This window comes from Sturnira hondurensis, unplaced genomic scaffold, assembly GCF_014824575.4.
Source record: "Sturnira hondurensis isolate 20B ecotype Veracruz unplaced genomic scaffold, ASM1482457v3 Scaffold0001509, whole genome shotgun sequence".
Taxonomy (NCBI): domain Eukaryota; kingdom Metazoa; phylum Chordata; class Mammalia; order Chiroptera; family Phyllostomidae; genus Sturnira; species Sturnira hondurensis.
The window spans coordinates 3,590,430-3,662,518 of NW_028074140.1; positions in this window are offsets into that span (position 1 = coordinate 3,590,430).

Below are 72,089 nucleotides of genomic sequence, written 5' to 3' on the forward strand. Positions count from 1 at the left end.
GCTGGGTGAAAAAAAGGAAAACTTGAGTAGGGTAGGGGAGCAGGGGTTTCAGGTTATAACTGTGATGAGGGTGAAGCCTTACTGAGGAGGAGCCTTACCGAGATCATGAGGAAAGACACGGAGAGACTGAGAAGGTGCACCATTGAAATATCTGGGAGATCTCTCCAGGCGGAAGGGGCGGTGCCAGGGAGGAAGACTCCCACGCGTACTATGGCTGCAGTGAGGAGGCCAGAGAGGAGAAAGTAGGTTGGAGGGTCAGAGGTCACAGGTGTAGGTGCCAGCCAGGGCATTCGAGTTTTTAGGCCATTATAAAGATTTTGGCCTTCACTCTGAGTAAAAGGGGCAGCCATCCAGCCATCGGTTTTCATAGTCCCTGAACCAGCAGCACCAGCATTGCCTGGGGACTTGTTAGAGATGTGAATTCTCAGGTCCCTTCTGAGGCTAAAATTTCTGGAGATGGGGCCCAGAAGTCTGTGTTTTAATAAGTGCTCCAAGTGATTGTAATATGTGTTAGAGGTTGGAGAAATGCTCCACTAGATGGTTCTAAGCAAAAAATATCATGATTTAACATGATACTTTATCTTAGTGTATTGTAAGATGGCCACATTATTCATACTCCAAAGTTGGGCCTTTTTGTGAGTAAAGGGGAACTAACAGTTTATCAGCTGTGATTTCTCCAGGGCAAACCAGGACATAGGAGGCCACAAGTCACTTGTTTATTCTGTAAGACATTACAGGCTCTTCTTCTCAAATGAGATCCAGCCTCCAGAATGGACTTATAGGAATGGAAAAGAAGAGGGAGGGAGAAAGCATTGTAAGATGTAGCTTCCCATTGTGGGAACTTTTTCCTCTCATTAGCAATACCAGGCCTGAAGCTCACAAGAAGGATATCTCACTTGAAAATGTAGACAACTTACCTCACAGATTTGGAATGGTTTAAGCTGAAGCTGGAGCTAGAATGAGATTTTTATGGAAGCCTGACCTTTGGTCTCGCTTATTTCATTACCAAGTATTTTACTGCTGACATTTAGTCTGGGCCAGAGTTTGTCCCTGTGCATTTGGGAGTCATGACATTTTGCCATGTGGTATTTTGCTTTTGATTAAGGTGCTATCGTATTAGTTGTGTTATAAATTTAATAGTATTTAAGTATTTTATACGGACATGCTCTTTTAAAAAATCTGGCTACATAAAGGTACTCTCCAATGTGATGTAAGATATTTAAATGAGGGCTTCCTCAAGAGTGAAATGTGGCTATTAGCAAGGGCAGGCTGAGATGCATTCTAAACAGGCCCCTCCATAGACATCGCATGGGAGAGGGTGAAGCGCAGAGCCTGTGATCAGTGACTGCGCCCCTCGTACCCCTGTTTTCTTGCTACGATGCTGGGGAATACTGCCTGTCTCCGGAGACCTCATTTCAACAGGGCTGAACCCCAGTTAGAAAATGAAGATGGCAATCTTCACTATTAAAAACGTTGCCTAAGGAGAATGTAAACCAGCTAAAAATATAAACTCGTAATTTTAGCTTGAAAAGAGATAAAAGGTTGAATCTGATGCTTCTCAAACGCAGTCCATAGACCACCTGTGTGAAGGTCACCTGAAAAACAAATTAAATATACTGACCATCACAGACTGTCTGCCAGACCCCCCAATCAGAATCTCTGGCCAAGGGTCTCACACTACAGTTTTTGAAACACTCGGACGTACACAGTGTCCAAAAAAAATATTCAGGATACAAAAGCTGAAGATAAGAAAAATTATAATGCTAAGATAATTTTCTATGTTTAAACTATTTGTGGTTTGAATGACTGTAAATTTAGAAGAAATAGGGAAGCCAGAAGCATACCAAAACCCAAAGGACTCACTGCAGTGAGTCTGAGGAAATGTTAAAAGCTTGAGAAGCAGCCAAATAATTACTGAGGGTGGGAGGTTTGTGGCGCCCGCTTGGAGCGCTCGTGGGGCTAAGTTCACATTGCTAATTCACAGTCACATGCCGCATCTGTCACGTTTACAAATCAATGAGAATGCCCACCCTTTAACAGCATGGGGTTACTTGCAATGGTTGCTTAGTGTGGCCCACTCAGATGAGACCTTTCAGGATGTCAGGAAAGAACCTTGGTGACGTACATTAATACACACACACACACACACACACATTAACACACACACCCTCCTTAATGTCACTTCCAATTTACTTTATCTGAAATTGCCAGCGAGAGGAAATCACGCCCGTATTAATAACTAGAGGCTTTCATTCATGCCAAGAAAAATAAACCCTGCTGATAGCTCTGCAGACAGCTGGTTAGCTCTAAGTAGAGCCAAGAAGAAAAAAAAAAGACATGGCTCTTTGTATTTGTGGAAATTTTATAAAGTTTAGGGAAGGGAACTGGGTGAATGAATGGTTTCAATGTCTTTGTTTGGAGAGGCATTTTGAGAAAATAATCAAGATTGTCATTAAACATGATTTTTCCTATAAACAGCAGAAAAATTGAAATACTACTAAGACAAAGTCATGGTAAGTTTCAGCCATCTGAGAATCTCATTCTGTGGAAGAAAGGAGATGTAGGGCATCCTTTTTACTTTTCTAAAAACAAATGAAGAAATTGGGATGCTGCTTCAGTCAATCTAATTCTGATCAAAAAGCAAGAAATTGTTTATGATGAGAAATGGTTAAGTGGAAATAAATTCTGGCCATAACCACACATGGGTCTTAAATATTTAAAAGTAGATTTGAAAAGTACTTACAGGGAAAAAGGCAGGTTTGGCTTTCGTAGGAGCCTTCGATGGAAATGTTGACTAAGGAGGGTGCTAGGAAAATAAACCAGCTTATACAATCTCCATTCAAATGGGGAGGAAAACATTTCGGAGTGACCCGATTTAGCTGCACAAGAAGCCTTTTCAAGAGCTGGGGGTATGGAAGAAAATGTGGGAGAGGTAGAAGAAAGGACGCATAGCAAGGAATAAAAGCAAAGGAGCTGCCTCCGCGTGGAGAAGCAGTGTCAGGAAGGCTGGAGGCCAGGCACTGAGTTTTGTGGATCTGCTGAAGACAGGAAAGGCTTTGCAAGCCGTGTTCAGAGACAGACTGTGAACAAAGAAGGAATCGGAACATTGCTGGGAAAAAGCTGTACAGTGTTAACACACTACTGAAATGTTTACTAGATTATCAATCTATCCGTCTTTATCAACTCTAGACCCAGCACAGTGCCTGTGACCCAGCAGGTACATCGGGTACGAGTTGAAGAAATGGAGGGATGAGGCATTCAGGTCATGAGAACGATTTTGAAAGTAAAATAGTGGGAGCATAACTGTGATTTTTATAGAAGAAATTTCAATACCAAAATAAAACATTAAATTAATAAAAACGACTTGGTTATTTTGAAACTACATTGCTGTGTAGACTAAGAAAAAGGACATCCCAAGAAGCAAGAATTTGAAAATCTGATGTTAGAACTGTCATTAACTATGTTTAGACTCAAAGTGTAGAAGTTTCAAAGGTCCAATCATAGTAAGGATCCAAAATTTCTAGAGGGGAAAAGAGGCGAATTTGGGATGTCTCAGAGCAGTGGTGTGACTATTTCTGCCATAATTTTATGTCTTATGAAGCAGAGAAGTTGGAATGACTCAGATTTAAAAATGATATTTAGAATTTACTAAGAAAAGTGTAATGAAAACTAGTAGAATTTATTTTTGTAGGGTTAGCTAAAGTGTACTTACGTAGGAAACGCAACTGTTGCCGTGATTTCAGTAGGCATCTTTTATACTTACAAGAAAACCTGGAGAAGGGTCAGTTTGGGGGCGATAAAGCGAGTGGATTTATAATTTTTAAACCTACTCCAACAGGAACAGAATGGAATGAGATGCTCCTAAGCTGTGCAGTGTGACTTTGTGTTTGGCCTTGTCTTGTTCACTGTTTTGATCAACAATTGGAATTAAAAAACACACAGAAAAGGTACTCGTAAAATTCGAATATGACCCAAAGCTGGAGACAAAAATAATACTATGCTGCCAATCCAAGCAGAACGGCCTACAATCATTGTCTTAGCTTCAGCTGCTGTATCAAAGTAACACCCTGGGTGGTTTAGAAATGACAGAAATTCATTCCTCACCGTTCTGGAGGCTGGAAGTCTGAGATCCCTGTGCCACCCTCATTGGTCCCTCTTCCAGGTTACAGACTGGCATCTTCTCACTATGTCCTCACAAGGGCAAGGGGTGAGAGAGTGCTCTGTGTAGCTTTTATAAGACGATGCACCCGACTCATGAAGACAGAGCCCTCATAACTTAGTCACCTCCTAATGTCCCCACACCGCAATATCATCGCATTAGAAGTCAGGATTTTAACACTCAAATTTGGGAGGACACAAACATGCAGTCCACAACACTCATCTTTTTCTGCTCCTCCTCACTAAGTGCAACTGACTATGTACTCTAGAAACAAACCAAGAGAAAAGCCAGAGGAGGACTCTGAGAGATGGTGTGGGAGTCTGCATAACGTCCCTCACCCCAAAGATGTCTACATCCACAAGCCAGAATTGATGAATATGTTGCCTTACGTGGCAAAGGGACTTTGCAGATATGATTAAACTAAAGAGCTAGAGATGAGGAGGTCATCCTGGATTGTCTAGGAGAGACCCTGTAATTATCACTAGGGTTCTTCTGAGAGTGAAGCAGGAAGATGAGTTAGAAAATGAAGACGATGTCATGTTGGAAATCGGAGAGGATATGCCGCTGGCCTTGAATGTGGAGAAAGAGACCATTAGCCAAAGAGTGCAGCCAGCCACCAGACCCTGGGAAAGGCAGGGGACAGGTTCTCCCCTAGAGCTTCCAGTAGGAACTAGCTAGCCTACACTTCGGTGTTAGCCAGATGAAACACACGTTTGAATTTCTGACCTACAGAACTATAGGAGAATAAATTTGTGTTATTTTCAGCCACCAAATTTCTAGTAGTTTGTTCTAATATCAACAGGAAATTAATATAAATGGTAAGAGGATGGAGAATTCAGTAGGGACTCCAGAACCAAAGAGAACACAATGTCAGGATGTCTCATGGCCCCCTTTCACCATCCAACAGAAGACAATTCCTGCATATTCCAATCCTTCACCCAATAGCCTCACCACCCAGTTAAACCCATCCCTTCCCTTGATGAAGAATGGCTAGAACAAAATATAGGGACAATACTAAATGATGTTGAAATGTGGAAGAATTAGTCAATCATGTAATGTTGGTGGGAATATAAAATGGCGGTGCAGTCTAGAAAATTGAGTTTCCTATAATACTTTACATGTTGTACAACTCACATACGATACCGCATTTTTCATAGAGAAAAGAAATCTATGTTCAAACAAAATGTGTATACAGATATTCATAACAGCTGTATTAAAAATAGCCCCACTGGAAACGGCCCCAATGTCCTTCAACAGATGACTGGTTAAATTAACCATGATACATGTACAACATGGAATATTGCCCAATAATAAAAAAGGATGGACTTTTGAGACATAAAACAACTTGAGTGAATTTTGTCAAAGGTTGGGGATGGTGGGAGGAGATGAATGTGGCTATAAAATGGAATTAAAAAGTAATCATTTTGGTGCTGGCACTGTGTTCTTATGTTGATTTTATCAATGTCTGTATCTTATAATTTTTCAAGATGTCATCACTAAGGGAAACTTGTTAAGGGTATATAGGATCTCTCTCTGTATTATTTCACAACTACATGTGGCTGTATCTGCAAAAAAAAGTGTTTAATATTAAAAAAGACCTTGTGTAAACAAAACCAAAAAAAATTATAGGTGATAGAATATTCAGCAGTGCTCCTAATAATGAATTCTCTCAGTTTTTATTTGCCATAAAAAGTTATTATTTATCTTTTGTTTTTCACAGATATTTTCACTGGGAATAGAATGCTGAGATGATCTTTTTGGTTTTCTTCCTGCCTTAAAAGATTTTACTGTATCATCTTTTGACTTGTACAGTTTTTGATGAAAAATGTTGTTTCTTTGTATGTAAAGTTTCTTTTTTTTCCTCTGAGTTCTTTTGCAACTTTTCCTTTGATTCATAGTTTGTTAATGTGATGCATCAAGACATGATTTTTTTCTTTTGTTCTGTGTGGGCTTTGTATACCATGTTAGCAATCTGGAAAACCTGAGCTAAAAGTTTTATGAGGATACAGACAGTCTTCCCATAGCTATATAATTCAGTCTCAGGAAAGCAATGACAAATTAAGAACCTCTGAAAATCTTTTTGTTCATCAAAGCACCAAGAATAATGCTAAATGGTGCAAATAACCTTTTTACCTGAATCCTATTAACCAAAATCTTATAACCAGGAACACTTCTTCAAGAAAGAAAGGCTGAATCTTGGTACAAACAGCAAGAAAATGGTGTATGAATTTGTCTTATATCCATCCCCTTATTCCCATCTTGATGGAAACCTTAAAAATGATTACCCTCACAACCATGATAGCTGTGAAAACCAGAGTCTAGCAGCCTCCACAGGAAAAAAATTGGTTTGAAGCAGCCCTACATTCTATATCACTAAAGGCTTTTCACTTTTAGGCTTCTATGACAGCTCTCTGTAAAAGCTCATTTTAAAGAATCTGTCTTTATTTGACGTGATTCAGAACTCTCTTAGAAAGACCCTATCCATACTGTTTGTTGAAAATATAAAAACTTTAGACTTCCGCCAAGATGGAGGCATAGGTGGAAACATTGTGCCTTCTCCCACAACCAAGTTTGAATACAACAAAGGTTTGGAGAAACAAAGACACAACCAAAGGACAGAAAATTGAATTATACGGAAGTCTGACTACATCTAACCGTTCAACGGGGACGGTAAGAGGGGTGGAGCCAGCAGCAAGCAGGGTCAGGCAGGACAGGGCCCCCGACCCAGGCGCGCAGGCAGACCGGAACCAGTTGGGGTGCGGGGCAGACCACGGGTGCATATTCGCGCACAGTGAGACAGACCACACAGGCCCCAGGGGGCGAGGGCTGACGGTGGTGGCACACTCGCGTGCAGTGGGACGAAACGCGTGGCCCGGTGACGGCAGCAACTGCAGCACTGGTGAGGGCCGTGGCGGCAGGCGGCGGACAGGACGCCATAGTCCCTCTTTGACCCCGCCCCCACATACAGCGTCACAACCCAGCGACTTAGTTGCCCTGTTCTAGTGAACACTTTAGGGCTCTGATCCTGCTATGGAACAGGCACGAACAACCCGAAAGATGGCGCAAGAAGAACTCAAAGTCCCAGAGCCAATAACTCTAAGCGACCGAGAAATTGCCAGCCTCTCAGAAGCACAATTCAGGACACTATTTATCAGGATGCTCACAGAACTGGTAGATTATAGTCACAAATTAGAGGAACAAAGTCACAAATTAGAGGAACATATGAAGGCTAAACTAATTGAAATGAAGGGAGATGCACAGGAAACCAATAGTGATGGAAAGGAAACGGGGACTCAAATCAATGGAATGGACCAGAAGGAAGAACAAAACATCCCACCAGAAAGGAATGAAGAAATGAGAATTCAAAAAAATGAGGAGAGGCTTAGGAACCTCCAGGACATCTTTAAACGTTCCAACATCCGAATTATAGGGGTACCAGAAGGGGGAAAGAAACAGCCACGAGTGGAAAACGTATTTGAACAAATAATAAAGGAGAACTTCCCCAGTCTGGCAAAGGAAATAGACTTCCAGGAAATCCAGGAAGCTCAGAGAGTGCCAAAGAAGTTGGACCCAAGAAGGAACACACCAAGGCACATCATAATTACATTAGCCAAGACCAAAATGAAGGAGAGAATCCTAGAAGCATCAAGGGATAAGGGGACAGTCACCTACAAAGGAGTACCCATCAGACTGTCAGCGGATTTCTCAAAAGAGACCTTACAGGCAAGAAGGGGCTGGAAAGAAGTATTCCAAGTCATGAAATCCAAAGACCTACAGCCAAGATTGCTTTATCCAGCAAAACTTTCATTTAGAATGGAAGGACAGATAAAGTGCTTCTCAGATAAGGTCAAGTTCAAGGAGTTCATCATCACCAAGCCCTTATTATATGAAATGCTAAAGGGACTTATATAAGAAAAAGAAGATGAAAAATATGAACAGTGAAAGGACAGCAAACACACAGTTATTAACAACCACACCTAAAACAAAAGCAAACTAAGAGGACAGCTAGATCAGGAGATGAACCATAGAAATGAAGAACACATGGAGGGTTAGAAACAGGGGGGTGGGAGGGGGAGAAGGGGGGAGAAGGCCCAGAAAATAGCATAGATGGTAAGTAGAAAATAGATAGGGGGGAGGGCAAGAATAGTGGGGGAAATATAGAATCCAAAGAACTTGAGACATGTGGTTATAAACTAAGGGGGGGAGAATGGTGGGGGAGGGAGGGTGCGGGTGGAGGGGATTTAAGGGGGGGAATAGAACAACTGTAATGGTATAATCAATAAAATATATTTTAAAAAAATAAAAAAACAACAAAAAGAAAAAAAAGAAAATATAAAAACTTTAGACAAATTTGTTAGACAGAAAATATAAAAAAGAGTGGGAAGAAGAAAAGGAAGAAGGGGAAAGATCCTCTTTGACAGCTGTAATGATAACAGAATTTACAGCTACAGGGGTAGAATTAATAGAGATATGTCAAGTCATAAAAGGGCTGAGACTGGATCACTGTATTTCACCATGTGGATATTACTGTGTGTCTCAAGGAGAGTGGTGTCAATACAGCAGGGAGGGCAGAAGCGTGATTGGAGGGAAGGTCAGAAAGAACGGAAAGCGAGTGTAAATAAGTACTGACAGTCTTAGAATCATAATATTTCTGGTCTGTCCAGTGCCTTAGCTAACTACAGCTTTTAGGTGTGGAATGGAAACCCTAAGAAATTGATGACAAAACAAATAACCAGTCACTGGCAATCACAATTGTTCACTCTCATTTTAAATATTCATCAGTCACATAAAATTGCTTCATTCTGAAAAAAGGTACATTATTTTTGTTTGTTATTATTTGTTAAAAGCAAACACACGGACTTCAGAAATAAAATATTTTTGCTTTGTCCAGGAAGACGTCTGCCATTATTTTGACTATGATATTCTGGGGAAGATAGAAATATAGAAATTGTTTCCCACTTTCCTTTTCATGCTGCTCTGCATTCCAGAAAGGTAGCGTGATTTCTGCCCCTCAGTTACCTTTCTACAGAAGCCATATTCAATGATTCTTTGAACTATGAATGTTAACAGCAAAGGGACAATTTAATTTTTGTACTCTGGTCACTTTTTTTCTGTACTTAACCTCACAAAAGAATATTATCTCTGGTTCTTAAATCTTTTTCTCAGAGTAAGTTGTATTTTGTTTTAGAATAATAGGAATTGAATTTCTCTTTTTACTCAACATCAAAGTCTTGCAAAGGCCTCTGTGCCACCCTTCCGTCTCTTACCCGTTTTTGATGTTCTCCGGAGAATAGAGGAGGGAGAATAATATCAAGTTTTTATCTAAGTATCACCCAGCTCAGCATGATCTCATGAAGAAAATGGAAAGAATGATCCACAATGGTCAAGGAGCTAAAGATTAAACTTGATCCATAATTAAACAATGCATTCACATGGCCGAGCAAAGAGTTTGCAGCTATTACTGATCTCTCATTTCTTTTTTCCACAAGGGTTATCTCCACTTGAAAGCTTTCTTTGAAAACATTTCTTTGGCAAGTAGTCTAAATTAGTTGCTGCGACCAATATTAATTTTCGTTATATGTTTCTAGAGTATTCCATACAATGGGATAGAGATATTTTATGCAGATTTTTAATTAAGATGAGTCAAAGCCACCATGCTAATAATAATAAATAGATAGATACCACACATATACACTGTGTAGTTCTGGCTCATTAGACAGAATATGTAGAAAACAGCAATCAAAGCATCGTTTCTTTGAACATTTACTTTAATTATGATACTATAGGCTACATATAATATTTATTCTAGGGCTGTGTGAAGGAGTTTAAGATGAAAAAGTATAATTGTGGTAATTATGACTTGAGGCTTTCTTCCTTGAGTGTTTTTAGGAGGTATGTGTGCCATAAAAAATATTAAGTAAAAAAATAAAGGCTCTGGGTGTGAACAAACTTTCAGCTTTTAATAGTTATCATCATAGTCAGTTCTGCTATCATCTTAGCATATTGTCATTTTGACTTTTTTCTTAAAATCTCTTTGCATAATTATGTAGAATGCAATCTCTCAGTTTTTCTTGAGGGTGGAGCACTTAGTCCTAGAGGACTTAAGCTTCTGTAGGTATTTTTTTACTTTCTGGATCCGAAAACAAAATAAATGTATGTGTTTTATTCTCTTACATCTGGTTTTCTTTGTGAAGAGGGAAGCTTTGGCACTTTAGAACAATGGATGCAAAATTGTCTTATTTTCCTTCTGAAACACCCTATATGCCGTATAAAAATACATATGTATGCGCAGGCTTTAGTTTTTGTTGTGATGATGAATAGTTGTATAAAATTCTGGCTTCTACATTTCTCAATTTCTATTCAGATACATAAATGAAGTACAAATACAAAATAAAGAATATAAAAATTAGTTAAATGGTGGACTAGCTTACACTGATCCTAAATCACTACACACACACACAAACTCATGGATACACACAAGTGTACACTCACGTACGATGAATTGCCTACAACTAGAAAAATATTTCACAGGTGCACAATAAATATTTTGAATAAGACTTCATACCAGCTTTTAGTATAATTATTTTATGACCTTTACAAAGCTACTCATATATTTAAGAAGAAAAAAGTGAAGCAAAATGAAAAGTTTCAGGACTGAAAAGAATTTCCTGCAAATCTCATCACTCAACCTTAGGTTTGACGACCATCAGCCTAGCCTCCCTTTATTCACACAAAGCAGACTACAATACAGGAATAGTTTAGACAATGAAATAGTATTGTGCATAGTATTTTAAACTTAAAATTATACTTCATTTTATTGGACTTCAATTGAAGAAAAGGAAGCTAATATGGGACTTAAAGAATTACTGAGCCCAGTGTGTGCGCACTGCTATGTTAAGATGTGTCTCATAATGGTAGCTTTTCATTGAGAATACCGAAATCTAGTGTCTTTTACTTTTAGCAGAAATGACCAGTTTAATAAAATACATTATACAGAATAGTTGGGAGAGTTGGAGAACCAAGTTCATGTCCAAAACTCAATGAATACTATACGGAATCATAGCAAAGTTCTGAAGTGATTAGGAACTCACTACCACCACTCCTAAAGCTCACATCTGAACTAGAATCATTATATGACAAGTATTACTGAAATCCAAACATATCTGCCTATCCATGCCAGATACAGAAAACCAGAAAAACAGTGACAAAACTAAATACAGCCAGGTTTGTTTATACTTCCTGCATAGAACTGAAGACTCAGGAGAAATCTTCTGTCCCGTAGACCTTGGCCCACGTGCCTGCCAGCTAGCTGCCGCGTGGCCAGAGAAGTAAGTGACCTGCACTGTTCCTCCAGGAAGATGTGACTTGTAATATGGAAATTTGTATTGTTGGACTTTTGGAGGATTGGACAGTCAAGTATAACAGTTATCCATTACATGTCTCCTGCTTATTGATCTCATATTACTTTTTTCATTATATACTTTTTTCTTTTAAAGGAGCACACCCAATAATACTGAGAAATTGTACATGGGAGGCAAAATTTTGAGCACTCGCATAGTTAAAAGAGTTACTTTCAACTAATACTTCAAGCTTAAAATATATTTGACTCCCTGCTAAGAAATATGAGGAAATATCACTCAGACTTCCTCCCACATTTGCTCTTTCAGCTTTCATTTTTAATTATGTTATCATTTTAACTTTTCCAAGAAGTATAACATTCACATTAGATTATGTAACTATAATTACTTCAGTTCTTTCATCTTCAATGTTGGTGTAGATGGATTCAGTTCTCACTAACCATGATTTTTTACAGTTTCCATTTTTTTAAACCGTGTGTGTGTGTGTGTGTGTGTGTGTTCTTTCCTCTTTGGCTAAATCTCATTATGCAAGAGTGAGAAGTTGTGCCTTTTATATTAAATATAAAGGACAACTGCACTAGGTATAAATTGTGTATAACATTTTCTCTTAGAAATATATAGCTATTTTTACAGTTTTTCTGTAACTAAGGATTTCTTTGGAGACTGCTAAAGACTGCCTTATAGTCCCCTTTGAAGGTGACTTGTTTTTTTATTTTTTCATGATTGATTCTATGATTCTTTCTTTATTCTTAAAGATTGGGGAATTTACCAGAAGGTATGTTTTGACATCAAACCCTCTGCATCCATTTTTCCTAGAATGTCATGAGACTCATTTTGTAGATTCAAGCCTGCTCTGTTTCAAAAACAGTTTGCCTTAATTGCATAATTGAATTTTGTCAGACTTGTTCTGTTTTTAGGGATACAAATTATATATAGTTCAGTATCCTTCACTGTATCTATAATTTTGTGCACAGTCATGTTCATGTTTCATTTTTGTTTTCACTATATACAGGGTCTGGCACAAATAACACCCTTTTTATTACATAAAAATGTTTTATTACAAAACCATAAGCATATGATTCTGTAACACAACAATGTCACACTTAAGCACACCATATGACACTTTATGGGGAATGTTCAAATTGCTGTTCTTCTTGTAGAAGACCATTCACGTACCCTACCAACCACACTCAATGGTGTTACTTCCGCCAGACCCTGTATTTTATTTAAGTGATCTACGTTTTTGACTTGGTATTTAGTGATATTCATTTTTATGTGACATTTTTAATGTGACTTTTGGAAGCATCATATTTTTCTTGTCCACTTACACTTCTTCCCTAAGATCAGTAAGATCACTTTTCAACACTTTCTGCTCTTTGCATTTCTTCATTTGAACACTTGTAACTCTTTTTCCATTTGTAAAATTTAAAGCAGTTATATCACCTAGAATTTCTTTATGTTTTTATGACATCATCTGTGTTTCTTTGAATAATTCTGTTTATATCTCTTCTTCATCAACCTTCTTTAGTGCTTTTAATCTTTTATGAAAAGCATGCTTTACTGTGTGGTTTTTGTGTTGGAGTTTGGTGGTTCATTGACAGGACACACATCTGGAGGACCCTGTAGGCCCTCCGCCTTTTAATGGCTCAGCTGAGAGCTGGTCCAGTGAACGGAGCTGGTGTGCCAAAAGCCAAGGTCTCCAGCTCATGTAAGCAGTCTTGGCACGTAGGAATGCTTCCAAGGCTCTTGGTATGTACCGCTTGAACTTCAGTGTGCATAATCCCTGGTGCTGTTCCAGAGCCTGGGGGTAACTTCATATATTTCTTGTTGCTCAATGTAGGGGATCAGCAAAAACTACAACCCAGGGGCCAGATCCAGCCTGCTTTCTGTTTTTCATTGGCATCGGAGCTAACAATCGTTTTTACATGTTTCTGTAGTTAAAAAATTCAAAGAAAATTAATAATTCCTGAACCATGAAACTTACATGAAATTTCAACTTTGGTGTCCGTGACTACAGTTTTGTTGAAACACAGCCTGCTCATTTATTTATGTCTACGGCTGCTCTCACACTGCCAGTGCAGAGGAGAGTACTTGCAGCAAAGAAGATACGGTCCACAGAGGCTCTGTCTATGAAATATATGCTGTCTGGTCATTTACAGAAAGGGCTTATCTACCCCTGACTTAGGGAAACTAGATGTCCCCCAGCCTCCATCTGGGGCTTACCCATGAACATGTAGCACGCATGCTGTTAGGCAAGTGCTCACTCTTGGTGTACCTGGTTGCATATCCACCATGCTGACCTAGCCAGATCCTTTCTCCTAGAACTTGGGCTTTGATGCATACAGAACATCTGTGTCCACGCCATGTTAGAGAAAAATGAGAGTGTGGGGGCCCATACTCACCCTACTATTTCTCAGTTTATAAATTCTCCCCTAACAAATTGTGTGTTGTGTTGGGAACTTGCGGGGCTAGCGGCGGGGGCCTGTGCCAGTCTTGCACGTCATTCCTCATCATCGAACATTAACAGCTGCTAGTGGAAAGGCCTGTGGAGTCAGTGTGGACCTGTGGTGGCTGGAAGACCTGAAAAAGTTGGGAGCACTACACAGCTTCCATTTTGTTTTGATTTTTTTACCATACTTTTTTTTCTTGGTCCTTCATGTCTATCTTTCTCACCATTCTGAGATATCAAATTGAATCTTGATGGGGACATTTTTTAAAATCTTTCTAGATAAGCCTAGAACTCTTATAATGAATCATGATCTTATAATTATCCTAATTTTATGTCATCTTAAATATGGGGACATCTATACATTGTTGTTGTTCCCTCATTTTGTTGTTTGCAATATTTGGCAGGTGATTTTAAAAGTTTGTTCTCTGAGCCATGGTCATTTTCTTTCTAACCTGATGATGGAATATTCTTTTTTTCTATCAGTGATTATTTATTGTTGTTGGAAAAATTCAAAAAAGCTGAGGGAATAAAAATTTTCTTTTGCCATTTTAAAGTAGAAACTTCAGGCTGTTTTATACCCTTATAATTTTTTATTGTCATGTATAATTGATCTTGCTTTATGCCCCTAAATTTAATATCTGTCCTGACATTAAACTAGTATGATTTTCTGCTGTATGTGCAAGAAAAATTACTAAGACTTAATTAAACTGTGATTTGACATTCTTAGGACTACCCTTTCAATTATATATACTAGAGTTATGCTAATAAGAGTAGACAGTTAAGTCCTCTGTAAACATAACACCCATTATTTCTTCTGCTAGAAAGAAAATAACATTAACTTACAAATAAATTTGAGCCATAATTATAAAACACTTCCAACATTTCCTTAACATCGGCCACCAAGAATTTACTGTCATTTATTCTTTAAAACCAAGTTAACTTATTCATGCTATCTTTTGTAAGTTGCCATATTTTGGAAGATATTTTATATACCTCTTCAAGTACTTCTTAGAAATTGCATGTCTAAAATTTTCATGTGAAATATTTCAGAATGAAGCTTATTTTAAATGATCAATTGCACAAAGATATTAGGGCTTACTTTTCTTTTTGTTTTTAAGAATAAGATTTTGTTGACAAAATGTTTTAGGAGTGGTTAGCCAAGACTGAAGAAACAGTGTTTAAGAATGTCAATTGTACATAGAATAACAATTTGGATAACGTAAAAAGGGAGGTTTTGGGGTTTTTTTTCGAGGAAGACTGCCTCAGTAACAGCCAACCACGAGATAGAAGGCCGCACAGGCCTGAGACCTAGTAGCACCCTTAGGAGTTGGAACAAAGACAAGCTATAGATCTTTATATTATCTTGAGTATAAGAAAAGGTCAAAATATTTACAGAAAGCTGTGAGCCATGCATGAAATTTTTAAAACTTACTTTTCTTTTATTCAGGATTCTTTCATGTGTACTAGATACCATTTTTTAAGAAAAGTAAATGTTAAAATTTTAACTACAATGAGTCAGACCTTTTCATTAGCTCTTTTTCCCTCTGTTTCCCAAGTAGAATAGGATTGTGGGTAAAAGGAGAACTTATTCAAGGATGGCACAGCACAAACTGGAAAAACCTCTCATGACTAAGACAATTGAAAAAAAGCAGATGTTTATTGAATTCTTCTCTTGCCAGCTCTTTAATGAATGAAGATGTTGACAGAAATTGTTTTCTTCCTTGCCCTAGTAGTGAGGAATCATTAAAATAAAATAAAAATCATGCATACTGCAAAGATTTCACATTTCTACTGGTCTTAATTCAAAGATAAGTCATGGAAAATTCTCACAATGCCAGTTTTTTACATGGTTTTTCTCCCGCTATTTGTAATTGTATAATTTATTCCATTATTAACTACTGTAATAAAGTTCATTTAACATACTTGAATATTTTTTCCTTCATTTAAAGCAGAGTTTGTTAATATTTATATATAGGCCAAGAATTTTTATCTTAATTCTTTCATATGAGTTAACAAACAATATTAGTGTAATTTATATTGTGTGGTTCTGATTATTGGGATATACTGGGATAAAATAAATATCTTATATTGCATACTTATTCCAGAAATGACACGATATGACCTAAGTGTTTTGCCACTTCTCAATAATAAATGTTTTATTATAATCTTCATTTACATTGCCTTCTCCTATGTCATTACTTTATGTGTCATTATGCATACTTATAGATAATATTTTCCATTTAGGAGCCCCTACATAGACAACACAAAAGTTGGAATGGAGAAGATGTTGTATCCATGAAATGGTAAAATGTAAGTACTTTTGAAAACCATTGTATCTTCATTATAGGAAGGAATATTAAAATAGTTGTGTTAATTAAATGTATATAACTAAGACAGAAAAGACTAAAAAACTGAGAACAAAAGGGTACATGAATACTTTCAAGTTCTGATAAATGCTATAATTCTATCAATGCAAAGTTAAGCTATTTGAACATCAAAACTTCATTTCCCCACACAGTTATTTTATATATCACCAAACAGAATGTCTAACATGATCAGGTTCCCCCCCAAAGTACTTCAGATTCTAATTAGTAATCAATAAAATATTTCTTTGGATTTTTTAAGCAATATTAAATTCCTGGGGTGAACTTCTATTTCCAGGTATGATGAACTACCATTTAGCAGACTGAAGCTGCTTCTTAGAGAAAATGTGCAAGTTAAAGTTGAAGGCTTTAGAGAAATGCCAAGGCAACCAGGCATTAGAAAGGCAAGGTTCCAGACAGAAGGGAATCAAATATGGGGAGTTGACACTGTGCAAACCATTTTTGTCATAGTGGCACCTGCAATACTTGGCAAATACGGAAAGGCTGAGAATATGGGAACAGGTCCACAAATAAGAATGAGAGCAGCTAGCAGTGACTCTGGCAATTTCCCAGGACTAAAGAGGCAAAAATTGGAGTCTAGGACTGTGAAGATAGGACTTAAGGGACTATAATCCAGAGGGAAGAAAAATGTGGAGAATTAGCTTTGTACTGGTTTTTCCCCAAATGCATTGCCAAATATATAAACTTCACAGGTAAACTGGTAAGAAGGTAAGCAGAAAACGTTTGAAAGGCAAAATGAAGTTTTTAACAGTCTCACTGTGCCAGAAAAAAAAATCAAAGGTTAGACTCTTCCAAAGAGTTAAGACACTAGTAAACAACCCAGGATCTCTGTTGAAACTCCAAAAGAGAGTTATATAGTTGACCCTTGAACAGCACAGGTTTGAACTGAACAAATCCAATTATATGTGGATTTTTTCCTGTAAATACAGTTGTTGCCTTGTGTGTGGCTGTTTCACACCCACAGATTCAACCAACTGATGATTGAAAACATGACTTTTAAACCATGGTTGGGAATCTGTAGACGTGGAGGGCCAATTGCATTGTTGTAAGCCATTCCTTATAAGGGACTTCAGCACGAGAGTATTCTGGTGTCCACTGGGGCCTTCGAGCCAATCTGCTCTGGGTACCAAGGGCTGACTGCTATTGTCTGTGGAGACAAAGTTGTATGTGAATTTTCACCTAGGGTGGGGGGTTGGTGTCTCTAATCCTCATGCTGTTCAAAAGTCAGTAAATATATAAGGGAGAGCGTGAACCAAGAATAGACAAAGGTTTTATGAAAAATATAATCGAGACTGGTGTCAGCACAGCCTCTAGTTTGATGGAGGTAGTCCGCCTTCACTTTAACCACAAGATAAAGTGATCTATCTCTGGAGGAAGGTGTACTCAAGATCTTCAACAGTTTTTCATACACAATGTATCATATTTTAATCAAAATTTACCAGGCATGAAAAAAAAAACTCAAGGGGGAAGTAAGAACACATACTAGAAAAAGTAACATGGATAATTCTTTGCCACCTGAAATAACATTGATATTTAAATCTTACAAGTGTTACCTAAAAGCAAAATTAGAGGATAATCCAAGATTCAAAGTATCTCATGACAAAGTCATTCTAATAATATAAGGGTGATTTAAAAGACAAAATCTCATTAGTATCACTTACCACATTAACAAAAAGAAGGAAAAGATGCAGGGAGAAAAATGATGGCATCCCCTATCATTTCAGGATAGAACCCTTAGCAAGCTTGAATAAAAGAAAAGATCTTTAGTTTGATTTATTTAATTATAGTAAAATCATACTTTACTGTGAAATATTGAACATCTTCCTTACAAGACAAGGAACAAGACAAGAATGCCCAGTATCATCATTTCTTGTCAACATTTCAATGGAAGTCTTAGCCAGTGCAGTATGGTATGATAATGAAGTCATGAAGATTAGAATGAAAGAAAGAAATATGTCATTATTCATAAGTAACACCACCTTCCTGGGTACATTTCTGCATGATGGCAGAACAACATGGAGTCCAAGTAAAGCATAGAAAAAGAGTCTTAATTCAACACATAGGAACTATCTGAAGAGAAATATTAACTATAAAAAATAAAAAAAAACTAGAACTTAAATGTATAATACATGAATAAAAACTTTCCGAGAGTGGTTTTACTAGCACAGCGTAGATGACAAAGGTTAGTGAACTTGAGGGCAGATAAGTAAATATTCTATAACCTGAAAGAGCATAAAAATGATTTTTTAAATGAACAAAGGTTCAAAAATCTGTGTAAAATGATATAAAAGAAGTGAAATGTGAGTCACAGAAATGTAACGGTAAGAATTGAACAAAAATATTTGAAGTAATAATAGCTAAAAATTATCAAATTGGGTAAAAAAACATTTATATACCGGTACTAGTTCAGTGTACTTAGCAAGATAAATACAAAGGAAATCATACCTAACAACATTATAAAATGTTTAAAACAAGAATTAAAGAAAAAATCTGCAAAGTTCCCAGGAAAAAAAGGAAGGCACCATTAACTATAGGGGAACAATGGTATAAATGATTGTTGATATTTCACCATAGATAATAAGGGTCAGAATGCAAATCCTTTAAAACCATGGTTGTAATAAAGACATTTTTAGGTAAAAGCTAAGAGAGTTTATCTCCAGGAGACCCACAATATAAGAAAGACAAAGGATACTTTTTTTAGGATGAAAAAAAATGTCATCAGATAGAAACTCACTCATATGTATCTATCAGGAAAGAATGAGGCACAATAAAAAATTGTAAATAAGTGGGAAACTAAAAACCTTGTTTTTCTTTCTGCAATTTACTTAAAAGACAACTCATGACTTGAAGTAAAAAAATATCATAAACTAGATTTTATGAGGCAAATAGAAGCAAAAGATGTGACAATAAAGGCACAAAGTGAAAGAGAACTGTGAATAAAATGATTCCATTTTATTGTGATAGCTTTTGTGAAATGGTAGGTAAGAAATGTAGAAGATGGAGTGTTAAGTGTTAGGTGTAACATGTGAAGTGGTAAAATAGTGGCCAAAATATACATGAATTAAGGATTTATAGGTTAGCTTGATAGCAACCACTAAGAAAATAATATGAGGTAAAGACATCAGTGGAGTAAATAAAATAAAATTTTAATAAAATTTATTGTCTCAGAATAAAGAAGAAAAGATACAATAGTGAAAAAAAGAAAAAAACAAAAGTAAGTACAATGAAAAATAAATATTAAGATGCAGGACTCAATCCTAATTATGTCAAAAATTACATTAAATATAAATAAGCTAAACACTCCAGATAATAGGCAGGGAGTACCAGAGAGCACTTTTTAGGAAAGAACTCAATTATATATCTCCTACAAGAGGTGCACTTTAAATACACATACACAAATAAGTTGAAACTAAAGGTTAGAAAACCATATAACTTGCCAACAGAAAGAATAACAAATGTTGCTCTATCAATATGAGACAAAAGAGACTTCAATATTAGGTGTATTAAAAGAGATAAAGAGGAACATTTCATAATGATAAAATGGACAAGTCATCACGTGAGATGACCTTTCTTAAAATGTATGCACCTAACAAAATACTTCAAAATTCATAAAGCAAAAATGACAGAATTCAAGAGAGAAATAGACAAATTCAAAAAATAGTTGAAGGATATAACACTGTATCTCAATAACCAATAGGTCAAGTAGATTAAAAAACTAAAAAGCACACAGAAAACCTGAACATACTATCAATCACTTTGATTGAATGAAATTTCCTCACCCTGATCAAAGACATCTACAAAATATCTACCCAGAACATTATACTTGAGGGTTAAAGGCTGATTATTTTCCTGGCATTTAAGAGAAAGGAAAGAATGTTCATTTTAGCCATTTCTATTAAAAATTGTTCTGGAGGTCCTAACCAGTACAGTAAGGGAAGAAAAATGATTAAAAGGCATCAAGTTTGAAAGGAAGAAATGAAACTTTTTCTAATCACAAATGATATGATTGTGTTCAGAGAAAATCCTAAGAACTCTACCACCCACCCCCCAAAAAAAATCCTGTTAAAAAATCCACCATAATTCAAATGCTAACTTTGTTGTAAATATTATGCTTATCAATAAAGCTTTATGATATTGGTAATTAACCATATGTGAAGCTAGATAATAATGAAAAATCAGATGTTGCTGTCTGTTTATGAAGCTGATATTAGCAGAAATTCCTTAAGGCACTCAAAGAGCAACTTCAAAGAATTATAGATTTAATTTATACCCTCCACACATTCAAATGTATCTGATGCAGCTGCAAACTTCAGTAAGTTATAAATCTGAAAACTCTTCACACTGATATTTTACAGAATATGTTCTACATATTGCTAGATCCATGAGAGGCTAGAAGCATAAAAAAGGAGAAGAAGGTTATATGATTCGACAAACTGAAAACTAGTTGGTAGATTTAATTAAGAAAACTGATTTCTTCAACATAGGTCTTCATGAAGAAATGTATATTGTGAATGCACAGTGAAGGCATGACATGTGTCTCAGAAAACAGTTTGTTTCTCCTTTCCTCACACACCCAATACTTATGACACTAGGTGTGTTGGTTTTATTTCACACCAAGCAGTTCTCTGCAACATCAGCTGGGCATCCTGCAATTCGGCTCAGTTCTGACACTAACCAGAGTCAGTGCAGACCCCACTGGTTAAGGTCTCAGTCCTACAAAACTGCTCAGAAGAAGTAGGCCCCCAGTTGATCTCCAACTTCTGTCCAGCTCAGCTGCAGACTGGAGGTTCCCATGACCCCACTCCTTGGATTTGATCATTTGCTAGAATAGCTCACTCCACTCAGAGAAATACATACTTAGCAGTTTACTATATAACAAAAGCACGATGAAAGATAGATAAACACCTGGATAGGGAGACACAGGAGGAAGTCTGGAAGGGTTCCAAGTGCAGGAGCTTCTGTCCCTGTAGAGTGGCGGTGTGCCACCCTCCTGCCACATGAAGGTGTTCACCAATCTAGAAGCTCCCAGACCCTTTGCTGTGTAGGCTTCATCATTCAGGCATGAACAATGACTATGTTCATTTCCAGCCTTCCTACAGAGAACAGGGCATGGGGGCTGAAAGGTTCAAGCTTCCAGGCAAGGCTTGGTGTACCTGGTGACTAGGCCCATCCAGGAGCCCACCAAGAGTCACCTCATTAGAACCAAAGTTGTTTCTATCACCCAGGACATTTCAAAGGACTTAGAAGCATACTACCAGATGCTCCTATCAGTCAGAAGTTACAAAAGTCTGAGGATCTCTGTGTCAGTAACCGGGTCAAAGACTAAATATTAGAACAACAGATTCTCTTAGCACCTCTGTTTACAAGGGTTTTAGAAACTGTGTTCACGGAGGTAGGAACAGAGAAAACTATAGATGTACTTCTTATTATTTCCCAACATATAATATTTTCCAAATATATTTAGCCATGGAAAGCAACTTTCTTTATGCACTTGGACTTAGGAGTATGTTCTGCTATATGCATTCCTGGAAATGCTACTTTGAGCCATATACGAAAGAATAGTATTGAGGATTTTCTTAGTTATCCTCTTTGGGGAACTAATTTTAATTTTGCATCCAGCTACACCTGGAGCCCTTCTGATGACTGGTCAGGACTGCAACTAACAGCAAAGTGAAGGCTGGACTAGCAGAGCTTTCTCATCTGTATGGTGATATAGTATAGGGGGAGAGAGATGAGACATTTGGAACTTTCTGCCCTTGCACAAAATCTTTCTCTACCATGACATCTGCCACCACCAAACAATTCTTCAGCCAGGATCTCAGTGCCCAGAACCTGAAGCTTCACTTCCTGTCACCAGTCTTATGTTGGCCTGCATTTTAATCCTCAGCCTTACTGTCTTCTTTTCCTCAAGGCATGTGGCTGTCTGATTTAGTGGGTGTCAGAGACAAACATATCTGGAAGGGGCCACTGTACATAAATGATAGCAAAAGTACCAGCAAAGAGCATTAAAGCAATTACCTTGGATAGGAAATTACAAGTGTTAAGGCAGCTTGAGGTCAGTGGAAATCTCCACTGTATTTCACAGGCTTTGAGGCTTACTATTGCTCGGTGGGAGTATTGTGATAGTAAAGGCATAATATAAGCCTAGGTCCTTTAAATGCTATTAATTAGATTTGCCATAGAAGAATTGTGAAATTAGAACTGTTGTACTCTCAATTATGATTTAATTGCATTAAGATGACAAAATTTTTGTTTTACAATGACAGTTCAAGACAATCAATAGAAAGAGATGCTCTGAATATAAAAATTGTTTTATATTCAACTGTCAGAAAAGTATAACATACCAGTTGAAGGATTGGCTATCATAATATATATGATTCCATGAGCTATGTGTACACAATCACATGCACAGACAAGAATGTTTATTTTCACATATGAAGGGACACTGAAATTAGGTTCCTATTCTTTTTCTAAGTACAATTTTTTCATTGTCACCCAAGGATATGTTTTTATTGATGAGAAAGAGAGCGAAAGAGAAATATTGTTATAGGAGAGACACATCAGTGGCTTATATGCACTCCAACCTGGGATCAAACCTGCAACCTAAGTATGTGCCCTGACTGGGGATCGAACCTACAGCCTTTTGACATATGGAGCAGGATGATGTTCTAACCAACTGAGCCACCCAGGCAGGGTTGCAAACTAGTTTTATGTAGTTAAATTTAAAAGGGCTAATGAATAAATTTTAATATGATTTCTGAAACTTATAAGCACCTTATAATTTGTTATAAAAGCAAGAGGGAGAAATTATAACTCCTCAGCATTTGTCTCCTAAAACTGTTTAAAAGAAATTTACAATGTTGGCCTCTATTCCAAAAAAAATTGATAGCTTAAAAATTAACGGAACTTTAAAAATACTGTGTCCCTGATGCTTTGCTAATCAGTACAATGCTTGTCAGCTTTAGTTCAAAATAATAGAGCAAAATAAGGTATTCCATTGAGGAAGTAGCATAAAGGCAGCCACTAGAACAATACAAACCCTCCTAAATATGAAAAGAAATACTCAGCTGCTAGCAGGAAGGGAAAAAGGTAGGAAGGAAGAGAACAAGACCAAGGGAAACAGTCCACTTGAGGAGAACTTAGGTGTATGTGTGCATCTGTGTGTGAGGGAAGGAATGAGTGTATGTTTGTGAGACCATGAATGTCTGTGTGTAGGAAGATAACCTCATAAAGACTCAATTTTCCCCTAGTTAATTTCTGAATGTCACATGACCTTATAAAACAATCAGTAATCTTTATTTCTCTGGTGTTGAGCTAGTTGATTTAAATGACCACATGGAAAAATAAATACAGTAAAATCCTGATAAAAGAGAGCAACACACATATTAGGGGCAAGAGAATCTTACCCCACCTGACTGTAAATGTATTAAAGTCATTATAATTAAACCAAGTTGGTATTGGCTTATTGGTAAAAAAAAAAAGATTGAAAGTCTAGAAATAGAATGACTTGTTTATGAAAATCTAATATATGATAAAAGGTTTCAACTTTAGTCAGCATAGAAAAGACCTTTATTTTATTTATTTTTTTAAATATATTTTATTGATTATACCATTACAGTTGTTCTATTCCCCCCCTTCATTCCCCTCCACCCGCACCCTCCCTCCCCCACCATTCTCCCCCCCTTAGTTTATAACCACGTGTCTCAAGTTCTTTAGATTCTATATTTCCCCTACTATTCTCGCCCTCCCCCCTATCTATTTTCTACCTACCATCTATGCTATTTTCTGTGCCTCCTCCCCCCTTCTCCCCCTCCCACCCCCCTATTTCTAACCCTCCATGTGTTCTTCATTTCTATGGTTCCACTCCTGATCTAGCTGTCCTCTTGGTTTGCTTTTGTTTTAGGTGTGGTTGTTAATAACTGTGTGTTTGCTGTCCTTTCACTGTTCATATTTTTCATCTTCTTTTTCTTATATAAGTCCCTTTAGCATTTCATATAATAAGGGCTTGGTGATGATGAACTCCTTGAACTTGACCTTATCTGAGAAGCACTTTATCTGTCCTTCCATTCTAAATGAAAGTTTTGCTGGATAAAGCAATCTTGGCTGTAGGTCTTTGGATTTCATGACTTGGAATACTTCTTTCCAGCCCCTTCTTGCCTGTAAGGTCTCTTTTGAGAAATCCGCTGACAGTCTGATGGGTACTCCTTTGTAGGTGACTGTCCCCTTATCCCTTGCTGCTTCTAGGATTCTCTCCTTCATTTTGGTCTTGGCTAATGTAATTATGATGTGCCTTGGTGTGTTCCTTCTTGGGTCCAACTTCTTTGGGACTCTCTGAGCTTCCTGGATTTCCTGGAAGTCTATTTCCTTTGCCAGACTGGGGAAGTTCTCCTTTATTATTTGTTCAAATACGTTTTCCACTCGTGGCTGTTTCTTTCCCCCTTCTGGTACCCCTATAATCCGGATGTTGGAACGTTTAAAGATGTCCTGGAGGTTCCTAAGCCTCTCCTCATTTTTTTGAATTCTCATTTCTTCATTCCTTTCTGGTGGGATGTTTTGTTCTTCCTTCTGGTCCATTCCATTGATTTGAGTCCCAGTTTCCTTTCCATCACTATTGGTTTCCTGTGCATCTCCCTTCATTTCAATTAGTTTAGCCTTCATATGTTCCTCTAATTTGTGACTATAATCTACCAGTTCTGTGAGCATCCTGTTAAACAGTGTCTTGAATTATGCTTCTGAGAGGCTGGCAATTTCTCGGTCGCTTAGAGTTATTGGCTCTGGGACTTTGAGTTCTTCTTGCACCATCTTTTGGGCTGTTTGTGCCTGTTCCGTAGCAGGATCAGAGCCCTAAAGTGTTCACTAGAACAGGGCAACTAAGTTGCTGGGTTGTGACGTTGTATGTGGGGGCGGGGTCAAAGAGGGACAATGGCTACCTGTCTACCGCCTGCCGCCTTGGCCCCGGTGCCACAGCTTCCACCGTCACCAGGCCACAAGTTTCGTTCCACTGCAGGCGAGTGTGCCACCGCCGTCAGCCCTCCACCACTGGGTTCGCCCCCTGGGGCCTGTGTGGTCTGTCTCACTGTGCGCGAATGTGCGACCGAGGTCAGTCTGCCCCACACCCTGACTGGTTCCGGGCTGCCTGCGAGTCTAGGTCGGGGGATCTGTCCTGCCCGACCCTGCTCCGCTGCTGGCTCCGCCTCTCTTACCATCCCAGTTGATAGGTTCGTAGTTGTTGGACTTCCGTATAATTCCGTTTTCTGGTCTTTGGGTGTGTCCTAGTTCTCCAAACCTTTGTTGTGTTCAAACTTGGTTGTGGGAGAAGGCACAGTGTTTCCACCTATGCCTCCATCTTGGCGGAAGTCCGAAAAGACCTTTAAATGAATGATTTGGGTGCAGTATTATTTGTAGTAGCAAAAGAGTAGGCATAACTTGAGTGTTCTTTAAGAGGGTAGTGTTTGAATAAGCCAGGGTATATTCTTAGAATGGAATACTATGTAACCATACGAGAAAAATAACGAAAGTTTCTGTATAATTGCTCTTTAGAGTATATTAAGTTATAAGAGCAGAAAGCAGATAGGGAGAAGGAGGCAAGTGTACATGTATAATTCGATCTGTCTGAAGGCTTGAGAACCATGGGAGCTGATGGTATAAATCCCAGTCCAAGTCCAAAAGTTGGAGAAGTGGGACACCACTGGTATAAGGGGCCATCCAAGTCCAAAGGACCACAGTCCCGGAGCACAGATGTCAAAGGTCAGGAGAAGGTGGCTATCCGAGCTTAAACAGAGAACGAACTCTCCCTTCCTCAGCCATTTAGTTCTCTCTGGGCTCTTGATGGATTGGTGATGCTTACCCACATTGATGAGGGAGATGTTGATTCAGCCTCCTGATCCAAATACTGACCTCCTCTGGGATCGCTCTCACAGACGCACTCAGTAATAGTCTTACCAGATGCCTGGTCATCCCTTAGCCCAGTCGAGTTGACAGAAAACGGAATATCATGGCCGGTATGAACTTTTACCCTCACAGTGGCCGAAAACTGGGTGGCGTGGTGGCATCTGGGGACATTGATGCAGAGTCACACTTCTCACCCTACTTGCCACTTCCCGACTTAGATGTTCCCTTTTCAAGAAGTGTCTTATGAAAAAAAAGATAGTAGGTAAAAATTAAAGAAGTGTGGATAAAGAAAATCTGTCAAATAAGAAACACCAAAAGTCTAATTAAACTCCAGTTAATAATTCCATAAAATCTTGGCCTTTGTAACTCCATATTTTTACTGTGAAAATGAAATAATGAGCTCTATATGTGAAACATTACCAAAAAAGAGTAGAGACCAGGTCAATTTTATTAATTGTTGTAAATTACCAAATCCATTTGTTGCACAAAATATGTCAACTCGGTAAACAACTTTGTTTTCCAGAATGGCTTAGTCTATTTAGCTTTAAGGTGGGCATAGTCATAATATGATGGTAATTAAATATACATTTACAGCTAATTGGCTGTGTGTTCCTGCATTCATCCCAGATAAGTGAAGGAAGAGATTGGTAGACTGAGAATCTGTCCTTCTGGGAGTAAGAGTGGTGAAGAGGGAGAAAAGGGGGCTAATACATATGGTATGCATGTTCTAAATGCTAGAGACAAGTTTGGATGTCTTGGGAGGAAGTATTTATTTTCTTATACTTCTATCAGTAGCTTAACTAGGGACTGGCTTAGCCTTTGGGTTTAGGAAATGCTAACAACCATTGAACTATAAACATGGCCCCTTCTAACAAGGCTACTTTCTCACCCAGGAAGCTGCATTTGGGGGCAGTTACATAGGCATCCCCCGCGATGCACTTCTCTCCCCTGACTCTGTGTGTACAGGTGCAAGGGAGCAGGGAGTCCCTCTTGGAGACTTTTGTGAGATGAAGGTAGTTCATTTTTACCCACTGAAACAGTTCCTTACTTAGGATAAATGCTCAGGAAACTGCGTGTGCTTAAACCAATCTGACTTTGCCTTTCACCATGTGATACTTGGAGCTGGTGTGTCGGTGTGCTGTTTGCCTCACAGGAATGTTAGATTCTTTTACATATATTATCTTATTTTAATCTCTAGTCTAAGGTAAACATTGATATCCTCATTTTATAAACAAGGGAATGTACACAAAATTTAACAACCTTTCATGGGGAAAAATGCCAACAGACTCGAAATAGAAGGAAATTTTCTAAACCTGATTAAGGTAATATACCATGACTTAGGGCTAACATTATGCTTTTTTTTTTTCTAATCCTCATCGAAGGACATTCTTCCATTGCTGTTAGGGAGAGAGGAAGGGAGAGAGACAGAAACATCAATGTGAGAGAGAAACATTGATTGGTTGCCTCCTTGTATGTGCCCTGACTGGGGATCAAACCCACAACATGTGCCCTCACCCGGAATCAAAACTGTGACCTTTCAGTCCATGAGGCAATGCTCCAACCAACTGAGCCACACTGGCCAGGGTGCTAACCTCGTACTTGGTAGTGAAAGACTGAAAGTTGCTCTCTCAAAATGGAAATGTGGTGATGATTTCTAATCTCACCATTTCTAGTCAGCATTTTACTAGAGATTTCCCATTAGTACTAAAAGGAGAAGAAATAGAAGTAAAATTGTCTGCATATAAAGACGATATAATTGCCTATGTTGAAAATCCTTAAGAATTTCCAAAAAGCTACAGGAATTAACAGATAAGTTTAGCAATGTCTCAGAAAGCAAGTTCAATACTGAAAAACCAATCATATCTTCATCTTACTACTATGGTAGGCAGAATAATGGCCTCCTCAAGATATCCACCCCCTAATCCTTGGAAGTTATAAATATGTTACCCTATATGGCCAAAATGATTTTGCAGAGATGATGGAAGATTATTCTGGATTATCTGGGGGGACAATTCTAATCCCATTCTAAAGTGGGATTAAGATATAAATCCACTCTGAGTCTTTAAAAGTAAAGAATCTTTTCCGAATGTTGTCGGAGAGATGAAAAAAGTAAGAAAGATCAAAGAGATGCAACGTGAATTATTCCTATGGTAGAGGAAGGGGGAAACGGAAGAAATGTGAGCAACCTCTAAAAGCTGAACAGAACAAGAGAATGGGCTCTCCTCTAGATTCCCCCAGAAAAATGCAGCCCTACTGACACGTGACATAAGCCCTGAGAGACGTACGCTGTTGGACTTCTGACCTGCAGAAATATGTAACACAATAAATGTTGTTTTAAGTCACTGACATTTGGTAATATGTTACATCAGCAGTAAAAATATTTTATCGGTAACAATGAAAAAAATAAAAAGCAATATAATTTATAGTAGCATAAAGAATATGCAATATTATACCAAGGGATTGAATTTAACAACATATATCTAGAACCTGCTATGGAAATCTACAAAATATTGCTGAGAGAAATTAAAGACCTAAATGAATGGAGATAGATTCTGTGTTCATGGATCAGACTTGATTGACAATTGAAATTAAAAAATAATAACACTTAGAGTGGCTATAATCAAAAACATAAATAACTTTAAAATGTGTAAGGATTTTAGGTTAAAAGCTAAAACATTTCTGAGTGAAATTAGAGAATATCTAAATAAATGGGAATATATATATTTCTTAAACTAGGAGTATCAATTTACTAAATTACCTGATCTCCACAGTGATCCCAGGATTGGGATGGAAGCAGGATCTCTGGTAGATACTGACAAGTTGATTCTAAAATTCCTATAGAAATACAAAGATTCTAGAATAGCCAAAATAATTTTGAAGAGAACAAAACTGGATAACTCTGGTGGGGGCAGAAATGGAGACAACTGTACTTGAACAATAAAAAAATAGAAAAAGAAAAAAAGACTCTTTTCATCTATATCCTTTCTCTTTGCCTCCCTTTCCTATCCTCTGTTTTTCTCTCATCTTCTTTATTGTTGTTGAATAAAACACATAATCCAATAGAAAAAAAACAGAACTAAGGGATTTTATCAATAATTTACACACCTCAATTATAAGAAGAAAAACAACCTGTTAGGGGTTGAGTTGTGTATACTCAGAGGGTGTGTTGAGGTCCTAACTCCCCATACCTAAAAATGTGACCCTCTTTGAAAATAGGGTCACTGCAAAGGTCTTAGCTGAGATTGAGGTTACACTGGTATATGGTGAGCCTTCGATCTGATATGACTGACGTTCTTATAAAAAGAGGAGAAAAGACACAGACACTGAGGGGACAGTTCTGTGTGGTAACAGGGCAGAGATTGAAGTGCGTTCAGCTGTAAACGAAGGAATGACATGGATTACCTACAAATTAACAGAAGCTAGAAACAGAAAAATAATTCTTTTCTTGTTTTAAAACTCATTTATTTATTTTTCAATATAGTTTATTGATTATGGTATTATAGTTGTCTCATTTCCCCCCTTTATTCCCCTCTACCCTGCACACCTTCTCCCACCCACATTCTCCCCTTTTAGTTCATGTCTATGTGTCATATTTATAAGTTCTTTGGCTTCTACATTTCCTGTACTATTCTTGCCCTTCCCCTGTCTATTTTCTACCTACCATCTATGCTACTTATTCTCTGTACCGTCTATGCTACTTATTCTCTGTACCTTTCCCCCTCTCTCCTCCTCCCACTCCCTTGATTCTTCTACAGCTTAGAAGGATTCTTCCTTATAGATTTCAGAGGGACTGTGGCCCTGCCAACACCTTGATTTTGGACTTTCAGCCAAACTGTGAGACAAAAAGTTCTTTTATTTTAAACTACCCAGTTAGTGGTACCTTCTTATGGCAGCACTTGGAAACTTTGGGATTGGCCAAAGACTTGCTTACATTTTTTTCTATACAATGGCTCTTGTAGTGTTTAGTTGTCTGTAACTTCATTCAAAACAATTTGGTTAGATTATATTCTGACTGCTGTCATATCAGCATACATTTAGAAAAAATAACAAAATTTACGAAATTTTGTGCAGTCATTTTAATATTGAAGATAGAAGGTGTATAACATTTTTGGCATATTATGCTTTGTTATTTCAAGAAAGGTAAAAACACAACTGAAATGAAAAAAAAGATTTGTGCAGCGTATGAAGAAAGTGCTATGACTGATCAAACATGTCAAAAGTGGTTTGAGAAGTTTCTTGGTACTGTTGATATTTTGACCAAATTATTCTTGGCTGTGGGGCTGTCTTATATAGTGGAAGATGTTTAGCAGCACCCCTGGCCTCTACCCACTAGAAGCCAAAAATCAAAGATAGCTGACATACTCAAAATATCTAAATCAATAAAGTTTTAGATTGAAAAATGAAAAATGTGGCCTTTATTTTACAGAAAAAAAACATAATGAACTTTTTAGCCAACCTAATAGTGTATAACCCAACAATAAAAAGGCCAAAATCAAAGACATATACAAATGCCTAATTAAGCACATGAAAAGTTGCTAAAAATTATTAGTCATTGGGGAAATGCAAATTAAACTACAGTGAGAAACCACCATACACTCACTAGAATAATGAAAATTTGAGTATTATCAAAGATGTAGTGATAATAGAATTCTCACACATTGCTGGTTCGAATGCCAAATTTTGCAGTCACTTGGAACAACAATGTGATAGTATCTTACAATAGTAAATATACATATACCACATAATTGAGCAATACTAGTTTTTGTATTTACCTAAAAGAAGAATTTATGCATACACACACACAAATTCTTCTGAAATGCACCTTCAATTGTAATAACTCCAAACTGAAAAACAACTGCAAAAACTGAAAATAAACTGCCCATCAGTTGCTTTATGGGTGTAAGGATATGTGGTAGAGCTACACTGTGGAATGATCATCAGCAATACAAAGGAATGAACTATGGATTCACACAACAATGTGGGTGATTATCAAATGCATTACACTAAGTGGGAGACCCAGACATAAAACCCACATGCTGTATGGTTTCTTTCTCTTTTTTTTATTTGATTACTGTTCAAGTATAGTTTTCTGTCTTATATTCCCAGCTCTGCCTACCCCCCCAGTGCTCCCCACCTCCCTCCCATTTCCACCCCCCCACCTTAGTTATTGTCCATGTGTCCTTTATACTTGTTCATGTGAGTCCTTCTCCTTTTCCCCTATGATTCTTTCCCCTCTCCCCTCTGGACCCTGTCAGCCTGTTCCGTATTTGAGTGTCACTGGTCATATTTTGCTTGCTTGTTTGTTTTGTTGTTTAGCTTCCTGTTAAAGGTGAGATCATATGGCATTTGTCTTTCACTGTCTGGCTTATTTCACTCAGCATATGCTTTCCGGTTCCATCCATGATGTTGCAAAAGGTAGGAGCTCCTTCTTCCTTTCTGCAGCATAGAATTCCATTGTGTAAATGTATCATAGCTTTTTGATCCAGTCATTTACCGATAGGCATCTAGGTTGCTTCCAACTCTTGGCTATCATGAATTGTGCTGCTATGAACATCGGGGTGCATAGGTTGTTTTGAATTGGTGTTTCAGGGTTCTTAGGATATACTCCTAGCAGTGGAATTGCTGGGTCAAGAGGCACGTTCATTTTTAGTTTTCTTAGAAAATTCCATACTATTTTCCATAGTGGTTGTACCAGTCTGCAATCCCACCAACAGTGAACTAGGGTCCCCTTTTCCCCACAACCTCTCCAGCACTTGTTGTTTGTTTCTTTGTTTATGGTAGCCATTCTGACTGGTGTAAAGTGGTATCTCATTGTGGTTTTAATTTGCATCTCTCTGATAGCTAGCGATATTGAGCATCTTTTCATGTGTCTCTGGATCCTCTGTATGTCCTCCTTGGAGAAGTGTCTGTTCAAGTCCTTTGCCCATTTTTTAATTGGGTTGCTTGTCTTCTTAGAGTAGAGTCGTGTAAGTTCTTTGTGTATTTTGGAGATTAAACCTTTGTCTGAGGTATCATTGGAAAATATGTTTTCCCAAACAGTTGCTTCTCTTTTTATCTTAATACTGTTTTCCTTAGCCATGCAGAAGGTTTTAATTTTGATGAGATCACATATATGAATCTCTATAAAAGGTGAAAGTAGGGTGGCAGAACAGAGGACAGTGGTGGCTGGCAGATAGAACTGGTAGCAAAGGGGCATGAAGACTTTTTTAGGGTAAAAAAAATAACTATCAATGTCGTGACTCTGGTGGCAATTATACATTCTATATATTTGCCAAAGCACATGAAATTGAACAAAGTTGGCAAATTAATTTTATATAAATTGCATCTGAATAAGAATAATAAAAATAGCATATTCTCACTTTATATAATCATGTGCAATTTCCTATATGTACCTATTTAGCATTTTATGTTTATGTGCATAGAGATGATTGAATAAAGGTTACTCAGGGGAAGCAGCATTGCCAGGTGGCGTAGCTTGAGGATTTTTTTTTTTTTTTTTTTTTAGTAATACTCAACCAATTTTATTTTGCTTGAAATTTTTTAAAAATATTTTTTTATTTAATTCTTGTTCAATTACAGCTTTCTTATATTCCCAACCCTGCCCGCTCCCGCCCCATGCTCCCCACCTCCCTCCCATTTCCACCCCCCACCGTTAGTTATTGTCCATGTGGCCTTTACACTTGTTCATGTGAGTCCATCCCCGTTTCCCCTATGATTCTCTCCCCTCTCCCCTCTGGACCCTGTCAGCCTGTTCCCTATTTCAGTGTCTTTGGTCATATTTTGCTTGCTTGTTTGTTTTGTTTAGATCCCTGTTAATGGTGATATCATATGGTATTTGTCTTTTTTTTAATTGCATGTGTTTTGCTGCATTTCTTGAATTCTTTATGTCATGTCATTAAAAAATAGTCATTATTTTGGAAAAATGTTAAAATGCTAACTGTATATATTGTAGTTAAATGTGCCTCCAATATCTTTGTATTTACCTCCAAATGCCAGAAAATTTGACAAGAGAGCACATGACACATAATATCCAATCTCTGTACTGAGGTTTGGAAGTTATTTACTCTCTAATCCAGTGGGTAAAAGCTGGTCTGTGTTATATAATTATTTTATTTTAACATATATTGGTAACATTATCTGATGTTGTAAAAATAAGAATGCTTTTGAGCAGTACTCACCAAAAGGAATATATCTGTCAGACCATTATTTTGCTCTGAAGTTGAATCCAAAAGCAGGTCATATCTCATGATATGACCTTATGTTTTGAAAGAGATTCTCTGGTAAAAGCATTTGGGTAGCTATGTCTTAGAAAATGGAAACTTTGTCATAATGTATACAATGTCAGTAATAGCAAAGCCTTGTGGAGTTACTCAGTTTTCTAAGAAGCCTATAAATTTGTGAATAACTGCATCTGAAACTCACCCACTCCTGAGATAGCTAAGATTAAAAATTCTTCAAAAGATTATCACATGTTTAGTAAGTTATTTTCTGTATTTTTTACTAGTAGTTTCTTTACTTCATATTTCTACATCTATATCTAGTATATCTATCAACCATCTATCTAATCTATCATGATATTTATACTAAATACAAAAGAGATTTAAAATGTAATTATAGGAATATAAGATTTAAGTATATTTAAGTTGTAACAAAATTTGTACTTTAGTGAGGGCATGTCACATATCTGTGCTTGGTACATAAATACATTCCCATGAGGTTAGATGTGATTAAAATAAAAACACAGGTTTAAGTGGCATATTTACATACTAATACATTGCCAATACTTCCCTGGTCTGTCTTGATACATAATAATAAATCATCTACTTATTAATGTGATTGAAAGTGTACCTCATCTGCTCAATGTTTCAGTTTGGAAGAATTCTAGGTTTGTTTTTAGGGCTCACAGTCCCAAGTACATCTTTGCTCTTTTTTTTTGTCATCTCATCACATTTCACTTCCCTGATTCTGATGAAATGGGAAATTTTCACTTTGGAAGAGTATCATTTCAAAGCAAAGGCAACATAACTTTAAATTCCCAATGTATTTACATTTTAAGGAGAACACAAGCATCAATGCCAAACTGACAAATAAATATCCTTGTGGCATTGCAAACCCTTTGAAACACGTGCAGAGGAGATTTTGTGTTCGTGTAAGGAAGATCTTGCGGTCAGCCATCCAAATACACTATCAGTGTCTGGTCTTTGACCTCTGCTGAGTGAATATCCTGACCAAAGTAATATGTTGCTATCGTAAAGAGTAGAAATACAGCAAGCCTATGCTTTCCTGAGAGTAGGAAAATAGTCTCTAGCTACACACTCATAGGTGGTGAAATGATAGATGCTACCTCCTGTCCCAGGACACCATGTAGAATGTATTCATGAATCCATGTATCCATACAAACGATGGAGTTTTTTTTTACTTCAATAAAAGCAAATGGTGCCAGCATAAAGCAGTCCACACACCAAGCATGAAAGGATTTCACTGAATATGCAAAAAGACAAATGATAAAAATGGAAAGTGAAATATGCAAGTTAAGCTTGTATGTCTTTGGAGCTGGCTGCATATGTAAAGCTTTCAACAGAATAATATTACACTTTACTGACAATGAAATGTGCATTACATAGAAGAATAATCATTATCATTAAGTGAATTTCCTGCTGAGTACATTTTTCACTGTGAGCAGGCTCGTCTCTTGGGACATTTGCAAGGTAGTCTCTGTAAAATAGTTTAGATCAGAGAAAGTAAGAGCATTGGTTGTTTGATTTAGTTGTCAAATGGGAAAATAACTTCAGCTATTTTAAAGCAAGCCAACAGAGTAGATATTTTTCTGGCCCTTTAGGACAAAATTATAGACTTCTTTCTAATATGTTTATTAAAGTAATTTAAAGGAGAAGAACAGAGCTATTGAAATTCTACTTGAGATAAACCTTATGACAGCTGAACAGTCACTATAGTCCTTATGTTCCCAGACATCTATATAGCAAGGCCACTGCCCCACAAGTCAGACTGGTCAAAGGGAAGCTAGAAAAATATATTGTGATGTATATACTTATTCAAATAACACTTAAAATATGAATAAAAGCCAAATTTTAGAAATTTAGTCATATGAAGTTTTATTTTTCTTAAAACAGTGGTATTTGGTAGTTTATTTTACATCTTTCATTTCTTTCTGGCTTTCATGAGACTTTCATAAATATTTCACATAAAGATCTCTCAAAATACTCTCATAGTCCAATTTTTAAACTTCTTTGGTATTAGCAATGCTGAATGGTTACAGGAACAAAAATTGTTCAGTTTTGCTTATTTTCCAGCTCTCCTTTTCCTTGATGAGAATCTAGTTAGTAGAGTAAAGAATGCTCATATTTGGTCAAAGAGAACATTCATGAATAGTATGGATTCATGACCTCATCACATTCCAAACAAACTTATTATTTCTTAGAAAAAGTGTAACAGTAAAGATGAGTTAACATTTTATAAGTGACCATTCTGTACATGATACTACTGTGTTTTACTTGAACTGTTTGCTGCCATCCTCGTGACTACCACTTAAGGTAGTCATAGTATCTCTATTTAAAACAGCAGCAACAAAACAAAACAAAAAAGAAGTCCAAAATAATTAGGTGATTGTTCGGTAAACAGAGAAGCCATGGTTCAAATCCAAGCACTCTGCTTTTGTAGCCCATACCATAACCCATTATAGTCCACTAAGCAACTAGCAACTAGCAGCTATCCAAGTGTCCCTGGTACAACAAAGGGAGACATGTTTGCTGAGTGTACAGTTTCACTGATTGGGTATATGAGCAAAAGTGGAAGGAAAGTAAATATAAACAAGCAGAGCAGATTTCCTAGAGAAAATTTCTAGCCACTATTTGAAAGGCCCTTAAATTCGTATTTTCTATATTTAAACCCAAAGCTTGTTTTGTTACATAACTTTATTTTTTCTTTCAGAGAAAACATTGGTTATAGTAGCCAATAATGATTGTTTTTAAATCTGCACTGGGTGCTGAACTAAGTACTTCACATTTACTCATTCATTTAACTTTATATCCATGTTTGTTGTACAATGCTCCAAAGCCTACCTCTGTTTCCAAATATTATGTTATAGTTTCTCTCAAGGAAAAGCAGGTTTTCTAAGAATCGAGATTGTATCTAAAAGACCCACTATTCTATTGTATGTGTGGTGGGGGTGGAGAGTTAGAGTGCAAAATACTCTGTAATTAATGCATACTCCAATCAGTTTGGCTAGAAAATGATCACAATGACCAGCTCAGGAAACAGTTTTTATTAATTCAATCAACAATTGAGTTAGATCTTCCTTGGAATTATCTAATCAACTTCTTAGCAGTAGACTGCACAACAGCTAAAATCTGTAGGCTATTTAGTTAGAGCCATACTGGTAGGTATTATTTCAATAACATATTACTAGCTCATTTTCCAAGATGTGAACCATGCTTATTTATATGTAAAATAAATGTTAATATCCAAGAAATGTTAATATCCATGAGTGTGTGATAATAACTTTGTTTTGTATTTGCATTGTATTTTGCAAGTATTTATTCTTTTCTCTTTTAATATATCTTATTGATTATGCTATTACAGTTGTCCTAATTTTTTCCCTTAGACCCCTTCCACGCAGTACCCCCTATTACCTCCAGCAATGCCCCCCCTTAATTTTAGTCCATGGGTTATGCATATAAGTTCTTTAGCTTCTCCATTTCTTATATTGTTCTTAACATCCTCCTGTCTATTCTGTATCTAACAATTTGTACTTCTTAATCCCTGCACCTTTTCCCCTCTTCTTTCCTTCACCCTCTGAACTAATAACCCTCCAAATGATTTCCATGTCTATGATTCTGTTTCTGTTTTGATGATTTGCTTAGTTTGCTTTTTAGAGTCAAATGTTGATAGTTGTGAGTTGCCATTTTAATATTCATATTTTTATCTTCTTTTTCTTGAATAAGTCACTTTAACATTTCATATAATATGAGCTTAGTGATGATGAATTCCTTTAGTTTTATTTTGCCTGGGAAGCACTTTGCCCTTGCATTAAAGTAATAGCTTTGCTGGATAGAGTAATCTTGGATGTAGTTCCCTGTTTCTCATCAGTTTGAATACTTCTTGCCAGTCCTTTCTAGCTTGCAAAATTTCTTTTGAGAAATCAGCTGAAAGTCTTACGAGAACTTTTTTGTAGGTAACTATCAGGTTTTCTATTGCTCTTTTTAAGATTCGCTTTATCTTTAACCTTTGGCATTTTAACTATGTGTCTTGGTATGGTCCTCTTTGTGTCCATCTTGTTGGAGATTCTCTGTGCTTTCTGGACTTGTATGTTTATTTCCTTCACCAAATTAAAAGAAGTTTTCTTTCATTATTTCTGAAAAATAAGCTTTCAACTTCTAGCTCTCTCTTCTCCTTCCACCACCCTATGTTTCAAAGGTGGCTATGTTTGAAGTTGTCCTGGAGGCTCCTTAGCCTATCCTCATTTTTTGAATCTTTCTTCTTCTTTCTCTTCTGATTGAATGTTCTTTTTCCTTCCTTATGTTACAAATTGTAGATTTGATTATTGGCTTCATCCATTCCACTGTTGATTTCCTGTACATTTTTCTTTATTTCACTTACTGTAGCCTTCATTTCTGCCTGAGTCTTTTTTATGTTCTTGAAGTAGCCAATGAGTTCCTTGAGCATCCTACTAACCAGTGTTTTGAACTCTGCACCTGGTAGATTGCTTATCTCCATTTTGTTTAGTTCTTTTTCTGGAGTTTGTTCTGTTCTTTCATTTGGATATATTTCTTTTTCTTCTCACTTTGACAGCCTCCCTGTATTTGTTGTTCTATGAATTAGGTAGAGCTGCTTTGATTCCCTGTCTTAGTAGCATAGCCTAATGTATAAAAGTGCACCCATAATTTATGGGATGCACCCAGGCTCTACTGGATGGAGTAGAGCCTTAGGTAATCGCCAGGGTGGGGCAACCTGTGTGAACTAGTTTAATGGAGTAGCAGATATGTTGTGGCTGCTGTGTGGCTCTATGTCGGAGAGGGCTCAGAAAAGGACAATGGCCACTGCCTGGCTTCTGGAGTTTTGTCCAGAAGGAGGCTGTGCCCTAACACTTGCCCTGATGACAGACACTTCAGTTTCTCCCCATATGCCACTGGTGCCCTTCAAGTTGCTGCCCCTGGTGCAGAGAGAGTGAGTCTGCCTAAGTCTGTTGTAGGCCCTTTAAGAGAAGACTCCTGAGAATCCTGCTGTTTCTTCTGCTGCCCCAGACCCCACTGGTTTTTACAGCCAGAAGTTATGGGGACTTATCTTCCTGGCACTGGGACCCTAGCCTGGGTGGTCTGGTGTGGGGCTGAGATCCCTCCCTCCTGATGTATCCTTACTAATTTTTATCCACCATGTGGTGGGTGTGGGGCTTCCCATTCCACATCGCCATGCCTCTGCACCTTCCCACTTCTCTGTGCATCTCCATGTCTCGGCCCCTCTTGGATGAATGTGACTTCTTTAATTACTTTGTTGTCAGACTTTCATATAGCTCCATTTCCTGGTGATTTGGGGTGATATTTATTTTGTAGTCTAGTTATATTTTTGCTGTGGTTGTGCAAGGAGGCAAGCTGTGCTTACCTATGCCTCCATCTTGACTGGAAGTCCCTGTAATTATTTATTCTAATCAACTCTCAATTTTAGTATGCTGCACTGTTATTTATTATACTTTACATTTGGTCAATTATTACTCTATATATTCACTCATGGCTGTTTCTGTTTTTCTACCAAGTTACAATATCATATTTCCACTATATTTTTGCCTTAGAAGTAGAGTTTCATGGAAATCACTGAATTTTATACTCAGGCAGTGAAAGATTTCAGTGCATTGAAAATTTTGTTTCTAAAATTAAAACCAAAATAGAATGTAATATAACTCTTCCTTGTGGTTAAAATTGAGGATCTTGAATTCTAGATCATTTTTTGCCAAACTTCTGTAGCATGTCTCTTTCTTTATATACACAAATTCGAAATAGAGAAATGTTCATAGAATATTTAGCCTCTGCTCTGTCCAAAACATTTCATATGCTCAAAAAGAACCAGATCATTGAGACAGAAAGATTCTCAAGAGGTGGTCTAATCCATAGTTTTAAAATTTAAACATGAGTAGAAAAATGATAATATTCTAAATTTTCCTCAGTGTGTCCTTTAAAAATCACCTAGAACAGCATTATTTGGTAACACATAGTATAACAATCTCTTTTATGTTTAAAATGCTCTTTGGAGTTCTCACAAATCTCTGTATTTAAATGCAGAGACTGAACTTAAATTGATCTCAGTAAAGACCTAAAATCTCATCCTTCACCAAATCCTCACTGTCTAGTGAGGCCACTCCTGAGGCAGTACTGCCTCTCCACACTCTGACTACCATCACACTCCTTTTCCAGCCTTCTCTCACATTTGTTACTACTGTAGATGAGCGCTGAGCAATATTTCCCTGCAACAAACGCTGTATTCTCATACAGTCCCTAGGTCTAGAAGACGTTCTATTTTAGCTCACTGTGCTAAACTCAAGCCAGATCCTATGTTACCTCCTTCATAAAGACTTCCTTGGTCATGCCATCCAAAAGCGGTTTACTGTGTCTGCTTCTCTCTGCCTCTGAGCATCTCCTGGTTTTTCACGTAAATATCGAGTATGTGTGATTTGCTAGACTAATGAAATTGGCCCACAAAAGGGGATGAGATGTGCTGAGCTTCCTAAGGATTTCTGACTGTTACACTTCCTGTTGACATGGAAAGAAGATCATAAGAGATGTGCTTTTAAGATACTGTCTTTAGTCTCTTGATAGTCTTTTCTGCTCATTTCTTAATTTTATTTCCCTTTTTTATTCTACCTTTGAGATATTTTAACTAACTCTATATTTCAGCAGTACTAACTGTAATGGTAGGTATGTATGAAAGTAAAAAAGAGAGAGAGATTTAAAAACTATACAGTCCTCATAATACTAACAGTATTAGGCTTGAATATATAGAAACAAAGAAAACTAGACTTATAGTCTAACTTAGGTGCTATGCAAATGAGCCAAACTTGCATAGCTCTACAACTCTAAATTAAATAAGTAGCAAGACCTCATTACATAGGCAGAGAGTGGAGTAAATGCAGTTCCTAAAAATGTCAGAATAAAATTTTATAATCTGATGATTTATAGTTCATTCTGTGGTTTTAGTGTGTAAAAGATAAGCACATCTAGTGGAAACTGATGAATTGGGTCAAGTAAAATTGGAACCCATTAAAATTCCAGCCTAAACCTTTGAGGGATGGTGGAGCTTGGCCACCCAAGTAGTATATTATACAACCTATTATTTGCTTCTGAGTTTCCTAGTTTTTATCTGACCAAGAAAATGGAAGGCTCAAAAACACGCCTCTGAAACCCTTCGTTTTTCCATCCACATTGGAACAGTAGAGATTGAAAATCATCGAACAATATTTGCCTGTTTGAGGTTTCAAACAAATCTCTAATGCAAAGAAATTTGAATAACTTAAGATTCTTGCATTTATCTGAAAACTCACTTTGTCATATGATGCCCAAACACTAAAGGCATGTTTCCATTCAAGATCATTATTTGTCATTTAAACAAAGGCATGGAAAAAAAGGGGGGGGCTGCATTTGCTAACCATTCAGAGGGAAATCTGCATGCTTTTCACTTGTTTGGAACTTGCTTCAAAAGATGTGGTATATTTATATGCATAAAGCAGAATCTCCCTAATTATAATTTCTTTTTGCCTATTCAAGAGAAACACAACAGATGTATTTCTACCAACTCTTGGACTGTCACATGGCAAAAGAACAATTGAATGAATGCTTCAAATAAATGTTCGAACGCATCAACATGAATAATTTTTCAGCATACCCCTGTTGCCATATTACAGCATTTAACCTTAATGCTATCTTTGCTGGGAACGCAGATGATGAGCAAGATGGTTTGCATTCTCCTCGGAACACTTTCCTCTGTGATCAGTGAGCATCAGAAACAGAATCTACAGATAGCAGAGCGATTGTATTTTAAATGTCACATAGCTGCCTTTATTATTCCAGCTGGCTTGTGGAAAGAAAGGTCCTTCTGTTAATGAGACTAACAGTGCCAGTCCCATTATCATAGATTTAAGCAAATAAATAACATGTTTGCCATTTCTTCTCTTGTTTTTCAAGCACTATTTTTGTCACTGATCTCATTGCTACAGACATTGAGTGGAACAGCTATAATTGTTGCACAGCTTAGGAAATGAAAATTACACATGGAGTCTCTATTTATTTTAGACAATTCAGCATATTAATCCAATTGTCCCCAAAGCCTGTCCTCCTCATGGTTCTTGCTCACAATTGCCATTAATGCTAATGTGACAAAAAGATACAATGAGTTACATTTAGTGGTTCGTTAATGCACAGAGGTACCTATTGCACATTTGACAAAGAGGACTAATAACCACATAACTTCAAAAGAAACAAAATCTCCCGCAAGTTTAAAGAAGGCATAGTACAAAATCTGTCTATAAATTACTGCCGAAATTGATTTGAAAATAGAGACCACTGACTTCTGGTCTTACGTATTTAGGGAAATTAAAAATTAACTGGGAGCTCTGGCCCAGTAGCTCAGTTGGTTAGAGCATTGTTCCACTACACCATTGTTCCACTCCACTATAGGTTGCAGGTTTGATCCCCATTCAGGGCACATATAAGAAATGGGACTAAATGGTATTGGGAAAAAAATAATAAAGATTATATATTTTAAAAGAGAATGAACTACTGAATGCCTAAATAAGTGGAACAACAAACTGATGTTTCTCTTTCTCTCCTAACTTCTAACAACAATAAATAAAACAATTTTTAAAATCTAGGGGGAAAAAACTCCCCTCTGTGTTGAGAAGCCATAAATATCGTTTTATGAAAAATCGTGCTTTTCTAATTGCCCACAGCACATGTAGGCACTGACTCAATGACTAAATGAGCAAGCTACACGATTTAATCCATACTATCTGATTCCTTTTCAATGTAGCAGTTTTCCTGTAGACTCTATGTGAGTCACACAAAAGTTCTTCAATATGTTGAGGTTTTTGCTCTCTACAGGCTTTTTCAGGGTTGCCTAATAAGTAGTATGTCTTTATATATCATCTTATATTGATGAACCCCACATCTAGAGTTCTTGTCCTCCCTATCCCTATAACTCCAAATGCAGACATTCAACTGCTTCGTCTACATTGCTCCCTGAATGCTTAATAGACATCTCAAACTAGTGTTGCCAAAACAGAACTCATCTGCAGTTGACCAAAGTTTTATTTCTTCATCGTTCCCATTCAGGAAATAACACCACTATCTACCCACTTCCTCAGGGCAAAAATCTCAGAGTAATCCTCGACTTCTCTACTCCCTATTTCCTTTCTTCATGCCCTCCCAACATATCCACAAACACATCAGTAAAACACACCTGTTGGTTCTACCTCCGTACAATCCCTGTGTTCACTGCTCTTATCTCCACTACTAACATTGCAGTGCCAACTGTAGTCTTCTCTCACCTGCGCTTCTCCAGCAGCTTCTAGTCTGGTTCTGCTGCCCTTGTGCGCCCTCCCCTGCCTGTGCTCCTCCTCTCCCCACGCTTCTCTTCTCTTTCTTTCTAGGTTATAGACTTTCTCTGTATTATCTTGCAGTGAACCAAGTCAGAGTTTCCTAAACTGCTTTAATACATGGAAAAAAAGAATAGTAGAAATGGCATATTAATGTTTTTACTTTACAAATAGAGATTTTTTAAGCTCAGAAAAAAATTTTAAAGTATCTTGTGTACTCATTGATTTAAATGCAGTTTCAGAAGGGTTTACAAGGACAAGTATAAAGGACACATGGACAAAAACTGGGTGGGGGTTGGAAATGGGAGGAAGGAGGGGAGGGCTGGGCGGGTAGGCTGGGATGGGAGTAGAAGACAGAAAATTGTCCTTAAACAACCATTAAAATAAAAAAATTCAAAGTATACAAAAATAAAGAAATGCAGCTTCGGGAATATACCAATAGGTTTCTAGATGTGTGCATTCTTTCTGTGTGATGTAATCTCTAGCACAATCTCTGTTAATTCTAATTATTTTTAAGTCTGGTATGTTATAATGATTTGATGGCTAATTATAACTTTATATTGCTATAAATTATATACCACTTTATTTCAGTTTAATGAAAAAATAAGTCCTAAATAGTTTTAAATATGTAAGGATTTTAAGAGTAATGCATATAATTAAAACTGAAAAATAACATATTTCAATTATCTTTATTGTTCAATCATCTAAGAATAATGCAACTTAAAATTACTTAGCTTTAAAAAGGAGGCTCATATTATTTAATCTACCTGGGATCAGTCAAATGTCAGGTTTACAAAGAGAAAGTAAATAGCCAGAAGAAGTAATTTTGTAATGCAAATACATGTACAACAATCTTGCTAAATGTATTAATTATTTCATATGCTGTTTATACGATGCTGTTTTGATATATTTGTTCTGGGGCTTTTGAGGGAGAAGGCAGGAGAGAGATGTAGAAATTATGACATCTGTGTATTTCCCCATGCTGAGAAGTAAAATCAACACCATTCCAGAAGCACCTTTGAGCATGTTTATCTTAGTGTATTTTCTTTTAAGTTTTAGTAATGTACCTCTGAAATTGTTATCAGTGAGGTTTTTCACAGTGCTTCTGGAAAAACCGCTTTGTGCTCCAGTTTTAATTAGTGTATTATTATCCATTGCTAATTGGAGGGGCTTAGGCTAGAATTAGGACACAGCTGCAGAGAGTGCAAGCGCGTGAATCGCTGGATTAGTTGGCGTCCATACAAAGGGGAAGGAGTAAATGAGGGAGATGCAACAAACCGTATCTTCCAAATAGCTCCTAACATTTCGCAGCTATTACCTATAATTTAAAAGTGAATCCCTTGATGAGAAGGAAGCAAATATCAGAGTGTTGCCATTTTTGCTGTAGATTTTTCTAAAGGCGATAAAACTTTGCAGGGGCAGTTTTAGTTGCCTTTCCAGTCTTCCTAACCCCTCTTCCCTGTTCTCATCTCTCCCTCCCCAGAGTCAACCAAAATTCTCGAGTTGGTAAGGTTGCTTTCTGTCTTGGTTTTTATAGTTTTGTCAAATATTTGGAAATATACAATATATTCAGTATTCCTTTAATTGTTTGAACTTTTATAAATGGTCACATGCTATACACAGGGCATGGAAAGTAGGTTTACAGCTGTTCATATGGAAAATAGCACAATAGTTAATAAATAATATAAACTCTGTCTTTCACGCACTTGAGATTGTAAACTTACTTTTGCCTCGCCCTGTATGTTATGCTATTGCAACTTAGTTTTTTCTTCAGCATTATGTTTAGATGACTTCTCCATTGTCATACATATGCAACTGAGTTTGTTCATTTTAACACCCGCAGACAAAATTTTGTTTACACTGCCCAGTGTGCACGTGCTGGAAGGGGGACCTTGCCCCTCAGAGGTTCTCAAGCAGGCATGACGCCACTCCCGGGGGCGTTTGGAAATGCAGGGAACCGGTCTTCCTAGCACAGTATATTAGCTTTCTAGGGCTTCCATGTAAAGTACCACAGACTAAATAACATGAGCCACAGAAATTTATTTTCTGACAGTTCTGGAGGCTAGAAATCCAAGATCAAGGTGTTGGCTGGGCTGGTTTCTTCTGGGGCCTCCCTCTATTTTGGCTTACAGATGACCGTCATCTCCCTGTGTTTTCACACAGCCTTCCCTCTGTTACATGCCTGTGTCCAAATTTTTCTACAAGGACACCAGTCATATTGGATTAGCGTTACACTAATGATTTTATTTTAACTTAATTATCTCTTTAAAGATTCTATTTCCAGACACAATCATATTCTGAAATACTGGGGCTTAGAAGTTTGGCCTATGAACTTGGGGGTACACAGTTCATTCCATAACCCATAATAACTGGAGTTTGATATTGGGTAGGGAGGACAGGGTCCCAGGGGCCTGAACATCCTGCACTGACCACAGGGTGCCAACAGGTCTCTCCTGTACTAGGATGTAAATGAACAAGGGCAAGTCCTAGGTTAGAAGCATGTACAGTCCAGCTTTATTAGATACTATCTAAGTTTTCTACAAATAATTGTATCAAGTTAAATTCACCAAAACAGCATATGGAAACTTAAATTTCCCCATGTTCTTGCCAGCAATTGATGTCGTTCTCTGACTTTTGAAATATATGTCAATTTCATCACTTCGATTTTTTAGATTTGATGCCAAGTTTTATTTACACATATGGGAGTATATATACATACACACACACACATATATATATATAAATATATATATAAAGGTGCATATGCACCATTCAGTGAATTGTTCTCATAACGTTTACCTATTTTTTCTATATTTGACTTATTCTTTATTATTCTGGATAGTATTCTTCTGTTGTTTCCATGTTTTTCAAATATCTTCTCCCAGAGTATAACTTGCCTTTAACTTTATTTCTAACACCATACTAAGGAAGAGTTTGATATCAAATTTATCAATATTTGTCTTTGTGTAAGTGGTGTTGAACCATATGTAAGAAAGCCCTCCCCACCTAAACGTCATAAAAATAGTCTCTTCCATATCTCTAAAAGATTTAAAGTCTTCCTTTTCAAATGTAGGTGTTTATATAAATTTTATTTTTGTTATTATGCAAGGTAGGAGTTTAATTTTTCAGGATGAATAGCTAATTGGCCCATCACCATTTAGTAGGTGTGTAATTATTTTCCTGTCTCTTGAATCATAATTTTCCAAATGAGTGTGGTTGTCCCCCTGAGTTCCTTACTCCAGCCTCTCTGCATCCGTGTCTGTGCTGTGACTGGAATGTTATAACTACTACAACTTTCTGGTAGGTCTCGATATATCCTAGGGAAATTATCTCTCTTTATTGTTTTGTAAAATTGCCTGTTTTTTCTTGGCCTTTACTCTTCCATCTCAATTTTTGAATTACTGGCAATTCGTCATGTTAATGAGAAAGAGAAATATATGAGATTTTCTTTGAAAGTACATGAAACTTATAGATAGATTTAGGAAAAAATTCATCTTTAAACATTAAATCTTCCTAGCATGAGCATGTTACATACATCATTAATTTGGGCCTTAAAATTATGTCTTTTAGTGATGGATTATAATTCCTTTACATGGCACACATCTTTAATTAGATTTTTATATTTATTTTTAAATGTTTATTGCTATTTTGAATGGCATCTTTTCTTTGTTACATTATTAAATTGGGTATTGATGGATTACTGAAGGGATGATTTTGACTTTTGGGTGTTGAAAATAGATTCCAGCGAAGTACTGCTTATGATCACAAATTTTGTCTTATAAAATTTTGTACTTCTTTTCTGATATCTTTGCACTGACTAGGACCTTTATAAAAATGCTGAATAGTATCAATTGTTATATAGAAATTTTAGTTGGAAGTTTCTAATAGCTACTTTTTACCAATCCCCATTCATAACTTGCAAATATTTTTTAAAGATGAATTCTGTTTTTTACCCCCAAATATCTGTGAATATTGACATTATCACTTGGTTCATCTCATTTAGTCTCTTAATATAGTGAGTTTCTTGAATAGTACTTGAATTCCTGCATGGAATCTTGATTGGTCAAGCTGTATTAGTTATTTTTTATGCTGCAACAAACTGCTTTTCTAATATTTTATTTACCTGATTTTTATCAATGTGCCTTTAGTTTTCTTTTCTTGTACTTGTCCTGCCCAGTTTTGATCTGGCAGTAAAGTTATATTAGTTTTAGAAAACTATTTGATTAGTGTAGCAGAGACATCTACTTACCTCCCAATATAGCTCTCAATTTATATTTATCTTTTTTTTGACAAGAGATGTCTGATGAGATTTGACATATTTCCTATTTACTTTTATGTAGGTGTGATCATGTAATAAATTCTCATAAAGCTGTCATGTTACTATGTGAAACTCTTATAGATATAAACAGAAGTACTGCATGAGATTTTCAGGAAGTTTTCTCAAAAGAATAGGTGTGCATTCTTATTCTTCAGCTTTGCTTCATCTATTTGGCACACTGCGCATGAAGCCTATTAGTGCTGGTAATATTTGTATTCCTTTTATTTTAGTTACCCAAATAATTTATTTAAAATAAGAATCTACCCCTTAAAGATTTGTTAACAATATCCTATACATCTGTAGTTTGTCTCACTACCTTCTGAGTTTCCTTTGCGGGGAAGGATTCTCCTAGTAATCATAGAGTTCCCCAAACATTCACTAAGTAGATCTTTGTGGTCCAAAGAGGAGACCTTGGTGCTGAGGACATGTACCACTCATATCTTCCTTCAAGAGAAACTGTCAGGAAAAACAGAGTTGGCCGACAGCCTGCAGATACCACGCTTTCAGATCCACTGCAATGTTCATGCTCAGGACCCACTTACATTGTACTACCACCAGCCAATGATGGAACATGACCAGAGTGCACTAGACAAGTCATTTCTGCTTAGCATCGGTCCATCCTAAATATTAACTGTTACTCAGGGACCCCCTCCTGGCATAGTTGAAACTTTTTTAGAACTTTACCATTGTCAGAATCTCTTACTATTGGAAGAATCTATCAAGTCTTCCTTCTCTCTCTCCTTTCACAGGAGACCGACCACCATCGTACGGTGCAGGCGCTCCCTGCTTATTGCTCTTTATCCTCCTTTGTTCTTTCACAGGATTTTCCTTAATAACTGTCTTATGTGTTTAAATTCACTTTGGTATACGCTTCTCAGAGAACCTGTACTAACACAGAGTGAAGGCATTAAAAATGAGAAGGGAGGCACTGCCAAGTAAGCAGACACATAATCCACTTAGAACATCATGTTGATAATTAGTAGTAAAGCCACCGAATCTCAAAGTATACAGTAAAAGTAGAATTGAAGAGACCTGGGAAATTCAGAGGCATGGTGGTGGGGTGAGAGTTTGTGTGTCTGTGATTGGCCTCTGGACTGCTAGCCACGCCTCTCATCCTGCTGGTGAGCATGATGTCATGGATGAAATAGCTTATGTGACATTCTGCAGGGCATCCATTAGAGAAGCCCCACACTGAGCAGAAATCACCCTCCTCTTGTACCTCTACACATTCAGACATTGGCTGGGAGTAATTCAAGGGATGAATGGCCTCGGCATGAGGAATCTGAAGATGAACAGCTGTAGGTGGTCAGGCCATTATCCCTCCCCTCATCCTGACAGTCAGTCCTCTTGGAGGAAATATAGCAGGTACAGCTCCCTGACTTCCACAGGCCCCTAATTCCATTTTGTCTAATATTAGTATTGGAACATCTATATTCACCTAGACTATTATACTTATTATAGCTAATATTATACTTGGCATAACTATTAATCTATCTACTAACACCTAGCTATTAATACCTCTACTAATTATCAGGTTGCTAGGTTATTGATTAGCTAGATGATTTAATTAGTGGATTATTACTTGGACATTATATATGCCATTTTCTTCTTATTATTTCTTTTTGTTTTAAATTCTATTTTATCTGTTATTAATATTGGTATACCTTAGTCAATATGTTTCCTGGAACTTTATAAATGCAGCAACTATTTGCCTCCTCACCAGTTAATATCAGACTTTTCTTTCTAATTTTCAAGAATGTAAAAATAACATTCAAATAGCAGAGCTCTTACAATAAAGCATATTCAATCTGAATCTCATAAAATGGAATAGTAATTCTTAGTAATTAATTTGCAAGTATAAAAAATATTGATGGGGTGGAGGAATCGTTATGATAATAAAATATTCAGTATCTCCCACTGTATTTCAGAGAAAGCACAAAAGGTGCCCAGACAATATGTGTAGAAAGCATAAGTATTAATGAGACGTGAACTAAGAGGGGTTTCTGTTTACATCCACCAAAACCAATTTTGGAAGAAAATAAAACAGAAACTAAATGATATACCTAATCCAACAATCTTTTTTTAAGCTTCTATGTTTTATGCTTTTTTAAAATTTTAAATAATTCACTTGTATTGAATTTTTCCATTACCGTTCATTCCCCTATACCCTCTCCCTCCTCTACCTGCCACCACCTATAGTCCCCATCCTGTTGTCTTGAGACACTCCCTTGTGAAGACTGAAGTCTGTTTGTGAACTGGTTTATGCATGTTGATTATGCCATGGGGAAAGGTAAGATAGAGTGAGCAGCCTGGAGTAGAAGCCAACCAGAAGTTAAAAGCAGATTTGTCAGAGATGAAAGGTTTTTAACTTCTACTCTTGCCCCTTTTCCGTATTGCCTTGGAACAGTCTCTGGCTGTCTCACCTCTACAGGAATCAGGCTAGTCCTAGCTATATTAAATGGACACTAACAGGATCACACAAAAGTCCTACTGGGTAAAGATATGGTGGAAAGAAATGATACAGCTCCACCTCATTTACTCTCTCCAAATTCTGAATCCTTTAGAAAAAATTCATTTATACTGATACATTATATACAGATTTTAAAAATTAATCCTTAGCTAATACTATAATAAAGAATCCTTTTGAATCTATTTTCATTGTCAGTAATTTTTCTTAATTTTTATTCAAGTTGAATTATCTCTTTATGGTTGTAGTTACTTTTTTACTATCAGACTTTGTATATGAACAATTATTTTTTACCATTGATTTCTCAACAAAATATTGGCAAATCAAGCCTGGCAATATAGAAAGAGGATAATACATCATGACCAAGTAAGATTTATCCCAGAAATGCAAACTTGGCTCAGCACTTACAAATAATTAATCTAGTTTAGCATATCAACAGACTAAAGAAGGGAAAAATCATAGGATCTTCTCAAAAGATGCGTAAAAAGCATTTGGCAAAAATCCAACAGCTATTAGTTCTCTTTTTTAAAGTATCTTAGTAAACTAGGAATTGAAGGAAACTTCCTCAACCAGACAAAGGACCTGACAAATGTTTTAAAAAACCGCCAACAAAAAAATACACCTGCAGCTAATATACTTAATGGCTGGTGGAACAATGAATTTTAAGATTGATAACAAGGCAACTATGTCTACTCTCAACCATCTCTCTTTACTGGGGGTCCTAGCTAGTACAATAAATAAGAAAAACAAATAAAAGACATCTAGATTGGAAAGGAAGAAATAAGGCAGTCTCTATTCACAAATAACATGATGGTCTGCATTAAAAATCACAAAGAATCTATAAAACAGCTATTAGAACTAATGGGTAAATTTAGCAAGATCATTGCAGACAAAAATCAATATATGAAAATCAATTGTTGCCAACATAAAGCAATCAAAAATGAAGAATTTATGTGAGCACAGAGATAATGAATTTTAAATACATTATGCTAAGTGAAAGTATCCAGACTCAAAAGACAACATACTACAAATTCCATTTATATGACATTGTAGCAAAGACAAAACCGCAGTACCAAAAATCAGATTGGTGGCTGCTGTAGACGAGGGGTAAGGGGAGGGGATTACTCTTAAAGGGACATGAGGGAACTTTTTGAGATGATTTAAGTATTTTATATATTTATCATGGAGGCAGTTACATGGGTGTATTCGTCAAAATTCATAGAACTGTTCATTAAAAGAGAATTAACTGAATTTAAATTGTACCTCAACAAAACTTCATTTGAAAAAACTCAGCCAATTAAGGGTGAATATGATGTTATTTTCATATTCATTTTTAGTAGACAACTAGTGACACTAGCAATCTGAGTTTATTTCAATCATTAAAATTGAATTACAGTGACTTGGGGGGAGGGAAGTAGCCCATGGCAGGCCTGACAGGCTCAATGATCAAAGTAACTGCACAGGGTGGTCTGATCACTAATTCCTGTCAGGTAGTCACATTCCAGGCCTATGGCTTCCTTAGCAAGGGTCAGTCTGTACCTTAAGTGAACCTGTCAGAGTAATTTTCTTTTCTAGACAACTTGAAGGCACAACCACAGTCCCCAGAACACAAGACAACTTAACCTCGTTCCTGTATGCCATGACTAAATGCTGTAAATGTTCATTATTAACTGAACTGTACCCACCAATGTAAAAGGAGTGTGTGTTTCTCCATTTTGCCTTTTATCCCAACCTCCTGCCTCCTGAATCTACCAACAATGGATTCCATGTAACTCTCCTTACATCTTCTCTTTCAATTCTAATGCATAAAATAAGCTGCAACACTGCCCTACTGTAGAGCATTTTCTCAATCCATTGAGATTTTGCTTCCTGGCGTGTCCTGGCGAGGAAGGAAAACAGAAAAGAAGGAAAGAAAGAAAGAGAGAAGGGCGAGACTAGGGTCAGTCTCTGCAACAGCGGCCGTATAACCAAATCAGCCTTATTCCCGAGGTGGAGCCTTGCAGGGCCTGGCATGAGTGCATGGATCTCCTAATCCTTGGTGGTCCCTACAGCTGTGCAAGTTGGTCACAAGTTCTACTCTCTTCTTTGCCTCCCACTTGCCTATTCCAGAGTTAGCAGCTGTCCTTAGGAGAAATTCTCCCTAAATATGGGGCTCATTTCTCTAGATTTCTTGTCTTTTTATTCATATTATTTCTAAAATTCTTCTCTTTGGTAGATACCAGGTATCTTTAAGCAGGTTTAATAATAATAATAAAATATCCAGATTTTTCCCTCATTCTCAGTGTGAATGTTGGTTTCAGTGACCTTTCTATCCCTTGCACACTATTCCACCAGTGTGCAAGGGAGCTCTGCCATTTTCAGCATTCGTCCTCCCACGCTGCCTTAGTCACCACCATTTCTAAGAATGGGGCGGGGGAAGGGAGTGGATGTAGAAAGAGTTTTTTTGTTTTGTTTTGTTAATCTACTGACATGCATTTGCTCACCTTTGGGGCGGGGGTGGGGAATTTTTCTTGACCACCATTCTCTGAGGGAATCAGAGAAACATGGCTGTTGATGCAGAGCCCAGGAAGAATGAGAGACCAACTGCCTTTGCTACATGAGGCTACCACTCCAAATATTCTGATTCTTCTGACTCATTGAGTCAGACATCTGCTCTTCGTTTGAACCTTCAGGAAGATAAACATTTTTACTATGTAATTTTTATGTGCTTCATGATGGACTCTAAACATTTATTCTGTAATAAGGACACGTATCTGGCCATGCCCTTTGTACATTCTCATGGCTTTTGGCCTATTTCTTTTCCTAGAGAGATAGTGCTCAGCTCCCAGAGGTTAGCAGGCTTTTCCACGCTAGTCCTGTCGGCCTGAGGTGAATTCTTTGCTTGGTTGTGAGCCTGCTCTTGCATTTGAATTCCTGAACGTGCAACCCCAAAGCAGCCTGCGGCCTCTCTTTGCCTGGATTTCTGTGTTTCCGTGCACCACCTCTTCCCGTTCAGTCAGAAATCACAGATAGTGGGGAGGGAAGGAGAGGGCACTACTGTGCTGCTTCAGAATATGGTGCCCTTCGTCCTGAGAACAGCTGCCCAGCTTGGTTTGGAGTATAGACCATTTTCTGGGCTAGGGGTGAAGCAGCAGGAAAGAAATGAGGAGTTCGAAATCACTTTGGAGTGGATGGATTTCCACTGTTTCTAGCTGTGCAGAACATGGAAGTCATTTCATTTTTTGTTGTTTTAATTCTCAAATAATTGGAAACTCCTACATTCCGGTGAGTGAGTGTGAAATCCAGTTTTGGTAACAATATATAAGTATCATCCTTTCTAAAATTTAGAGGAAAATCTTAGTGAGAAAATTGGGATAAGCTGGGCTAATCGCTCCTTTTGATGCCTCATTTTAAATCAGAATATTGTCATGTTTGGTCTTATTTTGCATATTATTTTTCATCACTTAATCTTGAATTGTCTTTAGAAACATTTCCATGTTTTTCAACCTCCCTCATCCAGTTTAAGAGCACTGAATGTAAGCCTCTCTGATGTTGTTAGTACTTGGACAAACAAAATAAACCAAGGGCATAGCGCTGCAGCTGTGAACGGCCTTATGTGTTGAGGATGGTTCCGTATCTGACAAGTCGTGTGAATGATAACGAAGCATCGGAAATACTACTCAGAGCTGCACAGGTACAGAAGACCGTAGCACACACCCTGAGGCCACCTTTTATGTTGGTGACTGTTATACTCCGGATGCAAGTTTTTAAGCTTCATAAAGAGAACAGAGACAGAATGATATAATTAACTCCTTCGGTAAGGATGTTTTGTTTTAAATCACTGAGTCAGTTTATTGTGTTTCATTTGTGATAAAGGGACAAAAACATAAGATGAGGTTAGCCACTTGGTGCATTTCAAAAGGAGTTGGAAACGAAGCAAATTTTCAACTCTGTTGGTTATTATTTGTGGGGCTATAATTATATCCTTCAGAATAATCATTATCATTCATATATGACCTACCATTACTCTCATGCTTTTGTGGCATAGGACATAATCATTCTTTCCACACCTATGTAAATGAATCTCCCCACCCTGTATCTTTACAAATCACTGTGCCGTAGCCTCCAAACTAGACACTCCATTAAACTGATGCATAAATAAATTAAAAAGACGAGTAGTCCTTCTTAATTTATATGCTACTTAAAGGTGTTATAAAACAAAACTTGCTTTTAACATTTCCAGTCACTCCACTCATCTGAATTAAATAAAGTTCACCTATTTGATGGGTAGAATATTTATATTTACGTATGAGTGACTGCTTCCTTTTATAAATGGTTAAACCACCCTCCAGTAAAGCAAACACAGAATATACATGACTATTCCACATTTTCTGCAAAGCCCTGGATGCACACATTGGCAGAATGCGGTCCTGTGTCTTGGAATAGGAAATTCACAGAGAGCCAATGAGGAGGAGATAGTTCTCATTTTCATCTTTAAATATAGTCTGTGTTTGTATAATACATTCAGGGCTTTTGTTTTTTATTTTGGATTTGGTTTGGTTTGGTTGTCTGTGCCTTGGATGTTTTGTTTTTGTTTTTAATACTAATGGGATCTTCTTATATTACCCATGAAAAGACTTAAGCTCTTGTTTCTCCCTTCTCAGAACAGTATCCCATTTCATTTTTCTAAATGCACTAGGCTTTCACGGTTTCTCCCACATGTTCCTTGAGGAGGCTGGAAGGTCTGGGATTTTATGAGGGGAACTGCACTACGGGTTTCTTCTTTCAGGTCTGGCTCTGGAGAAGCTTCTTTCCTCTGCTCCCCAGGATCGGGTCACACGCCCTCTTTGCAGCCCGTCAGGAGCCAATTAGAGCCCTGTGTTCCCTCTTCTTCCTGAATCTGCCGGGTTTTTAATGTGATGTTGAAATCTGCTCCTGCTTGACTCCTACAGCTGGTTTTGATCAGGCTCCTCTAAAGAGGAAGTTTCAATTAGCACAGCTCCAAATGTGCTCTGGAGGCATATTTTTATGACTACTCAAGTAATAGCACTCTTTGTTCCTCGTGGTGTGTGACTCCTTAACAAACAGCCATTCTTGGGAGTCACCAAGTGACTTTATAGCAAGGCGAGGCTTTGCCAAACCCAGAAGAATGAGACAGCCAAATTGAATTAGTGGTGGAAACACATTAATTTATGCTAGATAAATGTTATTGTGGTCCCGTGGGCAAGTACTCAGGTCATAGGCTTTATGAACTATTTGCAGCGAGAGGGCTTTGTCGCAGTAAATCAGTTCTGGAGCAGGACTTTACAAAGGGCTCACAGCCACTTACTCTCTCTGGTTCCTTTAAATTGCTTCCTCCTCTCCCCACCTCCTATCTCTGCCCTCCATCGAGACAGCCCACCATTTCATACATGTTTTGTGATATTTAACATATAAGCAGTTGGATTAATGATTTGTGTTGGCTTTGCCTGACTCTAGTTGAGACCTGGCCATCTATTATGCCCATGGCCCTCGCCACAGACAGCTGTGTGTTTATCATTCCAGGCTACAGATCTCAGTGGGTACAGAGCTCTGGCTTAGCACCAACTCTCAGAGTCTGTGCAGCTGGGCAGTAAATGGAAACCCTCGTGTCTCAAACACAGCACACACAACCCAGTCCTGACAGGGCTGTTTCTCTTCTGGGGAGGAATTAGATCCACTTAAGGCTGGATTATTTCTAGGGTAAGAAAAGCAGAAATAAGTGTTTTCTGGCTGCAAATTGTGGCGAGTGAGGAATGATGCCAAGAAAGAATTATTCATAAATGATAGTGTTTAAACTTGTTTTTATGTGTTTAGATGTATCTCTGCCAAAAAACTGACAAGGCCTCTTTGTTGGCATTTTTTCAGTGAGAGACCACTCACACTGAACATTTCCTTAATAAAGAAATAATTGTAAATCACTGGTGTCTAGGCAGGTGATAAGCAGTTTACCTTAAACATGATCTCTTGCAAAATCCAGGGAAAACAACGGGCTGGTTGCAGAATGATGAATCACTGCCCCCTCCCCGGCCCCCAACTGCCCCCTCCACAACCATCAAAAATGCCCGTGCATCAGTCAAGGCCCTGGAAAATGTAAGACCATGAATAATGCATGAGCTTTGGAGGTGGTTCTAGATTTCAATGCTGATTCTACTTCTTACTGGTTTTGCAGTTTTGAGCAGTTTGCTACTCTTCATTGTGGTGGAGAGACTGTTCAGTGATATGACCACTGCTGGGCACTGGAGCTAGGTGTGGTGAGTGAGCCAGGACCGAGGTGGCTTCCTGTAAATGCCCTTGGAGACTGTCTGACTGGCCCTTTCCCTGCGCCCCATGGTTTTTAGAAGTGGTGTTGCCCTTCCCCAAGCAAACATGGAAGGGGTTCCCCCTTGGCTGGGGCAGGTAACACCCCAGTACCCCATCCATTCGGCCCTTTAGCACCCACCATGAAGCATGAAGGGTGTCCATGTCATCATGCTGCTGCCCAAGATGTGCCTCATGTGACAGTTCCCTTAGTAAACTCTTGATGTTAATAATGGACTTGTCAGCCCGTTTCTTTGGTTGGTCTCTCAGACGTGGGAAAGTTCACATGATACCCATGTCCTTACATATTAACTAGAGATAATAGGAATACCTACTTTTGCAGTGTTAGGATCAATGAAGATCATGAATGGAAACCATTAACAAAGTAAATAGAGTATAAGGTAAGCTCTCAAAAAATGATAGTTTCTGCTAATTATTGGTGTTGATATTATTACTACTGTTGCTCCAAAAGAAGAAAATCTCTGCTTTTATTTAAATTCTCCAGTGGCTTCTGGAAGGAGCAGCTGAACTAGAGAGGTTGCCTTTTCCTGGCATAATTTAATCACACCTGAAGTATATTCAAACTAGCATATTCTGTTCAGCCATTGACATGCCTAACCTCCAATCCTCCGCTAATCTAATGTTTGTTTTTATATTTGAAGACAGCCGCTATGACACTCACGTTGTGTATTTAGCAATGGACAGAGAAGCTGATGCATGACAGGCACTCATCACATTTTTGATGAATTCGGTTTCACATTTACAGATGCCCCCGTGTGTTTTCTTATAACTACATGGATACACTTCTCCAGGGTGAATTTTTCTCCAAAATTTATCATAAATTCCCAAGGTTCAACCACATATCTGTTTCATATTTTAAAAATGTTGGCTGTCCCCTTTCATACTGGAAAAGCTAAAAGGAAAAATGAAGTCAACTTCCAGGGCCTTTAAGCTTCCTGAATCGATTCAATTTCATGTACGTTGTTGTTCTTGCCGAGTTACCAGCTAAAGCTTATGTAATTGTTTGCTATGCAGTTGCTATTATTAGTTGCTATGCAGTCATTATCTAGTTACTTGGCTGATTTAAATAACAAAAATGTAAATTTAGTCAAAAATTCCTAAAATATCTGTGTGTATAAGTAGGTATTTTTGTTTGTCCTGCTTTCCCTTTTTAATGGGACTTCTTCAAGACTGGGTCCTGTGTCTTCTCAAACTTCAAAAAATGTCTGTGGCCCCTTTTTCAGATTGTGCTAACAGGAAAGGATGCACCTGAGTTAGTTTCCCACGGTCAGTCTAACTCTGTAAGTCATGGAACACAATTTTTCACCCTATGGCCCTTTACTGAGTTCCTAAGGAAAGTTCAATACAATCCCATGTGGAAATAGTGGTTGAGCCTCAATACCTGGACTTTTCAAAAATCTGTTATCCTGAATATGAAAAGCTCCAGAGGTGCGCGGATCCTGGCTGTCTTCTCACCCCCTCGTTTAGGCCCCGTCCCTGCCACCATCTGTGACACACAGGCCCCGAACTATTTGTAGAAACAATCATTTAGTTCATGAAAGAAGAGTTGGCCCAAAAATTCTTATTGCTTCTCCTTATTTCTGACTTTTCCTTGTCATAGTTTATGCTTGTGTTTTTCTTCATTCAGATAAAACATTTTGTTTTGCTTCTCTAACCATTCTTTGTTTACTATTGACATCATGTCTGCAAGTCTGTGTCTGTGGGGAGAAAATGGATCTGATAGTATTAAGTTTTATAGTAAACAGATGATGAAATGTGCCTAAGACTTTGTCTCATCCCAAGGATACTGCTTTTTAAGTTGCAGCCAACGGGGGTGGTTTATTGTGGCTCTTTCTGGGCAACGCAAAGTCCTCAGTGTATTAACAGGCCACAGTCCAGTGGGTAACATCACGAAGGGCATCTGTCCAGGGGCAGCAGGCATCACGGGGCTCGCAAGCTCCCCGTGGAGATGCCTAATCAATAGAAGTTCTATGCTCAGGATTTTGTACATTTTGTAAATTAGGCCAAAGCAGTAGGACTTTGTGGCAATTATTCAGACAGTGATGTAAAAAGATAGCCTGACAAACAAACCTCCATAATCCACTTACATCTCACAGAAGCCAAAGGGTTGGAAAAGCCTATTAACAAGCTCCCCGCCTGTCTGTTTGGAGACGCTGTTGAATCGAGAGCCTCAGCACCTGAGGCTGTCTGTTAATAAAGATTGTTTGTAGCAGATTTCTGTTCTATTAAAGAGTGGACATAAAACAGCATAATTTAAAATATGTCAATAACTCAAGGCAAAAATGCCAAACATAGTCTGTTCTGCCTTTACAAAACGGAGCCAAGAATGTGCAAGGAAAGTGCNGCCAAAGGGTTGGAAAAGCCTATTAACAAGCTCCCCGCCTGTCTGTTTGGAGACGCTGTTGAATCGAGAGCCTCAGCACCTGAGGCTGTCTGTTAATAAAGATTGTTTGTAGCAGATTTCTGTTCTATTAAAGAGTGGACATAAAACAGCATAATTTAAAATATGTCAATAACTCAAGGCAAAAATGCCAAACATAGTCTGTTCTGCCTTTACAAAAGGGAGCCAAGAATGTACAAGGAAAGTGCCAGGAAGGCTTCTGCCGACTGAGTTTGGAGATTGAGCATGATGAATAATGTTATCCTTCAGGTTAAAACAACCTCGGTGGTGGGAATCTCTGTGTCTTTTCTGTTCTAAACTCCAGGGATCTTTTATTTAAGGGCCAGCCCTAGAAGATGCCTGGAAACCTGTACCCTTTGTCAGCCTCGTGAACTCATAACAGGTTGTGAGTGCTTCATTTTTTTTTCTCTCATTCTTTCTATTTTTCTCCTGGGTAGCATTTAAGGGTTGTTTGGGAGCAAGTCTTCACAGTCCCTCAGCTAGGGTTAAATGTCTTAGGAATATTCACTAAAGAATCTGAAACTAACAAGCACTGTGTCACCCCTTGTGTAATGTATTTGATGGAGCCTAATAGTCTGTTTTCAATGACTGTGCTATATTTTTAACACAAAAATGAGGACCAAAAGGTCGATATTCCTACAGCATTTATCTGGTACTTACTGTATGACGATGGCCAAGGCTGATTGATGGCGTTGTCAATGAGAGCTTCAGAAGGATGAGAGCGTGGAAGGGAGGACAGTGTAGCGCTGGGCTCGTGCACTAAACCCTGTCCTGTTTAGCAGGCCTATGGATTGAAATGTAACAGACTGGCTCTCACATCAGGGTTGGGTGGGTGGTTGAGGCTGAGTGATATTATCTGCTCTATTAGAAGGCTTCTCATGAACAGAGTGGTGGCTTTAATTAAATCCAGCAGGTTGAGAAAAGTAGTTTGGCAGTTTCAATTGATTTATTGTGGTTGTGACATCTGGGCCTGATTTATTGTATTGACTTGCAGAATTGTTTTTGGACACTTACCCTGCACATTCTCATTCTGGTTTGGGGGACTCACGGCCTGTAAATATGTAGTGTTCTCATTCTACTGTGATTTTAGTTTTCTCTCTGTAGTTTTCTTCTTTTGTTGGAATTCATCTTGTTAAAATGTGATCGACAGCATGACACCTTGTGGGTTTGTGGGCATGAACAGAGCTATTGGAAAAGTAGGGCTCATTGAAGTTCATTGTCAGCATCCCAGCTCAGTCTGTGGGGCGAGAGAATGAGAGGGATTGACAGTTTGGCTTTTTTAAACTTAGTCTATAAATTGCCCAACTATTTGCCCAATGTTATGGCTATCTGAACTTTAAAATTTAGATTTCAGATATAAATATGAACATCGTGTTATAGAAAGTTTGTTTCAATTACTAGAAAAGTGAGAATATTCAGCTGGATGTTTACAGACAATTTCCCCCAACCCAAATTTTACTGCAAGCAAGCTAATTTTAGAAAGTCTACACTTCAAACTCCGCAAAACATGTTTGAAAGGGTGGGGGAGAAGCGTCAAGCTTCAATGTCATCCACAGGGGAGGGCAGAGATGCACACTGGTCCCAGGCAGCCTGAATGACTCACTGGACTTCAAATGCGTGGCTGCACCTTCCAGGCACAGACGCCCAGCATTGTAGCTCTCAGTTTCCTGCAGCTGGGACCACTTAGCCCATACCTGAACCCCCAGCCAGGGTTCTGGAACAAATCAGGGAAAATTGAAGAAAGTCTAGGTAAATCTCTCAGGCAAATCCACTCCAGGTCAGCTTGTGGCTGAGCTTACTTTGACCTTTTGCCGCAGGATCAGAGGCTAGACTCTGTCATTGTTCTTTGTAGTCAGCCTCTCGGTGGTGTTTAATTCACTTAGAATGGCTTCCTATTTTTCATTCTTGTACTCAAGTGTCTATTTCAGTACACTACCCTGTTAGTCTTCATCGATTACTTTTTAAAATACCCAGAGTACAACCTTGACCCCAAAGTCGGGACTTAACCTGCACTAACCCCTGATGCCCACCTACTGTCCAGATACTCCTCTCTGGGCTGCAGCTGGGCTTCCTGCTCAACAACGTCAGCGCCGATAAACTAGGCTCACACCCAGATGATTGCATGTCCTAATGCGCAACGTGGTTCATGGTCTTTCCTTTAAAACCCTGGGTTTTTTTTTTTCTTGTTTTCTTTTGTGGAGTTAGTTTAAATAGGGAACGATTGCTCACCACCACTTTACAGCTATATCGAGTTGATCTGAAAACTTTTACTTTTATTCTCCATGGTGCCTGAGTTGCTTCAGATAGCTTGTGAACTCATTTGATTTTCTGGTGGCTGTTTAACGGAACTCTTCAAATTGGATTCGATAGGATATGCAAAGGGAAACTCAGCAATAAGAGACACTCAGTGAACATCCACTTCTATTTAAAACATAAGCAGGCATGGATTTTGGCCTAGTATAAAATCTGCTTGGAAAAACCTCATTTATCCCCAAGTCAAGTAGGAAATAATGCCAAATTACTTTTTAAAAATGGCTTTCCTGAAATATAATTTACATACCACTGAATCCACTGTTTTAATTGTACAATTTAATGATTTTTAGTAGTTTTACAAAATTGTGCAGACTTCACTAAAATCCAAGTTTCATCACCCCAAAGTAACCTGGTCCCAAAGAAAGTATTAGTTATGATTTTATATATGAATAATCTTCAGTCATAGAATGATATTCTGCATGTAGCTTAGGAAGGAGGCATAAAGAATGTTACATGCTTTGACACTGCACATTGAAGTGCTCTCGTGGGTACCTCAGTCAGATGACTTGCTTGACCTGATCCAGGGGTCAGACTGCAATGCAGCCTGCCCTTCATACAGGAAAAAATCTGAAAGAATATTGAAAATAACTCATTCTGAAGTGGAATAAGTCTACATGTGCACAAAAGTGTATTACATATTACCCTGGTCAGGTAGCTCAGCTGTTTAGAGTGTTGTTGCAGTGGTAGTGGGTTCAATTCCCAGCCAGGGCATGTACAAGGATCAACCACTGAGTGTGTGGACAAGTAGGACAACCACTCAATCTCTCTCTCTCTCTCTCTCTTTTCCCCTTCCTCTCTCTCTTTCAAATCAATTCTTTAAAAAGTGCATCACTTATAATAGACAGAAAACTGTACTCGAAAAATAACTGAATACATTTTTTAAAAAAGTGCATCACTTATTAGACAGAAAGAACTGTGGCTTCTGTACCAAGTTCAGATGAGGAAATGCTTCCTCATTATTAAACAACTTCAATCTTATTTTACCTATGTTGTTGGCTCCCTGCACATACTTGCAAGGTCCTGTACCTGCAAGGTGAACACCAAGATTTCTGGGGCCACGTTTGCTAGTGGATGCAAAGAGCTGACCCTGAAAGTGCAGCAGGAAGAGAAGAAGCTGGAGTGTTCTCCGCAGTGGTAGGCGTGCACTTCTTCACTGTGAGAGATAATGGCCCTAAGGGGGCTCTCAGTGGCGCTGGCCATACTCCGTAGGCGAGAGAGCAGACCAGCGAGATACGGAGCATTTAAAATGTAGGTCTATGAGCTAGGTGTAGATGTATTGAAGTGTCCCTCCTGAAAACTAAAGAATTCACCTGAATTATTCAAAATAAAAGGCAGTGTTTGCTTTTACTTTCACTAAAAGATAAGATGATATCAAAGACCGAGTGAGCATGGACGGGTTTGCCTTGGCAGGCTCTCCAACCTAGTTTACAAGTGTTTTCCAAGCAATTTTCTTTTTATGAACAAGACTGTACTAGACCATGGGGGAAATGCAGGATTAGGCGTTTACCCAAGAAGGGTTTAAAACCTAGTTGAAGTGAGCCTCCCTGAACAAGTTATCAGAGTCAATTCTTACTGCAGGAAGTAGCTTCCTTTAAACAGCTGTGGTAGTGACTGGATATAAATAATGTCAAGTAAGAGGAACACTTGGTGATTTCTGATCAATGTGGTCAGAATAAAAGCCACCTAGATCCACCACCCCTTTCCTTTCTACCTCTTCTTTGTCCACCCAAATTCCCCACTGCCTCTCAAGAGACAGAAAGTTTTCTGTTATTGAACTGATCAGACAGGGACAATCCCATATTGTTAATAATGGGCTCTCAGCAGACTAGAAAAGAAGAAACAAAGGAGCTCAGCCAGAATGATAACCGAATGCCCAGCAACGACTTTCCATTTTTCCCGTAAAAATGCTCATTCTCTCATGCAGGCCTGTGTATTTTCTGGGGAAAGACTGTGATTTTGAAGTCTTAATAAAAGCCCAGCACCTCACGATTTAAATGCAGGCTTATTTCTTCAGCTTCAAGACAAATTAGCAGTGTATTCCCTCCCCACTCTCATTTTGTATAAATCAAGGGTTGATTACGTGCTGACACAGTAGTACTTACTATTGTAGAAATCGTGTGTCTTATCATATTCCACCAGCAGAGCATTTGCTTTAAAAGTGACAGATGTGATCTATAGGCCTATGGATGCAAGGGTCATGTATTACAAGGTGCATCATTTACCTACAGCTGTTGGTCTTCTGGACTGTGGCATTTTACAAGGTGGGGGACCCAAAATGGAATTTATTTAGAAAAAGTGTGTATTTATTCTTACACGTTTGAATTTCAGTCCCCTTCAAAGTGCCCTCCATCTGATGCAATACATATATTGAGACTTTTTTCCTGTCACTCACAACAGCTTTTGAACTTGTGGGTGTTGATGTCTTTTAGTGTTTCTGCCATATTTTTGTTTGTTACAACTCTTCCACATCAGCAAAGCGTTTCTCTTTTGAGGACTTTTTGTGTCTAGGGAAACAAAAAAGCCACTCAGGGTGAACAGGGTGGGTGGGGCACAGGAGTCATGCCATTTTGGTCAAAAACTGCTGAACACTCAGCACTGTGTGGGCAGGTGCACTCATAAATCACCCATCATGAAATGGGCAGACCCACTGAAAGAGTCTTCAGAAAAAGTCACTGAGGCCAAATGCAGCCCCTCACAACTGATGCAGGTGGGCTCCTAGAACACTCACCTAGTGGGAAAAGCCTATACTATCAGGGGCCCACCTTTCAGAAGCCAAATCCAGGCTTTTGGGGGGTCCTCTCTTATATTTGCAAAATTACACTGTTCGCATTTTGCACAAGATGGAATTGTATTTCCATAATAGTGAAAGTCTAGCTTGCTTAGGTGGGGTATCTGCCTAAATAGTTTTTAAAGACATAAAAGGATGGGAGTCTGTCTTATCTTGAGTTTTATTTCCACATGCCACTTCAGGCTCAGCAGGCAACTGCTTGAGGAGGACATTTCCTTGATGAAAGTCCTTGACCCAGATGTACTTTTTTCTTTAGTGAAATTTTCCCAAGAGCACCTTATGACTACACTTTGTTGTTCCAGAGATGTTTGTCTTCAGTTGGAATGTGAAATACTTTTAATGGTGCATCAATGATGAAAGAATTAATCAATACAAATTCTTTTTCATTCAGTTCTACTAATTTAATAAGCTTGATTAAATCAAAGGGTAAAATAGGTCGGGAAGGAGTTTAAATTCAAAGGTGGTTCAAAGTATACAATTTGTTACATAACTGCCACCCTATTTTAGCAGTAAATTAAGAGTGGTTTTATTGAGATTTTTATTTGACTTGCAAAGCATGAAAATTTTTAATTAAAGAATTTAAGGCATTCAATGACTTTTATAAGAGGAGGGATTATCTCTTTTAAACTAATTGACATGACTTATGATCCTTTAATGAGATTGTTGTCCCTAAAGCCTTGTTTTTAAAACAGACTTTAACTGACCCAGTTCATGATCAGAGAGTTATTCCAGGCTGGTTTTGGTTAAATGCACCACACACATTCTTGAACAGCACCTGATCGGGCAGATTAAGGAATAACGGATTGGGAGCAGGACTTGTAAGATATGAGAAGAAAGATCTTTTTGGAGAGGTAATCTTTTTTAAAAATATTTTATTTATTTTTTAGAGAGAGGGGAAGGGAAGGAGAAAGAGTGGGAGAGAAACATCAATGTGTGGTTGCCTCTCAAATGCCCCCTACTGGGGATCTGGCCTGCAACCCAGGCATGTGCCCTGACCGGGAATCAAACCAGTGACCCTTTGCTTCACAGGCCCGTGCTCAATCCACTGAGCTACACCAGCAAGGGCTGAGAGGTAATCTTCATAAACCTTCTCATCCTTGTAACCTCTTGTATTTTAACCCTTCCAATCCTATTCTTTAAGAACATCATTTGGTTTCTAGTTTTACTGTTTCCCTTCCAGTTGTTACTGTACTTACTTGGTCATTTCTCTAATTAAAATATGCCATTCTATTTACTTTCTGGCTCATTTTTCAAGTTGACTGGAAAAAGTCATCACAAGAAGACTGGGTGCCCCTGAGCCTGGACCATCTGAGCATCCCTACTGGTGGCTAAAAGCTTTAATCCCTGCATCCTGGTTTGTCCCTTTAGCATTCCAAGTTTGTGTCTTCTCAGCAGCAGTGCCAAGTAGGTTTCCTGGCAAGAATTGAAACCCATGCCTTCTGAGACCACTCTTTCTGTTTATGGGTGGATCAGATTGCTAGGAAGAGCTTCCTAGGGATGCATTGAAATCTGTGTCCTGTAGCTCCTACCAGTGGAACATATTTGTAAGCTGAGGGGATCCCTCAGAATGTGAGTGTTATATTCAACCATCAGCCTGTTATTGGGAAGACTCGTATGAGAACTAGACTTGTTTTTCTGCTCAAAATCCCTCTCTTCCCTACCTATTCTCATTCCCTTCTCCATCCTTCTCCCAAGACCAACAACCCCTCTCTTGGACCCTTGATCCCATCTGCATCCTAATCAGTAAAGGAACCTGATCCAACTGTTGTTCTTCTACTTAAATCTCAAATTGTCTTCTTTCTAAAGTACCATTTCCTTTATGAATTTGCTTTGGTCTACCTTATGCCACATAAAATAAATTAAATTAAATTTAGTCTCCCCTTGGCCCTGCTATTTCCCAAATAATCACAAAATCTTGTGCCTTCCTCTTTTTCTATCAAAGTGTTTTACTAAATTTGTATAACTGCTATATGTTTTACACTAATTTTAATAGGCAGCAAAGGTGCTATTCAGCACACTGTTTTATGGATTTGAAATAACCTGGAAGGTGACAGCTTTCCTAACGTAGTCAGTGGTTTAGACTTGATAGAAACAAGTCTATAAGATTAAAACAAAAAATTGATACTGGCTAATGGATGAATGCATATATTTAGTCTACTCTCTTTGCATATAGGAATAATCTTCTGTCGGAAAATTTCTGTCTTTATGCTACACTTAAATAACACATAACTGTCCTTCCCAATTCAACTATGCAAAAATGGGAGTGAAGTAATATACTGTTAAAAGATGTTCTAAGGTATTAATTTTCGTGATGAGTAGAATATGTTAATAATGGACTGTGACTTAAAAGAAAATCCCAAATATTACAGACATATTGTGAGCATCACTCAATACACATGTGGCAGGATGGAGTATCTGATGCCCTTTGTAAACAGTTATTTCCTTTACTTCTCACCTTTGAGGAGATGGGATCTTTGGTAAGGCAGCATAAAGAGACAGAGACTTACCATGAAAGCATCAAAGATTTTCTATGAAAATGTTTAAAAGTCATTGTTCATTAAAAAGAGAATGATTTGTTTTGTGGATATATTACTCTCAATAATCTAACAACTCTAAACTTACTCCAAGGAATATTGTGAAAAGCTGCTAGCCCATTCTAATAAAGTAGGAAATAAAGAAGAGAACAGAGGAATTTGAAAAATCCTGGAGAACTATGAGAGTGAACCTCATTCTCCTAAAACAAATGCCATAGAACACAAATTTCTGAAACAAAGGAACTACAGAGAATTTTTCATAATGTAAAATTAATTGTTATACAAAATTACTAGCAGAGTTCTCTTTGATAAAGAAGACTCCTGGCACATTCAAAATGATTCATTCTCTAAGTATTTAATTATTGCAGTATCCAGGTCCTAATATGAGCTATATCTGTAAATAAGAGTTTATTATATAATGTATACAAATAAAATTATATACTTGCATGTTAAAATTTTGTGAAATGTTTGAAACTCTAACATTCTCACAGTTATATTTCTGTAATTCACAGTTGATGTCTAAAGTTCCCTAAATTCTGAGCACTATGTAAAATCAAATTTGATTAAATCAGTTTTCTTTGATGGAAGAGAAAGAACATTACTTAAACCTCTGTGACTAGTGACCTATGGTTGCTCTCTGCTACATGTGATTCGAAGGTCAAGTCTGACTTAAAGCCTCGGAACACAGTGCCAACTCATTACTCCATTTTAATTCATGTGGAAGCACAGCTAAAATGCCATGACCGTCTCTACCTCTGACCCAGAACTGTGAGGAAAATCCATTTCTCTGATGTCGCCGAATCATTCAGGCTTCCATCACTGAGACTGCAGAGACCCTCAAGGAACTAAAAGTTCTTTATTTTCACCACGGCACCTATGGAAATACATTATGGCTGTCATACAACGCAAATGCAGCTCTCACATAGAAAGAAAAAAGTGCCATATATTTCTTACCGTCAAACGAAACCATTAATATATGTCCTAAATCCGTGAACTATGTAGCCTCCAAAAACAAATGAGAAAAGTCAGCAACAAACAGGATTCATGACACAAGTTCACGAAGTTTCTCAACTGGAAGGGTTTTTGGCATTAATTCAGCATAGCCCCTTAGGATTAAGGTGACTGAAAATCAGAAAATTTAAATTATTTGAGAGCACATAGTTTGTCAGAGGCAGAGCCAGGACAAGTGCTCAGGACTCCTGATTTCAGTCCAGTTCACTCTACCAATAATTAGTTGCTAAGACAATTTTATATTCCTTTTGACAGCTCTAGGGATGGGAAGTCAACTCTAAGAAGCACATATTTTCCTAGAGAGTGTGTTATCAACAAAGGTCATATCACCCCCCAAAGGGAGATAAAAAATCTAAGATGTCAGATGTCAAAATGGTTTGTGGCTTTCCTAAGGGCCACATACCCATGGCATCCAGGTTTCAAGGTGAGGGGAAGGGTGAGGTAGGAAAAGAAAATATTGGAAAAGAAGAATTTCTTAGTGGCGATAATTTTTAGAAGATCAAGAGACACTGCTCTGGACCAAAGTCTATGGTGGGAATTTTAGGGAGGTGGCCAGAACATTGGCTGACTGCAAATGCTGAGCACTCGCTTTGTTTTTAGAGTGAAGCCAGTAAGTTGGGGTGTGGAAGTATGCTTTGTCATTCTCATCCAGTTTGGGTGACCTGTAGTAAAACACATCAACCTCTTTTTAGAGGGCCAACATTAAGTCTTCATCACTTTATAACCAGAGCACAAATAAGAGAGAGTTGTGCTCTGTACTGTGAACAAGGAAAATAGAGGGTGTGGTGGGAATCCAAGAGAAAGGTGTAATATAACAGAAAATGTTCAGAAAGTCCTCAGGATCTAAACACTACTTCTGTGCCTTAACACTTATCTGAAAGCGTTTCAACTTAGGGTGTCCAAGCCTCAATTTCCTTACCTATACATTTGAAGTTATCAACCTCCAATGATTTGGGAAGAAATTATGTGTATAAAGTAATAAACCTGGAACATGGTAGCCACCAAATAAACGACATGTAGCATTATTATTATTGCCTGATAATATGTTCAGAAGTCATGAAACCTAGACTAGCTCTATATCAAATGACTTAGTAGGCAGTTTTTTCCTGGAGATTTTCTTCTATCCTCTTTTGAAAAACTCTCCTGCTTTGTACTCTGTCTTCCCCGACTCTGACACCCCTGCCTCTGCCTTGGGCTCCCTTGGGCCTGGTTTGCTGACTGTGGCAGCCAGCTCTGCGGGCACAGAAATACCTGAGTTGGCCTGAACTATTGATATCATGATTCAGCACAGGCATCATCCTTGCCTTATACCTCCGCCCTCCCACCCCCAGGAGGTTAGAGTAAAATACCTCATTAATGTATGTTTTCTCTGTAATGCCTTTAACTCTTTGAGGGTAGAGATTCATTTACTCAACAAGTAGTAACTGGGAATTTACTCTGTTCTAGGCACTGTTCTAAGTGAACTGTTTCAGGCATTTTTCTACAACCATGAACAAAACAAAAATCCTATCCTGCTGGAATCTGTATCTCCACAGAATAAAAAGTGATATAAATGAGTAAACCATAGAATTTGTTTACGGTAAATGCTAAGGAGGAAAAAGGTAATGAAGAAGGACTGTAACTTTAGAAAGCCAACTGGAGTCCCCTGCACACACACACGCACAAGTGACCTTTAAGAATAGGGCCTGAAAGAAGTGAGGAAATGGGAAGAATCTTAAGTCCCAAGCATTAAGAGGTGCATGTTCATGGCTGCCACAGGGCCAGACATGTAGATCCACATAGATCATTTTCAGAATGTTGACTTTTACTCTGAGGGAAACAGATCATGTCTTATGCTTCCTTAAGTACTGGCCCAGTGCCCAAAACATGCTAAGCATTAAATAAATGATTGGTGAGTGAATTAACTGAGTCATCACTCTATGTACACACAAATCACCAATTAAATGATATACAAAGACTGGCTTTGTGACGTCCAATTTAGAAAGTATCATGTAGTATAAGCCTGAAAACATAGAACCCATTGCAGACAACATTATTTAACAGAATCATAACAAAATATGCAGCTTTATACCTGTCGGTCCTGTGCTAACAGGCAGAAACTACGGACTCAGTGGGGAAATTGAGGAGAAAGATAGGCAGGATGAAGTGGGAAAAGTACCAGGAAGAACCTCAGACAATTGGATAGCAGCCGCAGTTGACTGATCCAATACATAAGCTACTTAACTAACTCCGGATGCCCTGTCAACTTTGTATTTCAGATCACTAATGAATAACTTTTTAGTATAAGTATATTCAATCGACATTTAACTGTGCTCAGTGTTTTACCTGGCATGCTTACCACCCACAGGCAAAAGTTAAGTGGAATCTCTGTTTCTAAACTGACTCTTCAGCACAGCCTGACTGCTGCGAACTTTGATTCAACAGCCTGGTTGAAATGCTTTCTAGAATGTGAGTCGAAATAATCCAACTTCTATGTGCATTTATTTTTATCCCCTAATTTTATATTTATATTGTTGTGTATATTTTACAATGTATATATTAATATAGTAGCAATTGCTATTTATATGTAATTTATAAATAAACAATATTGAGTGTGAATAATCAAACATTTATTCCTGATAAGGGAGAGGAATCAAACAAAGTGGAGACTACTATTCTATGCAATAAATAAGAAGCATTGGGACAGAGAACATTTATTGTTTTCCTAAGAAAATACATGTACTCAAATCCTATTTGCTGGGTAAAACTGTCACTGGGCCATTTAGTTTGGGGAATTTGTGAAACTGACCAGATATGCCAAAGTGGACTTTCTTGTCACATAATAGCTGGTAATTCGCTAGGACAAATCACTGTGAGTTAATCACATTCAAACAATTCATTTGATGTATTAATTATCTTACAATAAATAAGAAGTTCGTTTGGACTCAATTCTTATACTTCACACAGTCCGTCATACTTTGTTGTTTTGTTCCAACAATTGCCTGTCCATCTTGAAACGTGAAAAGATAATAAATGGAAAGAAAACAAGAAGCCACAAACCGCTCCCACTCTGCGGAGTGACAGCATTGTAATGCAGAATCTAGAGACAGATGGTGGCTTATAGCAGACATCAATCTTCAATGAGAGTAAATTTAGGATAATGCCCCTCTTTGGTAATGGACATGTCTTTGCAAAGTTATCGCTGACAGCATCCTCTAACGTGCTGATTTGCTAAGACAAGGTTTTTATTGCATCTAATCTTGTCGTAAGGCATGAAAAAAATGGTCGGGTACATGTTTCTCATGTATAGTTTTTACAAGAATTGCCTGCAGTAGAGAGGGGCTAAATTGTTTTCCATATTTTATGGCACATTTCTAATGTTCCACCACACACAACATTGATCACTCAGTCCATTAGCTTATGATATTCTGAAAGGGGACACTTCCTTTGGGAAAAGCCATTATTTGAAATGAGATGAAGGCTCTGACTACGTAGGTCAAAGTGGGGTAGAATCTATTCAAGCCATTGCTTAATTTTATCAAGGCAAATAATCAGCCAGAAAAAATATATATACACTTGGAAATGTAAGGGTTTTTTAAAAATGTCTGGCCTCTCCAAATCTGTTATGTCTTCTGAGTGACTGGGATATTTCCTAACAGTGCAAACTATCCCCAGTGAGGACGGAAACAGCTTTAAGGAGCAAAACTTTTTTGTAGTTATATACCTAGGGAAATAAGCATTATCAGGGTTTTTAACAGGAAAACAGAAAACATAGAGGGACTTCATTATAGGGCTTTGTTAACACAGGTTGTAGAATAGCCGAGAGACTCACGGGGACTGTGGAGAAGCCCAGAGATCAGCAGCAAGAGAAAGTGCCACCATCATCAAGTGGTCCTTCCAGAGCTGGGGCCTTTCACTGGAGCCAGACCCCTTGTGGGGCTGTTTGCAGGGGCTGGGACCGCAAGTGTGTAATCACTGGAGATGTAGGCCCTGGAGGAGACACCGCCGAAGGCAAGTGAGAGTGCACTGGATTCTCCTGTTCTTCTGCCCCCTGAGTTTCTAACGATCCCTCCCACAGGCAAGGAAGCCTTGCAAATGCAGCTCTAGCAGAGCAAAGCAGAAGGGCAGGGAATGAGGCTGGGAGCCAACAGATAAGCAGGCAACTTAGACAAAATTAAACTACCTTCCTTTCTCTAGCACTTTATTTAATTTGCTTCTGAGCATTATCAGTTCTATCCTACATATAGAGATAATTCTTCCCAAGTGGAAGAAACTTTTGAAATCTTTGCCAGCAGAGGTAAGGGTTGAATTGGAGACTGGCAGCAAAGAGGCCAAGTGTTCCTCAGAACATGCTTTGGAAAAGGCTGTGGCATGGCTATTCAGGCTCCCAATGCATGCGTGATTCAGGAGATGTAACTGAGTGGGAAAACAGTGGATGCCCCATTGTATTCTGCACTTAAGACACATCAGAATCTGTGCAAGGTGCTTCTGCACATGTCCCTTCATCTGCAGAGTGGCCTAAGAGGGGAATTCATATCCTTGTAGGGATATGAGCTATGATATCTTTAGCTGTCTCTGAAATCCCCAAATCCTTTCTTTCCTGTAGGGTCTTTTGTATGTGCTGTTGAGGTAGGTCAACAATACAAAGCTCTCCTTTGACAAGAGGGGCAGACAACTCTACGTAAAGCCTCAGGTCTGGAAACTGAGTAACACATGAGTCACTGTACTGTATCGGGGCTTGGATGCAATCAATTGTTTCTCTGGCAATAACACAAGGTTCATGGACTATCATGTTTGTTCTTTAATAAAATTCTTAAATACTTTTAAGGTCATACTCCAACTAATAATAGCTTGCACTTATTGACTGCTTACTAGATGACAGGCATTGCTATGACCATTCTACTTTTATTAATTAGTATACTTCTTGCTACAAACCTGTTAATTAGTTTTATTATTATCTTCATTTTACAAATGAGAAAATAGAGGCAAAGAGCATTTTTATAGTTTATCTGAATAAATTGTGGTAGTGATTGGCAGAGCTGTATTAAAGACTGTCCTAAGGATTATAATACAAGACTTTTACAATGTCCCATGATGGCCTTTTTATGGATTCATGGCTCAAATT